The sequence below is a fragment of the Nicotiana sylvestris genome, chromosome 5, assembly GCF_000393655.2.
Source record: "Nicotiana sylvestris chromosome 5, ASM39365v2, whole genome shotgun sequence".
Lineage (NCBI taxonomy): Eukaryota > Viridiplantae > Streptophyta > Magnoliopsida > Solanales > Solanaceae > Nicotiana > Nicotiana sylvestris.
In genome coordinates this window covers 38,959,254-39,031,342 of record NC_091061.1, presented here as the reverse complement: position 1 = coordinate 39,031,342, position 72,089 = coordinate 38,959,254, and the positions used below count along the sequence as shown (strand labels likewise).

The window sequence follows — 72,089 nt, the reverse complement described above, 5'->3', positions numbered from 1 at the left end:
TGTGAACTGTTATGCGGGTTATCATCAGATCTTAATGGATGAGGAAGATGCGGAGAAGACGACATTCATCATACCATGGGGAACATACTGCTACAGGGTCATGCCTTTTGGGTTGAAAAATACTGGGGCAACTTACATGAGAGTAATGACAACCATATTTCACGACATGATACACAAGAAGATCGAGGTTTATGTGGATGATGTAATCATAAAGTCTAGAAAGCAGTCTGATCACGTCAGAGATTTGAGAAAATTCTTCCAAAGGCTTCGCAGGTATAATCTTAAGCTCAATCCTGCAAAATGCGTATTCGGTGTGCCATCTGGAAAATTGTTGGGATTCATAGTCAGCCGCCGAGGTATTGAATTGGACCCGTCAAAGATTAACGCTATCCAAGAATTGCCACCTCCAAGGAACAAGACTGAGGTGATGAGTTTATTAGGGAGGTTGAATTACATCACCAGGTTTATTGCTCAGCTTACGACAACTTGTGAGCCTATCTTCAAACTGTTGAACAAAGATGCTGCAGTCAAGTGGACAGATGAGTGTCAAGAAGCATTTGATAAGATAAAAGGGTATTTTTCAAACCTACCTGTGTTGGTGCCACCAGAACCAGGGAGACCTTTGATTCTGTATTTGACGATTTTGGACAATTCGTTTGGTTATGTGCTGGGTCAGCATGACATCACCAACAGGAAAGAGTAGGCCATCTATTATCTCAGCAAGAAGTTCACATCTTACGAGGTTAAGTACACTCACCTTGATGGGACATGTTGCGCCCTAACTTGGGTAGCACAAAAGTTGAAACACTATTTGTCATCTTACACTACTTACCTTATCTCGCGTTTGGATCCATTAAAGTATATCTTTCAGAAGCCTATACCCACAAGGAGGCTCGCAAAGTGGCAGATCTTGCTCACAGAATTTGACATCGTCTATGTGACCAGGACCGCGATGAAAGCCCAGGCGTTGGCCGAACATTTGGCTGAGAACCCAGTGGATGAAGAATATGAGCCTTTGAAGACTTACTTCCCTGATGAAGGGGTAATGCATATTGATGAGTTGGAACAAGTTGGAGAGCCAGGTTGGAAACTCTTCTTTGATGGAGCTGCTAACATGAAAGGCGTTGGAATAGGAGCGGTGTTGATTTCTAAAACAGGACATCAATATCCTGTTACGGCTCAGCTTCGCTTCTACTGTACTAATAACATGACTGAATGCGAGGCATGCATTTTGGGTTTGAGGTTAGCTGCAGACATGGGTGTCCAGGAAGTTTTGGTCTTAGGGGACTCGGACCTTCTGGTGCATCAGATTCAAGGGGAATAGGAAATATGAGATCTAAAACTCATACCGTACCGGCAATGTTTGCATGATCTTTGTCAACGGTTTTGATCAGTAGAGTTCAGGTACATTCCAAGGATCCATAACGAAGTTGCTGATGCTTTGGCTACCTTGGCGTCAATGCTACATCATCCGGATAAGGCTTATGTTGACCCGTTGCATATTTATGTCCATGATCAGCATGCTTACTGTAATGTGGTAGAAAAAGAACTTGATGGTGAGCCCTGGTTTCATGATATCAAGGAATATATTAGGATGGGGGTGTATCCAGTACAAGCCACAGGTGATCAAAAGAGAATAATTCGGCGGTTAGCTAGCGGATTTTTCTTCAGCGGAGGGGTTTTGTACAAAAGGACTCCGGATCTTGGATTGTTGAGATGCATAGATGCTAGACAGGCCACAACTATCATGTCCGAAGTACATTCTGGAGTCTGTGGATTGCATATGAGTGGGTACGTGTTGGCAAAGAAGATCCTCCGAGCAGGTTATTATTGGCTCACTATGGAGCGAGATTGTATCAGTTTCGTGCGCAAGTGTCATCAGTGCCAAGTGCATGGAGATTTGATTCATTCTCTACCATCTGAATTGCACACAATGTCTGCACCATGGCCTTTTGTTGCGTGGGGCATGGATGTCATTGGGCCAATTGAGCCATCAGCATCAAACAAAAAAGCGGTGGTTGATTTTGTGCACTCAAATATCATTTGTCGGTTTGGGATATCAAAGGTGATCATTACAGACAATGGGGCTAATCTCAATAGTCATCTGATGAAAGAGGTATGTCAGCAATTCAAGATTATGCATCGCAATTCCACCCCTTACCGCCCCAAGGCAAATGGAGCAGTTGAGGCGGCCAACAAGAATATAAAGAATATACTACGGAAAATGGTGCAAGGTTCCAGGCAATGGCATGAGAAGCTGCCTTTTGCATTGCTGGGTTAACGCACTACTGTTTGCACTTTAGTAGGGGCAACTCCTTATTTGTTTTTATATGATACTGAGGTGGTGATACCTGCAGAAATTGAAATCCCGTCTCTTCGGATTGTCGCTGAGGCCGAAATTGATGATGATGAGTGGGTCAAAACTCGCTTGGAACAATTGAGTTTAATTGATGAGAAAAGATTAGCAGCAGTGGGTCATGGTCAATTGTATCAACAGAGAATGGCAAGAGCATATAATAAGAAGGTGCGTCCACAGAAGTTTGAAGTGGGTCAGTTAGTATTGAAACACATTCTTCCTCATTAGGCTGAAGCAAAAGGCAAGTTCACTCCAAACTGGCAGGGGTCGTTCGTCGTAACAAGAGTGTTGTCAATGGTGCTTTGTATTTAACATATATAGAAGGCAAATGTGTAGAAATGACCATCAATTCCGATTCGGTCAAGAGATATTATGTATGATTTCTCTGTTTAAATTGTATTTGTTTGTACTTGGCATGTTTTGAAGATTGGAATGACGAAGGCATTTTGTTTTGCTATCTAAACACTTTATCCTTTGTTATCCCCTTGAGCCTTATTTATTTCCTTTCATACCCCTTTTTTGGAATCAGTAGCAAAGATCAGAAGCACAAGTGCAAAAGATGAGTAAAGGAAAAAAAAGAAAAGAATGAAAAGAGAGAGAAGAAGAAAAGGAGAGAAGGAAAGGAAAAGAAAGAAAAAAAAAGTAGAAAAAGAGAAAGAAATGAAAAAAAGAAAAGAGAAAAAAAAGGAAAATCACAACAACAAAGCAATTTCTATGATATGAACTACGTTCGACCTGATTCCTTTTATGGATACGTAGGCAGCCTCACAGTTCGGTCCCATCAAACGAAAATCCAAAAGTCCCAAAACAAAGAAACTGGGGTAGAAGCTGTGGTTGTTGCAAGAAATTTGATTCCGAAAGTTGTAATTTTGAACTCATTTGAATTGTTTTGAGCCTTTGACACCCCTTCTTTCTAACCCCATCCGAACCCATATTGCGGTCCAAAGAAAGACCTTCCGATCAGTCTTCGAGAGATACCAAGTTGAGCAAGTGGAGGCGATTCATATTAGGGGCAACACTCCGATCCAAACAAAGAAAATAAAAATGAGAGAGTCTTATTAGTGAAAACCCTCGCGGGCACCATAAGGCGACAAAAGCTGAGAGAAATCAAAATGAGAGAGTCTTATTGGAGAAAACCTTCACGGGCACCTTAAGGCGAAAGTGAGTGGAGAGATGAACAAATGAGAGAAGCTTGTTGGTGAAAACCTTTCAGGGCACCGCAGGCCGAACAAGGTCAAGGTTTTGGCAAAGAAGTCAGGTTATGGAAACTCCGGGGCAACAAAGTATGGCAACTGAAAGTTGATTGGTTGGACAGATTGAGCCGATTAATCTGAAATGCATGTCATGATCACTGGTACCAGCTGTTCCACTCAGATAAGTCTCTTTCTTTTTTCCTTTTTAGCAAGCCATCCAGTTTTGGATTTTCTTTAACTCTCAGGGTCATTGCATTTCATTTCTTTTGGGTCTTCTTTCTCTAAGATGTTTTAGTGTCGGTCTTGGTCAAGCAAAATAAAAAAGGATTTCAAAGCTCACTACCAACTTCCAAAATTGCGAAGCACAGTTTGGCCAGAACATACCAAAGACAACATGATGTAAAACGGGAAATAAGAAGTCACCAGAAGTTTCATCGGTGAAATAATTTGGCAATTTCAGGGGAGATGCAAAGTTCCAGATAAAGGGGTCAGAGGTGTAAAACAACAGTATGGGTATAGAACACTCGGGTTGTCAAAGGTCATGGGGTTTGAAAGTCAGACAGAAAGTCAAGCGGTTCAGGGCCAGTTCGGGGAAGCAGTTCGAAACGAAACATGGCAGCGGAGAGACCTTCAGCAAGAATGCCATCAACTAACCACCATTTTAAACTGACAAGATTTTCCTTTGATTAAAATAGGGGCAAAAAATTTCGTTTGTTTCGGAGGAACTCTCCGTAAGGGAAGAGCAAGCACTAATCAGGTTTGACCATAAACTCTCAGGACCTTCCTGGAAAATATGGCTTAGTTAAAATTCAAAACTGTCACGACCCAAAATCCCAACCCGGTCGTGATGGCGCCTCTCGTGGGGACAAGGCCAGCCAACAACAAAACAATAAATCTCTTTATAATTACTTAGCAGGAATAAGTCTAATTCGTAGATAATATAATCACAAGTGCGAAGTAAACATGATAGAATCATGGAAACCATCCCGACTCAGCCCGAAATCGGGGTGTCACAAGCCATGAGCATCTAAAGATCTAAATACTAATACAAGACCAGCAATATATATAATGGAATTTAGAATCAATGAAGAAATACGGTGTCGTGAACGCTGACGGTCACCTTGCTCAGCTACAATAGTATACCTTCAGTCCGCTAATAACCCGCTACCGGGTGAACAGTACCTGCAACTGCACGCGAAGTGCAGGGAGTAAAGTGAGTACTTCCAACTCAGTGGTAATAAAGAGTAAATAATAACTGAGCGATAAGAAATCACGTAAGAACACTTCATCATGCTATCTAAGACGGTACAACCCTTTTTGAAAACAGTAATTCCATGAAAATCCTTTATAAAATATCTGACTCAGTTTTAAACCTCTTTTGAAAATAATCTTTTTAACAGTTGCAAAATAATTCCAGCCATTAGTGTCAATATGAACAGAAACCCGCCCCTCGGGCAATATCTTCGTTCCTGGTCAGCCACTCGGGCCCCAACACTCAAGGATCAAATAGCACCAGCAAAAGCAGATAAATATCTCCAGAAATATCACAACAACAAATAATGAACAAATGCATGAATGCAATGCATATGATGGTACATTCCAGTACCCACTGCGGCGTGCAGCCCGAGCCATCCATATTTATTTATCGTCGACGGCGCTCACTGGGGGTGTGTACAGACTCCGGAGGGGCTCCTACAGCCCAAGCGCAATATCTTGGTCAGTCATTGTTACCTGACCGGTCAGCCATTGTTACCTGACCAATTTATATCATACAGTGCCATTGTTACCACTGTTCAAGTATATCATCCAGTGTCATTGTTACCACTGTTTCAAGTATATCACACAGTGTCATTGTTACCACTGTTTCAAGTATATCACACAGTGTCATTGTTACCACTGTTTCAAGTATATCACACAGTGTCATTGTTACCACTGTTTCAAGTCACTTTATAATCAGTCTAGAAAATAATATAATAAGCCCCTTGGGCATTTACAAAACAGAAGTTCCCAGCCCGGAATACATTTAAAAATATCATTTAAGTTTTCAACACTTAGAATTATGGCTGAGTTTGCAAAACAGCATTTAAAACCTTGGACTGAAATTAAATGATATGCAAATCATGCTAAGCAGTAATATCAATCCTCGAAGGATTTTACGAGTCGGCACAAGGCCCCAAACATGGCAATCAGCCCAAATTATGATGATAACAAGTAATTTCAGTCAAATACGCAGTAAAATCAACAACCGGGACGGACCAAGTACAATCCCCAACGGTGCTCTACCCCACGCTCATATTCGGCGTGCAAGTCACCTCAATACAGCACTATGATGTACAAATCCGGGGTTTCAAACCCTCAAGATATCATTTACAAGTATTACTCACCTCGGACCGGTGAAATCTCTAGCCCGCGACGCCTTTGACCATTAAACCGGCCTCCACGCGCGTCGAATCTAACCAAAATCAAAGCGAATACATCACAATATGCTAAGGCGACAATACCCAATCGAAAATAATCGAAAAATATCAAGAATCTCGAAATTAGCAAAACCCGAGCCCCGGGCCCACGTCTTGGAATCGGGTAAAATTTACATTTTTAGAATCCTCATGCCCTCACGAGTCTAACCATACCAAAATTATCCAATTCCGATACCATTTGGTCCTTCAAATCTTCATTTTACACTTTTGAAAGGTTTCACAATTTTCTTCCCAAATTCCATCTCAAATCACGAATTAAATGATGAATTCAGTGATAGATTTATGTATTCTAGCCAAATCTGAGTTAAAATCACTTACCCCGATGAGTTCCTTGAAAAACCTTCAAAAAATCACCAAAATCCGAGCCCTCTAGGTCAAAACATTAAATAAAACTCAAAACCTCGTATATATATAGTACCCTTCGGATTCCGACACCGCTGACCGCATAAAAATGACCGCGGTCCGCGCAAAATCAGCGGGGTCCGCGCAAAAATGATTGCGGCCGCGCAGCTTTTTGACTGCAGTGACATGCTTCAGTATTTTGGCCATAACATTCGCTACAGGTGTCCAAATTGCACTATCTTTACCTTTATGGAAACTAGATACGAAGGGCTACAACTTTCGATTTTGAATCACCTCAAATTTCCTTGTGGATCAAAAGATATGAGCTTCCGAAGTAGGACCAGCAACCTGCAGTCTTCAGTGACCGCGGTCCGCGCCCACTTTGACGCGGTCAGCGCTGGCCAGCGCGCCCAGCGCGAAAAGGAGCGCGGTCCGCGCCACAACTGCTGCCCCCTCCATTTTCTAAGTTCCGGGGTGTCCGTACTCGCTCAAAACTCACCCGAAACATACCCGAGGACCCCGAGACTTCAACCAAAAGCACCAAGGCGTCATAAACATTATTCAATCTCGTTCCAATCATTAAAACACCTCGACTAACACCAAAAATCCTCAAATCACATCGAATTCAAGCCTATGAATCTCAAGAACTTTCAAATTCCATTTTTGATCAAAACCCAACCAAACCACGTCCGAATGACCTTAAATTTTGCAGACAAGTCCAAAATTACATAACGAAGTTACATAAACTCTCGGAATTCCATTCCGACCCTCGGATCAAAATCTCACCTATCAACCGGAATTCGCCAAATTACGAACTTCCACCAATTCAAGCCTAATTCTACACCGCACCTCCAAAACCACTTCTGATCACTCTCCTAAGTCACAAATCACCTCCCGAAGCTAACCGAACAATCAGAACTCACATCCGAATCCTCTAACATAGAAGTCGACATCCGGTTGACTTTTCCAAAATAAGCCTTCCTTAAAGAGACTAAGTGTCTCATTTCCTGTCAAAACCAATCCGATTTAACTCTAACACACCGAAGACTGATAACGAAACATGAAGAAGCATAAAATGGGAAAGACGAAGCGGTTCTCATGAGATGACGGGTTGGGTCGTCACATCCTCCCCAACTTAAACAAACGCTCGTCCTCGAGCGTACCCAGAGTTATCCTAGAAGCTAACCAATAGCTGAATGACCTTACCAAGAATATACTCGGGGGTGATCCTACGTCACCTTATCTCGCATAGGTCCGATAACACAATATAGCTGAAATTTCACAATCCATCTAGTCTATAAACCATAGAACCACATTGCACTTTCCGAAATCATACACAAGATCCGATCCTCACATCCATACTCAGAATAGGCCCGAACCAGCTGTAATAACCTTCAATCATATGATATACTACATAACCCAAACACTCGAAACAATAACTTCTATTCACAGCAGTTGCCCACAGTGCTCGAATACCGATAGGAAACCTCTTATCAACTAAGGTCTTATTCTAACACTTCCATATACTGCCAACGATAAATGAAACACGCAACAAACCATAACCATTTCTCAGATCAACCACTCATGAAGCCACTTCCCTTTTGACTAATACCATAACAGGTTTCTGAGCCGAACCTCGATATTATCCTTCTAACAAGATGAAATCAAATCTGTTCGTATTCATTAATGACCCCAACGATCACCTCAAATCCAACACACCACTCTGGTGATATGACGCCTCAATACAGACCTAAGCCACAACTTGCATAATACACGCACCAATAAGAAACGGTCTGAACATACTTAAATCATAAAAAAATGACTCAAACGAAAGAGCTGTACCTCAAGCTCATCAATACCATCACAACACAAGGCTAAGACCCCGTCTCACATCATATAAATAGAACATTGAATCCACCCCAAAAGGTCATATCTCCATGTGGCCTCGCTACAACGTGCGATCCTATTCAATCACTGTTATACATAAAACACCTACAGTCACCATGCTCAAAATCGACAGCCACACACAATTTGATGTTTGAAACCAAAGTAGATCATTACACCCACGGTGAAACAAGTAGCATATACCATGCAAACCCGATAGGACGTAACCGGTACGCCATCCACTAAGCAACACCCAATTATTCTTCCGCTCGACTTCCACTATGAACCCCAACAGAATCGCACCATTGGTGCCCATAACCAATAAATCATAACGTCTCGCAACATAGAAGGCAACTCACAGACCTCCCGATCACTAATAGGCTCAATAACGGTCGAGTAAACCTAACCCTCAATGATACAATTCGGAGCCAACCGAGCCGACTCAAGCTAGAACACGCATCCACATTAGCCTGCCAACGAACTCCTTACCGAGGAAGCCTGAAGCTGCTTCTTCCACTACCATAACTTCTACCGGAGTCATACGATACGGTGCCCGGCACCAAATCAATACCGAAATCCACAACTCCGTCCGGCGACATGCCCGACCACAAGAAACATATTCGAAAAGTCCCTCAACATCAGAACTGAATCAATGATGGCAACCTCTGCGCTAACATCCATCACGAGGCCCAAATAAGGAAAGCAACCCTTCCCAGCCGTCCGCTGGTTCTTTGAAACATAAACCACTCTACTAGAGCATACTCCGACACACCTCACCACTCACCTTGTGGCATTTCCGGCATAGCCCCTAACGCAATAATCCATAATAACCCAACACTGAGAAATCCAGTCTAAACCCCGATATCATATCCAAAATCTGATATACCAGACAAGGAAAGGTCCACTCGGGCCCCCAAATCCCGATAGCCGTTACACACGATCCACAATCACAACATAGCCTGAATATGAGAACTTCCGTCTTCAAATCCACGCGACACATGAATCACCACATCATATCCCAACTTCACCGTCCGAAAGCATACCACACCTTAATACCCAATAATTCCACGATAGACTCTAAAAGTTCCCTGTACTACCAAGCCAACCCGAATATCACCAGTCGATCTAATAAGAAAGTGCCACAATACCACCGAAGTTCCATCCATTTAATCACATTTCCCTTTTCCTGAAACATATACTCTCGTCAAATCACTTTCAAATAGCAGTACCATTTTCCTTGATTATCTGAGGCTACCCACTGCCTAAGTGTTTCATGAGCTTCCTTTCTGAACCGAACTGTAACCTAACACACGCAAGTCTCGGTCCTCCACAACATACCGCATATAACATACCATCCGAGGATACATGAAAACCTTACCTCCCTTCTGGGCCACAGACATCTATGCACTCCACTAGTCAAGAACTTCCATCGATCCCATCTAGGAGAGAAATCATTACACATCCCATGTCTCTCATATTCATAGAAAATGTACCTCTTCAACCACGGTAGAAATCAACAAGAACTCTCTCAATTTCGTTTGCATAAATTAAACTGCTAGGACGGAATCCTTCTAACTCGACCAAGCTAAGCAAGCCAACAAAACCCAAGAGCATTGCTACAAAGTACTTGTATGAACTCATTACCTCGAACACATACCAAGAATTAATCATACCTTTACCATACCGATCCGGTCTACTATCAAGCTACTCCATCTATCTAAATTTCCTTCTGATTCATATTCAACTTGATATTTCTCCTTGATGTAGCACCACAATTCCTCAACCCAGGCTTACTACGCGAGAACCAAGCACAAGACCACACCGTCTAAGACGCATAAGCCACTGAATCCTCTCTCAATTATTTCCAGATACCTCACATTCCAACATACTTCACTCCGAAGAACTTCCTGCGAATCTAAATCCGTTACCTTTGCTTTCCTGATACTGATACATAGGATCTTATAATCGATATAGAGATATCATAAGTCTTGACCTCATCCAATGAAAACACAGTTTCTAACCCCATATACAACTTTAAAGATACCCAATTGTTACATGTGGAACCTCGAACACATTAGGACCATTTTCGAGAGTCATTCACTCTATTCAACTTGCATTTAGCCTGCTCAACTAACAAAACCACCTGTGCCTCATTAGCACTCTGACACCGCAAGATACAACCTTATCCCAATACAATCAAGCATCTTCCTTCTCTATACGCTGAGCATTCTTTACAACAGCTCAAGACATCCTATTATTTTCACACATCTACGAAGCACCATATAACCTCTATTAAAATTTTCCTTCACTCGTGCCATCTTCAGCTCAATTTTCACTCGCCAGCAGACCTCAATTCAAAACCAGCATAGCAACACCACCGTACAATCAGCTGACCAATAACAAGCTCCCCAACTTGGCTCGAAGCCATAGATCAGAACACACAATACTCATAACGTGTATACTCCACCGCTGCCTTAATACCATAGTGAGATTAAACTCAAATCATTTGTAAGCTTGTGAAAACACGGATCATCTAGTACTTTAAATCTTCTGCAAATCTCGCATTCATCCTCGCAACAGTTAAGCTCACTCTCTTGTGCGACCCCAAAATTTCAAACTTCAACACTTACAATTCACTGGCACATGAGGTCTTCTATCATTCACATAAGGATCACACCGCCTCAGCACACTTCGCGGGAGATAACCCACCTGTTTTGCCTCAATATAACCTTTTCGTATACCTTCCACCGCCATAAGCATTACGCAGTCAGTTGATCTTCTTGAGTCTGTACTCATACCGCAACGTGAAATTTACTTCACTCTTAACTAGGAGACTTGAAAAGATTCTTCACACACCTATAATCTCGGAACTACACTTCCACTCACAATGGAAATCCTACATTTAGTAGTCCATCTATCATCCAACAAATCTTCCTCGACACTTCCAAGTCATATAGAAACATCACGCAGTACTAGCATATTCATCACATAGCTATCCAGCTGTCACTCCCACTATTAGGGACAATACTGAACATATAAGTTTCAAAACACTTACTCGTACAATCAGCACCTCGGTGCTCAAGCCAGGCAAAAATCCGGCCTCAAGTCCTCCAGACTGGCCCAACATAAACTCACAGGGATTACATCTTGCCCCTCGATCGGGGATTCACAAGCCATCAAGGCACATCTAATACTGAGCACTCATGCGTACATACAGACACGTGGAAGGAATTTCAAGAGTTACTTTTCAAGCTGAATCAAGGACGCACGATAAGAATTCAAGAATGTGAAGTTTTTCCTAAGGTTCTGCAGCCTCTCGAGGATAAATACAGACGTCTCCGTACCGATCCGCGAGACTCTACTAAACCTGCTCATGACTCGTGAAACCTAAGTAACCTAGGCTCTGATACCAACTTGTCACGACCCAAAATCCCAACCCGGTCATGATGGCGCCTCTCGTGGGGACAAGGCCAGCCAACAACAAAACAATACATCTCTTTATAATTACTTAGCAGGAATAAGTCTAAGTCGCAGATAATATAATCACAAGTGCGAAGTAAACATGATAGAATAACGGAAACCATCCCGACTCAGCCCGAAATCGGGGTGTCACAAGCCACGAGCATCTAAAGATCTAAATACTAATACAAGACCAGCAATATACATAATGGAATTTAGAATCAATGAAGAAATACGGTTCCGTGAACGCTGACGGTAACCTTGCTCAGCTACAATAGTATACCTTCAGTCCGCTAATAACCCGCTATCGGGTGAACAGTACCTGCAACTGCACGCGAGGTGCAGAGAGTAAAGTGAGTATTTCCAACTCAGTGGTAATAAGAGTAAATAATAACTGAGCGATAAGAAATCACGTAAGAACACTTCATCATGCTATCTAAGACGGTACAACCCTTTTTGAAAACAGTAATTCCATGAAAATCCTTTATAAAATATCTGACTCAGTTTTAAACCTCTTTTGAAAATAATCTTTTTAACAGTTGCAAAATAATTCCAGCCATCAGTGTCACTATGCACAGAAACCCACCCCTCGGGCAATATCTTCGTTCCTGGTCAGCCACTCGGGCCCCAACACTCAAAGATCAAATAACACCAGCAAAAGCAGATAAATATCTCCAGAAATATCACAACAACAAATAATGAACAAATGCATGAATGCCATGCATATGATGGTACATTCCAGTACCCCCTGCGGCGTGCAGCCCGAGCCATCCATATTTATTTATCGTCGACGACGCTCACTGGGGGTGTGTACAGACTCCGGAGGGGCTCCTACAGCCCAAGCGCAATATCTTGGTCAGTCATTGTTACCTGACCGGTCAGCCATTGTTACCTGACCAATTTATATCATACAGTGCCATTGTTACCACTGTTCAAGTATATCATCCAGTGTCATTGTTACCACTATTTCAAGTATATCACACAGTGTCATTGTTACCACTATTTCAAGTATATCACACAGTGTCATTGTTACCACTGTTTCAAGTTACTTTATAATCAGTCTAGAAAATAATATAATAAGCCCTTTGGGCATTTACAAAACAGTAGTCCTCAGCCCGAAATAACACTTAAAATATCATTTGAGTTTTCAAAACTTAGAAATATGGCTGAGTTTGCAAAACAGTATTCAAAACCTGGGTCTGAGACCGTATAATATGCAAATTATGCTAAGCAGTAATATCAATCCTCGAAGGATTTTACGAGTCGGCACAAGGCCCCAAACATGGCAATCAGCCCAAATTATGGTGATAACAAGTAATTTCAGTCAAATACGCAGTAAAATCAACAACCGGGACGGACCAAGTCACAATCCCCAACGGTGCTCTACCCCACACTCATATTCGGCGTGCAAGTCACCTCAATACAGCACTATGATGTGTAAATCCGGGATTTCAACCCCTCAAGATATCATTTACTAGTATTACTCACCTTGAACCAGTGAAATCTCTAGCCCGCGACGCCTTTGACCATTAAACCGGCCTCCACGCGCGTCGAATCTAACCAAAATCAAAGCGAATACATCACAATATGCTAAGGGGACAATACCCAATCGAAAACAATCGAAAAATATCAAGAATCTTGAGATTAGCAAAACCCGAGCCTTGGGCCCACGTCTTGGAATCGGGTAAAATTTACATTTTTAGAATCCTCATGCCCTCACGAGTCTAACCATACCAAAATTATCCAATTCCGATACCATTTGGTCCTTCAAATCTTTATTTTACACTTTTGAAAGGTTTCACAATTTTCTTCCCAAATTCCATCTCAAATCACGAATTAAATGATGAATTCAGTGATAGATTCATGTATTCTAGCCAAATCTGAGTTAAAATCGCTTACCCCGATGAGTTCCTTGAAAAACCTTCGAAAAATCACCAAAATCCGAGCCCTCTAGGTCAAAACATTAAATAAAACTCAAAACCTCGTATTTATATAGTACCCTTCGGATTCCGACACTGCTGACCGCATAAAAATGACCGCGGTCCGTGCAAAATCAGCGGGGTCCGCTCAAAAATGACTGCGGCCGCGCAACTTTTTGACTACAGTGACAGGCTTCAGTATTTTAGCCATAACTTTCGCTACATGTGTTCAAATTGCTCTATCGTTACCTTTCTGGAAACTACATATGAAGGGCTACAACTTTCGTTTTTGAATCACCTCAAAATTCCTTGTGGATCAAAAGATATGAGCTTCCGAAGTAGGACCAGCAACCTGCAGTCTTCAGTGACCGCGGTCCGCGCCCACTTTGACGCGGTCAGTGCTGGCCAGCGCGCCCAGCGCGAAAAGGAGCGCGGTCCGCGCCACAACTGCTGCCCCTCCATTTTCTAAGTTCCGGGGTGTCCGTACTCGCTCAAAACTCACCCGAAACATGCCCGAGGCCCCCGGGACTTCAACCAAAAGCACCAAGGCGTCATAAACATTATTCAATCTCGTTCCAATCATTAAAACACCTCGACTAACACCAAAAATCCTCAAATCACATCGAATTCAAGCCTATGAATCTCAAGAACTTTCAAATTCCATTTTTGATCAAAACCCAACCAAACCACGTCCGCATGACCTTAAATTTTGCAAACAAGTCCAAAATTACATAACGAAGTTACAGAAACTCTCGGAATTCCATTCCGACCCTCGGATCAAAATCTCACCTATCAACCGGAATTCGCCAAAATACAAACTTCCGCCAATTCAAGCCTAATTCTACACCGCACCTCCAAAACCACTTCTGATCACTCTCCTAAGTCACAAATCACCTCCCGAAGCTAAACGAACGATCAAAACTCACATCCGAACCCTCTAACACATAAGTCAACATCCGGTTGACTTTTCCAAAATAAGTCTTCCTTAAAGAGACTAAGTGTCTGATTTCCTATCAAAACCAATCCGATTTAACTCTAACACACCGAAGACTGATAATGAAACATGAAGAAACATAAAATGGGAAAGACGAAGCGGTTCTCATGAGACGACGGGTTGGGTCATCACAAAAACAATCATGAGTAGCAAGATCTCATATAAATATACCCCAAAGGAACATAAGTAGGCTTTAAAGTTTGTATGTTTGAGATAGGATTCAATTAGGAGATTTCAGTACCCTCCTGAATAATGGGACTTAGCTTTAAGATTGCCATTAGATAACAATGTGTAACGTAAATTTTGCTATAGGGTAGTATAATTCAGCCGTAAGGAATTGTCACTCTTAGGATGAAATTTGACTTTGGATTGTCAGGACCCTCCTGGATAATGGGACGTAGCTTTAAGGTCTGCTTAGATAACAGAATGTGGTGAAAGTTGTACCTTTAGAAGATATAGCTTAGTGTTAAAATTGTCGTTAGTTAAGAGTCGCCAGGTCCCTCTTGGATAATGGGACGTAGCCTTAATATTTTCTTGGATAACAAGATATAGTGGAAGTAATACCTCCAAGGTATAACTTAGATTTAAAATCGTCGTTTAATTAAGAGTTGTCAGGACCCTCCTGGATAATGAGCGGTAGTTTTAAGACCCTCTTAGATAACCGGACTTAGCGGAAGTCATACCTTTAAAAACATAATGCAACTTTTAAAACTGTCGTTCAACTAAGAGTTGTCAGGACCCTCCTCGACAATGAGATATAGCTTTCAAGTTCTTAGAATATTTGGTAACATGATTCAGTTTAGCACTCACATATGTACCCAACTACCAAACTGGGGCAGAAAATTTTCCTTGTTTTGTCTATTTTTGTTGAAATCAGGAGCCCACCTGGAGAACAAGGGAATACAATTCAAGTTTTGATAATCAGGAGCCCACCTGGAGAACAAGGGAATACAATTCAAGTTTTGGTAATCAGGAGCCCACCTGGAGAATAAAGGAATACAATTCAAGTTTTGGTAATCAGGAGCCCACCTGGAGAATAAGGGAATACAATTCAAGTTTTGGCAATCAGGAGCCCACCTGGAGAACAAGGGAATACAGTTCAAATTTCAGCAATCAGAAGCCTACCTGAAGAACAAGGGAATACATTGCAGGTTTTTGGCAGTCAGGCGCCCACCTGGAGAGCAAGGGAATACAATTCAAATTCAGCAATCAGGCTCCCACCTGGAGAGCAAGGGGATACAATTCAAATTTAGCAATCAGGCGCCCGCCTGGAGAGCATGGGAATACATTTCAAGTTCAGCAATCAGGAGCCCGCCTGGTTAGCAGGGAATACATTCAAGTTCAGCAGTCAGGCGTCCACCTGGAGAAAGGAAAAACATCTCAAAGTGTAGTTGGCAGTCAGGCATCCACCTGGAGAAATGGAAAACATCTCAGATTACAATTCAAGGCGGCAACAAAAGGGATTTCACTGGGAGAATACAAGTCAACAAGGCAACAAGAACCACAAAAAGCAAGTTGAAGATATAGATAGGATCTCTTGTAAACTCATAGATCATAGTCTAGTCTAGCTTCTTTTATTTTTGACATGGTGTAATAAGGGGGTTCAGTAAGCAGTAGCAGCAGCAGCAACAGTGAAATCACAGCTTCATGGTAGTTCCAGCTACCAGACATTCCTGAACTACACTGACCTGATTCCTTTTTAGCCAAGGATATGTAGGCAACCTCAGAAGCATGGTACGTTCAACTCTTTCAAAAATGCTTCCCCCAGAGTATTCAAATGGGCAAAAATCGCTCGTATCTGCTCACTTTATCTTTGCCCCGAAAACTCTGCGTGTTTTCGAGCAAAGAGGGGCAGCTGTGAGCACGTGATTTTTTCCCTATGTGAATTACTCCCATAAATTCAAAACAAAATAATTTCTTTCAGTGTTTGCAATTTTGTGGATTTTCGTGGCATTTCCTGTTAATTGTTTGCATTTTTGTTTGTGCATTTTAATTAGTGAAAAATACAAAAAATGTATTGCATGTGCATTTAGGAGTTAATTTTTAATTTCAAGAATTATTTAGTAATTAAGTTGTTTTATAAAAAGGAAAATCACAAAAATAGTCATTTTGCACCCTTTAATTTTAATTTTTGATTTTCGAGTAGTTTTTCTTTAATTTATTAATGGTGTTAATTATTTAGGATTAGTTAGTATTTTTAAAGAGTTAGTTTGGTTTTTAATTTAATTTAGGATTTTTAGTTTTAATTTTTGAAAAAAAAGATAAAAAAAGAAAAGAAAAGAATTTGTGAAAAAATGATGAAAAGGAAAGAAATTAGAATGAGAAGGAAGTAGTTTGGGCCAGTCTTCAGCAATTTTCATTCGAGCCCATTCTTTATTCTCCATACCCGTCCAATTCCAGGCCCAATATTACCCCCAACCCGGTCAGCCTTTCCTAATACCACAAACGACGTAATTTCGAGTTCCAAATCTAAAATGAATCTGAGCCCTTCAATCTAACCAATCCAACGGCTCCCACACTTTCCCCATTTCTCTTAAAAGTGTCTGAATCCACCCCCAGAGACCAAATCAGTTCCGCCCCGTCTCCTTCATCTTCTTCATCTCTTCATCCTCTAAAAAAAACCCCTAATCCATCATTTTCACAGGCAACAAAGCTCCAACCTCACCCAAATCAATACCAAATCACCATCACACTCCCCTCTCTCCAAATCCCAAGGCAGTTCCTCTCGAGTGAGTCCAGAATTCGTCGAATCTAAAATCCAAGGTTCGAAGTTCTAGGGGACGAATTTCCTAACATTTTTCTCCAATTGTAGCAAGAGTTTTAGAGTCGAAACTGGCCTCGTTTGTCCGTTCTAGACAAGAACGCATGATTGAAACCAAGTTCGGCTCGAAATCGAAAGGTCCGAGTTCCATCAAGTTTCGTTTATTTGCGTTTGTTGATTAGATATCCGTGTTCTTCTCCGTTTCTCCATTCTGTTGTTCGTCACCCCATCGTCACCTTCTACTGTTCATTTTTTCTGTGCCTTATTATTGTTCGTTTGTTGAAGTAATGTTTGCATGATTAAAGTGAAAGCATGTTAGTTGCATTTATTTGATTCTCATGTTAGTGTTAGGTAATTCGTTTTTGTTTGTTTCTGATTGCAATTCATAACTGGTTTGGGTTATGAATTTTGGGTTGGATTCATTGTTAATCATCAAATTGGGATGGGCTCCTGTTAAAATCTAAGGCCCAAAGTAAGGGAAGTCAATCCTGTTTTGGGGCTAAATATTGGGTCAACTTGACCCATAAGCTGAAGGTTAGAGAGTTGAAACTAAAGTAATTTTCATGGGTATGGGGGGGGGGGGAATTTGGGTAGTTCATCTAGGGGATCTTTTGGTAACCACCTAAAGAAGCTTCCTAGAAGCTGAAAATAGGTTTTACTTGGCCAACAAGTCAATAATCTAGGGACTTTTAAGCAAAAAAAGAAAATTCAAAAAGGTCTAAAATGCAAAACTGAACATTTTAAAGTTGCACTAGTAGCCTGCCTATAAAGATTGCTAAAGAGAGCTGAAAAGAAGGGAGGGTGAGAAAAAAAAAGAAGAAAAAAATCGGATAAAAATTCTGAAAGGGGTTATGAAAAGTTGAGCTGAAAGTACTGGAGAATTCTTGCATTTTAGGTAAAATTAGACTGGTTTTTGCAACTGATCCTAATTCTGAAATCTTCATAACTTTTTTCTTTTTCTGGGATTCAAAGACTGATTCGAAAGCTGCTGGTCATTATTCCATTACTGGTTTTGAATTGATTTTGTTGATGTCTCTTCTTTGCTGAACTGCTCCTGCTATTGGGTCATAACTTCAGGCTTTGGTGTTGTTTGTTTGCTGTGAACAGGTATTCTCCAAAACTCCATGGACATCACCTAGGTGTATTTGAAGTCTGGCTTTGGAATTTGAATAAGAATGATGAAATCCATGTTGGATCTCATTCATTTTGTCCAACCTCATTTATGTTTGTAATATTCAACCTTAAAAATGTTTCAGTTAATATAATGACCTAAAATTGCTATCATGGCATGTATAAATGGGACTGTGCTGTGAATTGTGAAGTTTCATGATAATTATAATTGAATTTTGTCTGGTATTTGTTGATTCAACTTGTTTTGGATGCATCTCTTAGATGTTATATTAGTCGGGCTGTGGTAGGATCAACAGGGGAGAGCCTTAGGATTCTCTTAGCAAATGTGAATGTTCAATGAAGCTAGATTCAAAGCTTGCATATGTGTCTTTCTCTGTCATTTTTCTATACTCATTTGTTAAAATAAGTCCTTGTGATTGAGGATCTGAGGTAATTTGTTAATATGTGAGTGAATCTGCATATCGACTTCAGGGGTTTTGATAATGTTGGATCATGCTCATCTCAATTTAAATTTATTAATTAGCTGGTAGTGTAAATGGCATGTGTTAATTTTTACGATTAGTCGTGCATGAGCAATTTAAGTTAGCAGTGGTGTTAGAATTCCAGAAAGGTTAATTAACTAATTTGTATTTAAATAACTTGCAATCCATAAGTAGACAGTTAATACCATCTCATATTTCATGTAGTATCTTTATTGACTTACAATTAATCTGTTGCACACAAAGGCGAGGTCTGAACCTGGACCTGGTAATGGCCCAATTAATGAAATCAGGGCCATTTTGGGACTGCCAGTGTCTTTCTTTTGAATTGGATTCACTTTTTGATTCAAATAATCTTATGTTTGCATGTTTGGACTCGATCTAGAGTCCCATTTCCGTCGATGCTCAATCCTCCAAGAACATGTGCTCATGTTGGGCCTGGGTTAAAAATCGGCCACATTTCGTTATGTTCAAGGCCAATTGTCGGAGCTCAAGCGTCTCTGGAGATCATTTCTGCCTTTTCTTTCGATCTTGCTGACCTTGGACATGGGCTTGAGATTGGTTCAAACATTATTTTAAGATAAAGTGATAAATTCTTTTGAACTCTTTTAACGAACAAATTTCTTTGAGGCACGCCGAGTCGAGTAAAATATAGTTATGGCCCTCAAGAAATTAGCTTGACTTTCTCCTAAAATTAGAATTGAGGTGCGCCATGCCAAACAAAAATGATAATTGCATAGCCCTCGGTTAGTTACTCTTGTTTATCCTTACAAATCAAAGCGTGCCGTTTAGAGAATTTTCACGGCCCTCACAAAGTTGCAAACGCATAGTTGCTTTTAGGCGCGTTACTTTAATAATTTACCTTCTTAAAACTAGGGTGCGCATTTATGTGACCCAAATCCAAATCTCAACAATATTAAAATATGTCAAAGACCGCGGGTGCATTTATGTGACGTGGTCCAAGACGTATTTTAATAGCGTTGCAATCTTCCTAAAAATGAATAAAAGCGGTTATAAAAGTTAAAATTGCACCATAGGCTAAAACATGCATTAAAATCAGGTAATAGGCCAATTATAACAGTTGAGCGACTGTGCTAGAACCACGAAATTCGGGAATGCCTAACACCTTCTCCCGGGTTAACAGAATTCCTTACCCGGATTTCTATGTTCGCGGACTGTAATATAGAGTCAATCTTTCCTCAATTCGGAATTTAAACCGGTGACTTGGGATACCATAAATTATTACAAGTGGTGACTCTGAGTCTTTAAATAAATAAATCCTGTTTTGATTGTCACTTTAAGTTGGAAAAAGCTCCCCTTATACCCCTTCACGGGGGTGTAGGTAAAAAGGAGGTGTGACACCGCGTTCGCGAAGAAGGAAGGGCCAGACCTGGGCAGAAAGTTTATAAGTCATTTTATCTGCGATTTTAGCCATTTTCCCTCCATAGTTGACCATTTTGAGAGCTCTTTGAGGAATATTGAAGAGGGATTCAAGGAGAATTTATTGGAGGTAAGATTTTTGAACCTAAAATGTGATTCTATTGTGAAATTAACCTAGAAATTCATGGAAATTTAGCTAAAAATGGAAGAACTAGGGCTTGGGATTTTGAGATTTTAAATTGGGATTTGAAGGGCCATTGGAGGTCGGATTTGAGAACTTTTGATATGTATGAACTCGTGAGGAGATAAGGAACTCGTTGATGTGAAAATTTCTGAGTTTTGAGAAGTGGGCCCGGGGCTCGGTTTTTTGCTAATTTCGGGATTTTTGATAATTTTCAATAGTTTTCGCTTGGGCTTATCTCCCTTAGCATATTGTGATATATTCGTTCTGATTTTGGATAGATTCGACGCGCGTGGAGGCCAATTTGAAGGGTAAAGGCGTCACGCGCTAGAGATTTCGCCGGTTCGAGGTGAGTAATGATTGTAAATGATATCCTGAGGGTTTTAAACCCCGGATTTGCACATCGTAGTGCTATATTGAGGCAAGACACGCGCTGGATGATGAGCGTGAGGTCTTTTACTACTGAGGATTTGACTTGGTCCGTCCCGATTGATGATTTTACCGCGTATTTGATTGAGACTTATTTGTTATTATTATGTTTTTGGGCTGATTGCCATATTTGGGCTTCGTGCGAGTTATTTGAACCCTTCGGGACTGTTGTTGATATTTCCTCATTGTTTGATTTTTATACTTGAACTCAGTCATGTATTTTCCATTGTTTTCAAAAATAAGCCATGTTTATTTCGCTTTTAACACTTGAAATGATATTTCCAATAATATTTTTGGGCTGAGCATCATGTTTTACTACTGCCCGAGGGGCTTATGTGATTTTTGACTGAGTAAGGCCGAGGTACTGTATTGTGAGGATACTTTTGGATTGGGTTGCACGCCGCAACAGTGAGATATTGATTGATTATGAAGTCGAGGGCCTGAGATATGTACGCCACGAGATGGCTTGATATTGCGCTTGGGCCGTAAGGGGCCCCTCCCGGAGTCTGCACACCCCCAGTGAGCGCCGTCGACGAAATATATGGATCGGGTTGCACGCCGTAGCGATATATGGATCGGGTTGCACGCCGTAGCGATATATGGATTGGGTTGCACGCCGTAGCCGTGTTGGTACTATTTTATGTGTTTACTTTATTTCATTTGTCTGCCATTATCTGTTGTTTGTGTTACTTAATGTGATATCTATCTGATTGCCTGACATTATCTGTTTATTGAGTGTTGTGCCCGAGGGATGGATTTCCGTGCTTATCTCCACTATTTGTTTTTACTCATTTGCGTAATTGTTGAGAAAGTTATTTTCAAAAGAGGTTTAAACTGAGCTAAGATATTTCTAAAGATTTCACAACTTCACTATTTTTCTCAAAGGGTTTTTCACTGCTTCTATACAACATGTTGGTTGCTTTATGTGATTTCTTACCGATCAGTTGTTATTTACCTTTATTACTCACTGAGCCAGAGTACTCACATTACTCCCTACACCTTGTGTGCAGATGCAGGTATTTATACACCCGGTAGCGGGTTTTGGTTGATCAGAGGCAGAGTTATCGGAGTTTAGTGAGGTGGCTGTCGGTGTTCACAGCACCACTTTTCTCCCTTTTGTTCATTATTCCTGTTTCGTATAATTTAGGCCTTGTAGTTGTATTTATACCCTAATAGATGCTCGTGACATGTGACACCCCGGTTTGGGCTGTGTCGGGATGGTTTCTTCTACTGTCATCATTATTTTCCGTAAATTATGGCTATTATATCATGTTTAGAACTGTTTATGATATTTAACCGTTGAAAAAAAGTGTTTCATTTTGGTCTGGCTGGCCTTGCCTTCACGAGAGGCGCCATCATGACCGGGCTTGGGAATTAGGTCGTGACAAGTTGGTATCAGAGCCTAGGTTACATAGGTCTCACGAGCCATGAGAAGGTTTAGTAGAGTCTCGCGGATCAGTACAGAGATGTCCGTATTTATCCTCAAGAGGCTGCAAAACCTTTAGGAAAACTTCATATTCTTGAATTCTTATCGTGCGTCCTTGATTCAGCTTGAAAAGTAACTTTTGAAATTCCTTTCACGTGTTCGCATGCACGCATGAGCGCTCAGTATCATATGTGCCTTGATGGCTTGTGATTCCCTGATCGAGGGGCGAGATGTGATCTCTGTGAGTTTGATGTTGGGCCAGTCTGAAGGACTTGAGGACGGATCTTTACCTATGGCTTAAGCACCGAGGTGCTGATTGTGTGAGCGAGTGTTTCGAACTTATATGTTCAGTATTGTCCCTATTAGTGGAAGTGACGGCTGGATAATTATGTGATGAGTATTTTAGTACTTCGAGAAGTATCCATATGATTCGAAAGCGGCGAGAGGGGTCTGCTGGATGATAGAAGAACTATTAGGTGCTTGAATTCCATCATGATTTGAGGTGTAGCCCGAGTTATGGGCGTGTGAAGAATCTTATCATGTCTCCTAGTTGGGAGTGGAGTAGATTTCATGTTGCGGTATGAGTTCATACTCAGGAAGACTAAGTGACTGCGTACAGTTTATGACGGTGGAAGGTATACAGAAATGTTAATTGAAGGCAAATCAGGTGGGTTATCTCTTGCGAAAAATTCTGAGGTTATGTGACCATTATGTGACTGTTTGAAGATCTCATGTGCAAGTGAAATGTAAGTGTTGGAATTTGAATTTTGGGTCGCTTAAGAGAGTGGGCTTAAATGTTGCGAGAATGAGTGAGAGGTATGCCGAAGATTTAAGTACTAGATGATCTGTGTTTTCGCAAGCTTACAAAGGATTCGAGTTTAATCTCACTATAGTATTGTGGCATCAATGTAATATAAGTGTTATGAGTTATTGAGTGTAATTTGATCTATGGCTTCGAGCCAAGTAGGGGAGTCTGCTGTGAGCAGTTGATTGCACGGTTAGGTGCTATGTTGGTTCCAGTTTGAGGCGTGCGGGTGAATTAGTTATGGCCTACAGGAATTGAGACCGAAGATGGCTCGAGTAAAGGAAAAATTCTTAACAAGGTATATAGTATGCTTCATAAGTGTGTAAGAACACTGAATGTCTTGAGTTGTTATTGGTAAAGGATGCTCGGTGCATAAAGCAGGAAGTTGCTTGGTTGTAATGGAATGATGTCACATTCTGCGGTGTCGGAGTGCTAATGAGGAACATATTGATCGGTTCGTTTGATCAGACTAATTGCGGTTTGAGGAGAGTGGATGACTTGCGAGAATGATTCTAATGTGTTCAAGAGTCTGCCAATATCAATTGAGTATTCCAAAGTCGCATATGTGGTTAGAAACTAAGTTTCATTGGAAGATGTCAAGACTTGTGGTATTTTCTAAATTAATTGTGGGATTCTATGTATCAATATCAGGAGGTAACAGATTTAGATTCACAAGAAGTTCTTCAGAGCAAAGTATTTCAAATGTGGTGCTTTTGGGAATATTTTAGAGAGTATTCAGTGGCTTATGAGTCTTAGACAGTGTGGTTTTATGCTTGGGTCTCGTGTGGTAATCCTGGGTTGAAGAATTTTGGTGCTACAACAAGAGAGAATATCAAGTTGAAGATGAATCAGAAGGAAATTTAGATAGATGGAGTAGCTTGATAGTAGACCGAATCGGTATGGTAAGGATATGATTAATTCCTTGTGTGTGTTCGAGGTAATAAGCTCTTTCAGGTATTTTGCGGCGATGCTCTTAGGTTTTGATGGCTTGCTTAACTTGATCGAGTTAAAAGGATTCAGTCCTGACAAGTCTGATTTGTGCAAAGGGAACTCAAAGAGTTCTTGATGGTTTTACCGCGGTTTGGAGATGTATATTTTTAGTGGGCATGCGGAGCATGGGAGGTATAGTGATTTTTCCTCTAGATTAGGACAAATGTGAAGTTCTTGACCAATTGAGTACGTAGATGTTTGTGGCTCGGAAGGAAGATGAAGTTCTCATGTTATCCTAAGATGGTATGGTATATGCGGTAGGTTGTGGAGGATTGACAATTGCGTGCGAGAAGGTTACGGTTTAGTTTTGAATGGAAAGTCATGAATTCTTAGGCAGCAGTTTCAGATGATTAAGGAAGTGTTATTGCTAATTGGGGTGATTTGACGAGGGTATATGTTCAGAAAATACAATATGATTAAGTTGATGACACTTCGGTGGTATTGCAGCATTTTCTTGTTAGATCGACTGGTGATATTCGAGATTGCTTGTTGGCACAGGGAAATTTTAGAGTATCTATCGTGGGATGATTGGGTATTAAAGGTGTGGCATGTGTTCGAACAATGAAATTGGGATCGGATATGGTGATTCATGTGCCGTGTGGATGTGGAGACAGGAGTTCTCATATTCAGGCTATGTGGGTTGTAGATAGTGGGTATTCAGTACTGTTTAGCGACTATCGGGATTTGGAGGCCCAAGTGGATCTTTCTTTGCTTGGTATGTTAGATTCTGGATGTGATATTGGGGATTAGAGTGGTTGTCTCCATGTTGGGTTATTCTGGACTATTGCGCTATGGGCTATTCCGGAAATGCCACGGGTTGAATAGCGAGGCGCGTTGGATTAAGTCCTGGTAGAGTGGCTTTACATTTCAAAGACTTAGCGGATGACTAGGAAGGATTTGTCTTTCTTACTTGGGCTCTTGTGATGAGTGTCAATGCTGAGGCTCCTCATATTGATTCAGTTCCGGTGGTGAGGGACTTTTCGGATGTGTTTCTTGTGGCCGGGCATGTCGCCAGGTAGGGTTGTCGATTTCGGTATTGATTTGGTGTCGGGCACCGTATCGTATGGCACCGGCAGAGTTAAAGAGTTGAAGGAACAGCCTCAGGTTTCCCCTTGATAGAGAGTTCGCTGGTAGGCCAATGTGGATGCGTGTTCTAGCTGAGTCGGCTTAGTTGGCCCCAAATTGTATTGTTGAGGGATAGGTTGGTTCGACTGTTATTGAGCTTACTAGTGATCTGGGAGAACTATGAGGCCTTTCTGTGTTGCGAGATGTATGATTTGTTGGTTATGGGCACATATGGTGCGGTTCTATTGGGGTTCATAGTCGAAGTCGAGCAGGAAGAGTAATTAGGTGTTGCTCGATGAATGACGTGTAAGTTATGTTCTATCGGGATTGCGTGGTATATGTTAATTGATTCACCGTGGGTGTAATGAATTTGCTTTGGTTCCAAACATCAAATTGTGCGTGGTTGTCGCTTTCGAGCATAGTGACTTGGGGTGTTTTATGTGGAGCATTGTTTGATAGGATCGCGCATTACATCGAAGGTATATGGAGATATGACCTTGCGGGCTAGATTCGTGTGTTCTATTCCATGATGTGAGATGGGTTCTCTGCTTTGTGTTGTGGTGGTACTGGCGAGCTTGAAGTACGACTCTTTTATTTGAGTCACTTTCATGATTGGAGTATGTTCAGACCATTGCTTATTGGTGCATGTATTATACTAGTTACGACTTAGGCCTCTATTGATGTGTCATGTCACCAGGGTGGTGTGCTGGACTAGAGGAGATCGTTGGGATCATTAATGAATACGAACGAATTCGATTTCAGCATATTGGAAGGATAATATCGAGGTTCGGCTCGGAAACTTGCTATGGTCCTTGCCAAAGGAGAAGTAGCCTTATGGATGGTTGATCTGAAAAATGGTTATGATTTATTGCGTGTTTCCTTTATCATTGCCAGTATATGGAAGTGTTGGAACGAGACTTTAGTTGATAAGAGGTTTTTATCGGTATTCGGTTATTATATGCAGCTGTTGTGATTAGAAATTATCACTACGAGTGTTTGAGTTATGTGGTATATCATGTGATTGCACCTGAGATAGCAGATATGGTTTGTTACAGCTTGTTCGGACTTATTCACAGTATAAATGTGAGATTCTGATCGTATTGAGGATTTTAGAAGCAGAAATGTGGTTCTATGGTTTATGGACTAGGATGGATTGTGAAATTTCAGTTATATTGTGTTATCGGGCCTATATGAGATAGGGTGATGTGGGATCACCCCCGGGTATAAGCATGGTAAGGTTATTCAGCTATTGGTTGGCTTCAAGAACAACTCTAGGTACGTTCGAGGACGAACGTGTGTTTAAGTGGGGGAGGATGTAATGACCCGACTGGTCGTTTCGAGATTTTGCACTTTGATCGCCAGTTCTAGGGCATTACTTGCCCCGTATGATGTATTGTGACTGATGTAAATTGTTGATTTTGGTTTTCACGGAAATCGGTATGAATTTGAAAGAACAGTCTCAGTTGAAAGCTTTGAATTTGAAAGGTTTGACCACGAATTGACTTATTTGTATATGAGCTCGGAATGGAATTTTTATGATTTGGTTTGCTTCGTTGGGTGATTTGTGACTTAGGAGCGTGATCGGAAGTGGTTTTGGAGGTCCGGTGTAGAATTAGGCTTGAATTGGCGAAATTTGTATTTTGACGATTTTCGGTTGATAGGTGAGATTTTGATCCGAGGGTTGGAATGGAATTCCAAGAGTTGTTGTAGCTTCGTTATGTCATTTGGGATGTGTGTGCAAAATTTCAGGTCATTCGAACATGTTTTGGTTGGGTTTTGATCGAAAGCGTATTTCGGAAGTTTTAGAAAAACATAGGCTTGAATTCGATGTGAATTGGTGGGTTTGGTGTTTTTATAAGGTGTTTTGATGATTGGAACAAGTTTGAACGAGGTTTTAAGATGTGTTGGTGCTTTTGGTTGAGGTCCCGGGGGCCTCGGGTGAGTTTCGGATGGTCAATCGGACCATTTTTAGCTTTGAGAGTTGCAGAAATTGTTGTTTAGCTGTTGCAGAAGAATTTTCTCTTCGCGTTCGCGGGTGGAGCATCGCGTTCGCGTAGAAGGATTTGAGTAAGGCCAAAAATTAAGCCTTCGCGTTCGCGAAAGGATGGGAAGCAGTGCATCGCAATCGCGAGAAGGCACTCGCGATCGCGTAGAGCAAATTGGGGTCCAAGGCATTTTGTTCATCGCGTTTGCGTAAGGTTGTCACGTTCGCGAAGGTGTAGGAGGCAGAAGCATCTCGTTTGCGATAGGGTGACGCTTTCGCGTAGGGCAAAATTTGGTAAACGTAAGTTTGTGCTTCGCGAACGTGAGGCGTTGACCGCGTTCGCGAAGAAGGAAGGGCCAGACCTGGGCAGAAAGTTTATAAGTCATTTTATCTGCGATTTTAGCCATTTTTCCTCCATAGTTGACCATTTTGAGAGCTCTTTGAGGGATATTGAAGAGGGATTCAAGGAGAATTTATTGGAGGTAAGATTTTTGAACCTAAAACGTGATTCTATTGTGAAATTAACCTAGAAATTCATGGAAATTTAGCTAAAAATGGAAGAACTAGGGCTTGGGATTTTGAGATTTTAAATTGGGATTTGAAGGGCCATTGGAGGTCGGATTTGAGAACTTTTGATATGTATGAACTCGTGGGGAGATAAGGAACCTGTTGATGTAAAAAATTTTGAGTTTTGAGAAATGGGCCCGAGGCTCGGGTTTTTGCTAATTTCGGGATTTTTGATAATTTTCAATTGTTTTCGCTTGGGCTTTGCTCCCTTAGCATATTGTGATATATTCGTTCTGATTTTGGATAGATTCGACGCGCGTGGAGGCCAATTTGAATGGTAAAGGCATCGCGAGCTACAGATTTTGCTGGTTTGAGGTGAGTAATGATTGTAAATGATATCTGAGGGTTTGAAACCCTAGATTTGCACATCGTAGTGCTATATTGTGGCAAGATATACGCTGGATGATGAGCGTGGGGTCTTTTACTACTGGGGATTTGACTTGGTCCGTCCCGATTGATGATTTTACCGCATATTTGACTGAGACTTATTTGTCATTATGTTATAGGGTTGATTGCCATATTTGGGCTTCGTGCCAGTTATTTGAATCCTTCGGGGGCTGTTGTTGATATTTCCTCACTGTTTGATTTTTATCCTTGAACTCAGTCATGTATTTTCCACTGTTTTCAAAAATCAGCCATTTTTATTTTGCTTTAACACTTGAAATGATATTTCCAATAATATTTTTGGGCTGAGCATCATGTTTTACTACTGCCCGAGGGGCTTATGTGATTTTTGACTGAGTAAAATCGAGGTCCTGTATTGTGAGGATACTTTTGGATCGGGCCGCACGCCGCAGTAGTGAGATACCGATTGATTATGAGGCCGAGGGATTGAGATATGTACGCCACGAGATGGCTTGATATTGCTCTTGGGCCGTAAGGGGCCCCTCCCGGAGTCTGCACACCCCAGTGAGCGCCGTCGACGGAATATATGGATCGGTTTGCACGTCGTAGCGATATATGGATCGGGTTGCACGCCATAGCGGTGTTGGTACTGTTTTATGTGTTTACTTTATTTCATTTGTCTTCCATTATCTGTTGTTTGTGCTACTTAATGTGATATCTATCTGATTGCCTGACATTATCTGTTTATTGAGTGTTGTGCCCGAGGGGCGGATTTCCGTGCTTATCTCCACTATTTGTTTTTACTCATTTGCGTAACTGTTGAGAAAGTTATTTTCAAAAGAGGTTTAAACTGAGCTAAGATATTTCTAAAGAATTCACAGCTTCACTATTTTTCTCAAAAGGTTTTTCACTGCTTCTATACAGCATGTTGGTTGCTTTACGTGATTTCTTACCGCTCAGTTGTTATTTACCTTTATTACTCACTGAGTCAGAGTACTCACATTACTCCTTGCACCTTGTGTGCAGATGCATGTATTTATACACCCGGTAGCGGGTTTTGGTTGATTAGAGGCAGAGTTATCGGAGTTTAGTGAGGTGGTTGTCGGCGTTCACAGCACCGCTTTTCTCCCTTTTGTTCATTATTCTTGTTTCGTATAATTTAGACCTTGTAGTTGTATTTATACCCTAATAGATGCTCGTGACTTGTGACACCCCGGTTTGGGCTGTGTCGGGATGGTTTCTTCTACTGTCATCATTATTTTCCGCAAATTATGGCTATTATATCATGTTTAGAACTGTTTATGATATTTAACTGTTGAAAAGAAGTGTTCCATTTTGGTATGGCTGGACTTGTCTTCACGAGAGGCGCCATCACGATCGGTCTCGGGAATTGGGTCGTGACAGGATGTCAGTAGCAGCCTTTCAAAATGGGCTAAGCAGAAATGGGTCAAAAGCAACACAAAAGCTACTCAGTAGACTCATGAAGTACCCCTACCACGTGGGAAGAGATCCACAATGCCTATTGCGCCGAAGTGAGGGCAGACAAGGATGACCTGAATAGCCCACTTCAGCGATTAACATCAGCCTAGACCGAGACAAGGAGAGATCGTTGCAACGACGGGCGAAGGGATCAACTGCTACGTTTCAATCGAGAAAGGCACCAGCCTTATATCCGAACATCCAATCTGCCTCCTCTACGACATGCAGATGTCGCACCTCGACACACCACACCGCTCTAAAACGAAGGAGGTATGCCTCCATTGTTATCCACTCATAATTTTTGTGTTTCCCTTTCAGAAATAGTGTACGCACTGGAAAAGCTCGGCACAAGGTGCAGTAGCCGCAAAAGATGAAGTCAGATTCGAGCACAAGGAGGTCAATCGTCCTGTGTGAATTCCACCAGAAAAGAGGACACAAGACCGAAAACTGCATAGGTCTGCGACAAGAAGTAGTAAGAATGTTAAACCAGGGATACCTGAAAGAGCTGTTGAGCGACAGAGGACATGCCAATTTTGCTCGAGGGCGCGATCAACCTTAAAGACCTCCAAAACCACCATCATCAGCTCGTACCATACAAATGATCATTGGCGGCGGTGGTGACACGGTAATCAACCATGTGAAATTCACCACCACACATAAACTCAAACAAACAGTTGCCCACGAACGATATGACGACCTCGAAGACAGTATCATCTTCGATAAGTCGGATACCGACGGTTTGTCTTTCCCTCACTATGATGCTTTGGTTATAACTTTACGCATCGCAGATACCGATTTAAAAAGTATAATGGTGGATGATGGAAGCGGTGCATGTATTGTTCACCCACAAGTTCTCATGCAGATGAGGCTCGAGGATAAAATAATATTGTGTTGCATAACACTAACGGGTTTTAATAATGCAGTGGAGCGAACATCTGGAGAAATAGTGCTACCCGTCCTAGCAAGAGGGGTCACCCTAGAAACTACATTCCATGTCATGAATTAGGAAACATCCTACAACACCATCATAGGACGCCCATGGATACACGCCATGCGAGCCATCCCATCAAATTTCTATCAAGTAATCAAATTTCCCACCCCATGGGGGATATTCAGCATCTGAGGCGAGCCACGCACTGCCCAAGAATGCTACCGGATTGCCCAAGATTGCACACACACCAAACAACTAAAAGGGGCAGGTGCATAGGCATAACAATCAGCCATGTCGGGAACCAAACCCGACGTACAAGTAGAGGCCATCAAAGACCCGGACATCTTAGAAGCTTGCAAGGCAACTATAGATGATCTCGATCCCATCCAAATGGACAACACTGATAGCACAAAAAAGGCTTATGTTGGACACAACCTCTCGAAACTAGGTAAATATCGTGAGTTTTTAACTAACAACGCCGATTTGTTTGCCTTTTCCCACTCAGATATGCCAGGAATCCCAAGGGATACCGCCACACACAGACTGAATGTCGATCCGCTTTACCTGTCAGTACGGCAAATGAGGATAAAGTTCAATGCCGCCATCAATGAGGCGGTCATCAAGGAGGTTGATAAATTACTCGTTAACGGTTCCATCAGAGAGTTAAAATACACCCAATGGGTCGCCAATGTGGTTATGGTCAAAAAGAAGAACGGGAAATGGCGGATGTATGTCGACTTCACTGATCAAAACAAAGCATGCCCAAAGGAATCCTTTCCGTTACCCCACATCGACCAGCTCATCGACGCAATAGCGGGGCCCAAATTGCTGAGCTTCTTGGATGCATATTCCGGTTATAACCAAATTTTAATGGTTGAAGAGGATCAAGAAAAGACAACTTTCATCACTCATAGAGGAACGTACTACTATAAGGTAATGTCGTTCGGACTCAAGAACGCAGGGGCCACGTATCAAAGATTAGTTAACAAGATGTTCAAAGAACAGCTTGGTAAGACCATAGAGGTTTACATCGACGACATGCTAGTCAAGTCGACAAAGAAAGATATCACATTGGCCATCTAAAGTAAGCCTTCGAGATATTAAGGCAATACGGGATGAAACTGAATCCCGAAAAATATGCCTTTGGCATAACTTCAAGAAAGTTCCTTGGTTTCCTAGTGTCACAAAGGGGTATCGAGGTCAACCCGGACCAGATCAGGACTATCGATACAATACTAGAGATACTGACCAGCAAAAAGCAGGTGCAAAAATTAACAGGACGAATAGTCGCCCTGTCGAGGTTCATTTCACGATCCTCAGATAGATGGCATAAATTCTTCAAATGTGCTAAGGAAAGACCACAGACTGCAATGGAATGAAGAATCTGTCGACGCCCTAAGAAAACTGAAAGCGTATCTATCTTCGCCACCACCACTCGTCAAGGCGGACCTAGGTGAATGTCTACTTGTGTATCTAGCAGTGTTCGAAGTCGCGGTAAGCATAGTCTTGGTCCATGAAAACAAAGGTACGCAATCTCCGATTTACTATATTAGCAAAACCTTAATCGATGCTGAAACAAGGTACCCTCACCTTGAAAAACTAGCTTTAGCATTAGTCGTAGCTTCACGAAAGCTTAGACCATATTTTCAATGTCACCCCATAAAGGTGGTGTCAACCTTCCCCCTAAGAGGTATCCTACACAAACCCGAACTATCGGGTAGACTGGCCAAGTGGTCCATAGAACTAAGCAAGCATGACATAACATACCAACCGCGAACTGCCATTAAGTCGCAGGTGATCGCCGATTTCGTCGCTGATTTCAGCGTGGAAATATTGCCTGAAGTAGAACAGGAAGCGCTCCACACTTCCACACATACCGACCTCTGGGTCCTCTACACCGACGGCGCCTCTAATGCCTCGGGATCGGGATTGGGACTCTTCCTCGAAGTCCCTACAGGCGAAGTAATTTGCCAGTCCATACGATACCCCGAGATGACTAACAATGAGGCCGTGTATGAAGTTGTGATTGTAGGTTTGAAGTTAGCCCTCAAATATGGTACCCGACGACTCTTCCTCCATTGTGACTCTCAACTCGTGGTGAACCAAGTCACCAGGACTTTCCAAATCAAAGAACAGAGACTACAAAAGTACCAGTCAGAAATTCACAAACTGCTGCCAGAATTCAATGAATGCCGCCTTGACCAAATACCCAGGGCGTAGAATATCGAAGCAAATGGCCTCGCCAAACTAGCGGCGGCCACCAAAAATATTAACAGGGAAAACATGGTTACCCTTCTCCATTCCGCAATAGACCACGTCAAGGTACATTCTGTAAACCTAACTAGGGACTGGAGCAACCGCCTCGTAGCATATTTACAGGATGGAACACTCCCTCAAGATAAGAAAGAAGCCAAAAAGCTCCGGGTACAGGCAGCCAGATACAGCCTCATAAATGACGATCTCTACAAAAGAACATTTGGAGGCCCCCTAGCCAAGTGTCTTGGGCCAAATCAAACAAGCGAGTACTGGAAGAAGTACACGAAGGGCACTAGGACACCCACATGTGAAACCGCACCCTCGTCTGATGCCCCATCCGCGCCGAATATTACTGGCCCACCATGGAAAAAGAAGCAGTGGACTATGTCAGGAGATGTGAACAGTGTCAGAAGTACGCCCCTATGATACATCAAGCAGGGGAAGTACTTCATTCTGTCACTTCACCATGTCCATTCATAAAGTGGGGGATGGACATAGTTGGTCCCCTCCTAGCAGGATGAGGTAAGGTACGTTTCCTTTTGGTTTTGACTGATTACTTTTTAAATAGGTGGAAGCAGGTGCATACACTCAGATACGTGAGCAAAAAGGTCATCACGTTCATATGGAAAAACATAATATGCCATTTTGGCATCCCCAAAGAAATCAGCTGCGACAACGGACCTCAGTTCGTCGGAAAGAAAATGACCGAGTTTTTAAAAAATGGCACATCAAACGAATACTCTCCACGCTATATCACCCTGCTGGCAATGGTCAAGCTGAATCCTCCAATAAAGTAATACTGAATATATTGAAAAAGAAGCTCGAGGATGCTAAAGGGCTATGTCCTGAACTACTACCAGAAGTATTATGGGCATACTACGCCAAAAACCAGCACATGTGAGATGCCATAGTCACTGGTCTACAGGACTGACACAGTTATACTCGTCGAGGTCGGAGAGCCTAGTTTGAGATACTCCAACGAAAGCGGACCGAGCAACGACGAAAGTAGACTACAAGATCTGGATGAAGTCGAAGAACGGAGAGACATGGCCCACGTAAAAATGGTGGCCCAGAAGCAACAAATAGAAAGATACTACAACAAGAAAGCCAAAGTGCGACTGCTCAAAGTCGGAGACTATGTCCTCAAGGCTAAAACACAAGCGCAAAAGACCCTAATGAGGGAAAACTAGGAACAAACTGGGATGGACCGTACAAAATCACGGCCGCAGCAAACAAAGGAGCATTCCAGTTAGAGATAATGGAGGGAAAACTACTCCAAAACAACTAGAATGTCACCCACCTCAAATACTTCCACTTCTAAGAGGAGACACCACCTAAGTCGTACTCCTTTTCCCTTACCCAGGTTTTGTCCCAATCGGGTTTTCCCAGTGAGGTTTTTAATGAAGCAACAAGGGAGACATCTCGAGGTTCGAAGTATTGTTCATTACCCAGGCCATCGACATGATCTCCGGTACAGAGTAATGAAGGGACTACATATAGATAATCAAATCTCCATTGTATGTACAGAGTCGACTTGTGACCCCTACAAGAATGTAATCAAATCTCCATTGTTTGTACAGAGTCGACATGTGATTCTTACGAGAATATAATTGAATCTCCATTACATGGATAAAGTCGACATGTGCCTTTCTACGGGAATACGATCATACCTCCAACATGGAATGGCCAAGGACATCGACTAAAACATGAGTTCGACCTTGTTCGAACCACGATGGGATCCTACTTTGACGACAGTTCGAAGCAACATCCCAATGGCCAAGGCCATCTACTAAAACATGAGTTCGACCTTGTTCGAACCCCTATGGGATCCTACTTCGATGACAGTTCGAAGCAACATCCCAATGGCCAAGGCCATCGACTAAAACATGAGTTCGACCGCATTCGAACCACGATGGGATCCTACTTCGATGACAGTTCGAAGCAACATCCCAATGGCCAAGGCCATCGACTAAAACATGAGTTCTACCTCGTTCGAACCATGATGGGATCCTACTTCGATGAGAGTTCTAAGCAACATCCCAATGGCTAAGGCCATCGATGAAGCATGAGTTCGACCTTGTTCGAACTACGACGGGATACTACTTCGACGATAGTTCGAAGCACCATAAGGTCATTAATAAAATGTGGGTTCGACCCCGCTCGATCCACGACGGGATCCTACTTTGACGACAGCTCGAGGCATCCCAATGGCCAAGGCCATCGACAAAACGTGGGTTTGACCTTGTTCGAACCACGATAGGATCCTACTCCGACAAAAGTATGGAGCAACATCCCAATAGTCAAGGCCATAAAAAAAAGAGGAATCAACCACACCCAAAAGATAATCGACTCAACAGCTCGACAGGTATCTCGGATACCATAGAAATTACGAAGAGCACCAACCCAACAACAAAATAAAACCTACATTGCATCAAAATAATTTACACTGACCCTTACAAAACAAGCTCAAGCATGCCCCTCCCACAAAAGCCCCAAAGAAAAAATAAAACACAATATTACACATCATCCCCGATAGGGTAAACTTCTTCGTACCAAGAGTCTGAAGCAAGACGGTTTGCCTCATCCGAGTTGATATCATCTCCATCAGGAGTATGAGGGTCGTACCCACACGCCTCACGAGCTGCACGAGTTTTGTTATGCACGGTTTGAAGCTCCGCCTCAGTTGCCCTCCCCTAGGTATGGAAAGCCTTGTACACGTCAAGTCGGGTCTCAGCAAGAACCCACAACTCATATAAGCGATGAGGCACGACTGGATCGGCTTAAGCATGGGATGTGGAAGGTTGAGAACGTCGAGTTGCATCCTCCCCTCTCAGCGAGGCCACTTGCCCATTCAATACAGATAGCTTCGCCTCCAACTCTTTAACACGCACTTCAAGCCCCTCGACCTTAAGATGAAAGGCCTACCTCTCTCCAGTCAGATCCGACCTATAAATACGGAGGGCATCCTCCAACAACACCGTTTCAGAAATAACGGTCGCCAGCTTATCAGCACCAACGTCCAGCTCTCCCTTAATCCCCTCAATCTCCACTGCCTTCGCACTCAATTCAGCGGTCAAACTGGCCACTCTCGCTTGTAAATTGGTATTTCCGGCCATCAACCCCCCCTCCCCCCGCTCAACTCAAGCTCGCCCTCCTTCGCCCTAAGGGAGGCCTCAAGTTCACTATTACGGGCGACACCCTTCATAAGTTCCTCATACCGCTCCTTCAACTCTTCGACCTTGCGCTCCAGTTGGTCCTCCCTCTGTTTGAGCCCTTCACAAAACAATTGAGATTCAGGGTCTTGAGTATAAATATCGGCCATCGCGCGATGCTTAGCACGATACTGTTGATACTTGGATGATATCTTCCCATATACGGCCGTCCTGCTCTTCTCCCGATGCTCGCGTTCGGTCTCCATGATGAGGGTCTAGCACAAAAGAAAAAGAGAAGTTAAAAATGAAATACAGGTCGACAATCGCCGTACAAGCCCAACGACGAAAAGAAAAAGAAAGGAACTTATCCGCAAAACCATACCGGCGATGTTCTGAGACAATTACACGTCACTTATTGCCCTAAGCACCTCGTTTTCATGGGTAGCACATAGAGGAGCTAAAACGGATGCCACTTGCTCACAGTTCAACAATAAGTTATAGTCCCCGGGGATGACTATGTGATGATCAGACCCCTCCGCTCTGACCTCCACGTGAGTGTGACGACCTACAAACTTGTTGACTTTCTCCGGGTCGACATCTGAGCCTGAGCCTTCGGTCTCCAACGTTGGACGATGCGCCACCCTCGGTAGAGCATACGGAGCCGACTCCTAGACAAACCCCCTCATGTGAGGAGATCTCCCCGATAATATGGCATCGGCCATGAATGTAGGCACAAGTGCCATATGCGATGCCCTACTTCTATCAGCGTCGATAGCCACACCCTTCCCGAGCTCCATTCTCCTCCCTTTTCTCGATAACAGCTCGTCCCCATTGGAGGATTTGTCCAAAAGGTGGGGGGACGGCATTGAAGAAGCCTCCTCCCTCACGACCACGACCCGAGAGGGGCCTTCTAATTGAGCAGGTTGAGGATGACCCTCTCGAACAGATTCACTCAAAATAAATTGTGTGTCCGCGGTGGCAATGGCCTATCGAAATGCGGGAACTGGCGCCCTCCGCCTGGAAGCTCCTCGACCTACCATCACGAAGTAGTCGAATTAATGGACGACGATATATAACCAATGAAGGGGTAAATGGAAAACACTCACCAGTTAGAACTTTAGAGCCGTAACGCTTTATGAAGGAAGGCCAATCACGGGTTTCCGCTGTGTGGGATAATAAACGAGCTACCCAATCCCTTATGCCGGCAATAGGGCGGGGCGGACGTCCCACATCTTCAAACGAGAAGCAAACAAATTTTATAATGAATACAGAAGAAGGAAATATAAAATGACTGGCGACACTTATGAGTCTCATTCCATCGCTCCGGAAACCTAGCAGAGTTAGAGACAATATGTTCGGTTTTGACAAAGAAGTATTTGTGCCAAAACTTGCGAGTTGCTCGGTCGTCTGTCCTGACCACCAACCCTTTCGTGCCACGGTGACTCAAATGCACCATGGTACCTCTGTGGAAGCTAGGAGAAAACAGGTGCAAAAGGTGGTAGATAGAAACATTACATTCCACCAAATCCGCATACTTGGTCAATAGTAGGAGCACCTTAAGGGTATACGGTGAAAGTTGTGCCGGGCAAACTTGGTAGAACCTAAAGAACTCTTCTGCTAAGGGGAATAGAGGAAAAGTGTGGCCAATCACGAAAGGGTACTCATAGAAAATGCAGTATCCAGGCCTGTGGACATCTACAAAATCTCTCCCCGCCGGAATCATATCAACGTGAGCAGGGATGCTATATTTTATACGAAGAGTGTCAAGGTGAAACTGCTCCATCTCAGAAAGTACGAGGGCAGGAGTAGGAGGGGGATCTTAGAGGAAGTCACTCCGAGACATGGGGTGTCTCGGTAATAACTCTTCCACCATAGGGGGACGGTCACCCTCTTCTACCACCGTATCTTCACCGCCTGAAGGGGGTGTCGTGGACAATGGGGTGGCCTCAAGAACCCCTTCACTAGAATGATGAGATCTTGTCATGATGTCGTTCAAAGCATTATCAATGCAAAAAAGGAGGAGGAAGAAGCTACAAATGAAGAACGTAAAAAGAAGAAGCAGGAATGTATGAGAGCAAGCTCAGAGGAATAAGAGAAGTTATCAGGAGTGAAATGGCCAAGAACTTTCGAAGAAACAAACCATTCACCTATTTATAGGGTTGGGTGGTGCCAGAACCGAAGCGGAGGGTCACAGAGTAGCACTGGAATCGAAGCATCAAGACATCAACTCCTGCCTCGAAAACATGCGTAATGATGACGCACGTGAAGATGACGTCATTTCCTGGTAAAGTGTATTACCCGGTGTCTTTCTAAGCACGCTGACCGTCCCCCATTGGCCACATCATAACGTCTCAACGGCTGAAATTTCTCCATAGGAGTGCATGATGTCCGTTCATCGAGGACGCATCCAGTTGTGACCCCGACAAGCGGAGGGACTAACTGTATGAGTCTAAATTTGACCAACCACGACCGACGATTGACGAGGTTTCCTTAAATCGATGTCCTGAGGGAGACAACCTTAAGACAAACAAGAAACTGGACGACCCTTGTAATAATGTAGGCCCATTAGGGGACATTAGGAATATTCCTTCGAATATTCCTTATAATTTGTCTTTTACTGCTTAGAAGAATCTCGTTCTTTATATATATAGAGGACAATAACCTTGTAGGGGGGATTCCGAATGTTGGCTACATTACTATTTGTGAATGAAAAGATTTCTAAAAGGCTTGGAGAAAAGTAGATCGTAAAAGAAGTCTTGTGATCTGTCTTCTCTTTATCTATCATTCTTTATAGAGATTATTATTCTCAGCTAAGATTTGCCCCTCCATCTTTGATTGATTTGTTCAAAAAGGTTTCAATATCTTTTGAGTCAAACAAGCAACTCAAAGGTGACTCATTAAGTTGTTGATACATGAGTAAGCAAAATCTACCTCATTGACTTTCTCAACACCATCTTTTTGTGGATAAAGGTTCAAGTTAGTTTTTGTGCATCTCGATTTTTTTATTAAGTAACTGCTACTTCGTGTTAGTATAGGTATCGAGTAACTCTACCCATCAAGACTTAGAGGGTATTTGGATTGGCTTATTTTAAGTGCTTATTAGCTTTTAAATATTTTTTAGTTTGTTTGGTGTTTGGCAATGATAAAAAAGTATTTAAAAGCACTTACTTTTAGGCATAAAAAGTACAAAAATAAGCCAAAAGCCAAAAGTTGGGTATTACCAACTTATGGCTTTTGGCTTTTAGCTTAAAAGCTATTTTTTATAAGTCAATCCAAACACCCTCTTAGAGCTTGTTTGGCCAAGCTTTTTGGAGGCTAAAAGTACTTTTTTCTCTCAAAAAAGTACTTTTCAAAAAATTTAAGCTATTTGGCCAAGACGGTAAAGTACTTTTGGCCAAAAGCAGAAGCAGTTTTTCTGCTTTTGGGAAGAAGCAGAAAATTCTAGCTTCTTCCAAGAAGTAGGAGCAGAAGTAGAAAATTAATACCTGCCCACGTACCGGCTCCCATACAACCAGTTGATGACACATTTCTTTTGCTTAAGGCTAGGCGTATAGATAGGTTTCTGGATCTCGAGATTAGTTTAATTTCTCTGGCTAGGAATAATAAAAAAATCTAGGAATAGCTGTAATTTGCAATTTTGATTTAAGCATTCTCCCGGTCCAGTTAAGTCTACCTATGGTATACCCTCCTAAGGAGTGGGGTGTTGTAGAACGACTTAAAGCGAGGGGAGAGGCGCTCGCAGGCCTGGGGTCTTTCGTTTCCAAAGAATGTGGATTCGGCATTCTGATTTTCACATTGATCTCAACCATACTCGGGAAATCCTTTTCAAGTCTTCTCCAGGAAGATTGACTCGACAAATAAAACACTGAATTGGCGAACTATTTCAGAATATAGAAATGCCGAAAACGAAGTCGCTCTTTGATCAGTGATTCACCGGCCACTAGATCGATGAAGAATCTCTCTAAAATCTGCTCTTTGATCAGTGATTCACCGGCCACTAGATCCAGGAATCCCACTGAATAATCTTTTTTGGTTCGGTAATGGAATCAATAGCTTTCCCGAACAGGGATATAGGAAGAAGCCAATAGCCTACAGGCTTGCCAGCGGACTTGCTTGACCTATTGAAATGCCAGTATAGACTTCTGGCACATGGTCGGCTAGCTAAAGGTCAGCTTCCACGGGACGCAGCCGTAGATCGAGCCCTGGAAGTCCTCTCCTCGCGGCTCCCTGCGTTGATATTCGAGGAAGTTGCTCTCGACACGAGGGATATACAAGAAAGACCTGCTCTAGATCCCCAAGTCTCCATGGTCGTTCTTTTTAACATCTCTTTCTATTCTTATAATGTAATGCTATCAGTCACCTCGTACTACCCCCCATTGCGCATCCTGTGTAACATCAAGGAAAGGGAAGGCTCATACTACCGCGGCGGGAGGTCGTCTCCCAACACATTCCCCCTATAGTTGATCTGCCACAGATTGAGGCATATCCTTTGGAGATGGTCACGTCAGCGGCGGCAAGTGTTCCTTGCATCAACAGGCAATCCCGTATAAAAGAAAGGCTACTGACTTGGCTGATTCAACAAGGGAAAAGGCATTATTCAAGACAAAATTATTCTCAACATAATTTTTTATTGTCCAAATTATTCCTTAATGATTTAAGTTTTTTCTTGTCATTTTTGTTTCTAGTTTTTACCACTCTTTCAAAATTAAAAAGATATCATATACATGAATCATATTGTAACTTTTCAAATTCTTTATTGACTTTTCTTGTTTTTCATTTTTTGTTTGTGTAATGTCTTGTAACTTTCTAATTTATCTTCTTCTTTTTTCATACTAAAGCAAATTACCTACATCCTTCTTTGGATTATCAATTCTCTTCCTACAAATAATCATTTATAATTTCTTCTATTATATGATATTAGTTTCCGAATCTTTAAAATATTTATCAAATCTAATTTGTGAAAATTGCCTACAAATAGGTAATAAATTTACAAAAGCATCGCATAATCTATCTATATTATTATTAAAAAAAGAAGAAAAAATATCTACATTAAGCCAAGTGACAGCCTCACAATAGGTCATTTGGCAATTTAGTACAAAGTTAGTTAGGTTAGGTAATAATTCTTTTTTGAATTTAAATTTTTAAAAAATGATATTATACATTATGTATCGTTAATAATTAGTTACTCTTTTGTATTTGAATTAAACCATACTTAACTTCTTTTTTTTTACGAAAATATTTTTTATATATATATTTAAAATTATATTTCTATTTTACGCTTAATGCCATCTTTCAAGTTTGACACTCAGAATTATCTAGTTACAACTAGCATGACTATGCATAATTTCATCCGACAATATTCTTATACCGATAAGAAATTCAACTATTATGCTAATAAATACATTACTGCAAAGATTGAGGAAGGAAATAGGCTTTCTGGTATTCTTTTAGAAATGCAAGGCAAGTCTTCTACTAATATGGAGGCGTTGTGCGATAGAAATAGAGATGAAATTATTGAGAAGTGTTATCATATGTGAGTGACTTTATTTATTATTTCAAGGTGGATTATCAATATATAGTAATTTGTGGAATATACGTCTAATTCACATTGAATGATGTATTTTGATTATTCAAATCATCATGGAACAATAAGTAATAATACAAGATAATATTATGTGCTTTGATATAACTATATATGTAACATTATTTAAATCTTTAATATGTACGTTTACGTTATGTTTCATATTTTAATTAAATAAAATAAAAAATAATAAAAGTGTCTTAAGATAAATATTTAAGTTTATTTATTCTCTTTAAAATAATTATAAGACCTTTGTACTATCCTTTTTGGTAATTTGACACTCAAAAGCACTTTTTAGAAAGATTGGCCAAACACAATTTGTTTATCAAATGTTACAAAAAATACTTCTTAAATAAATTGGCCAAACACAAACTATTTTTTTCTTCAAAAGTGCTTTTGGAAAAAGTACTTCTGAAAAAAATACTTTTTAAAATAAGCAGATTTTGACAGCTTGGCCAAACATGCTCTTAAACAGATAAAAAGAAATCACTTAATAATTTTTGTCTCTATTTGAATTTGAACTATAGTCTACAATATTTTACTCCGTATTATTGATCCCTAGGCCACAACGTTACGTGCCGGGCAACACCACCTTAAAATATTGTACGAGTTCGACCAAACAAAAAATTGTATGTCCAACATGTTTGGCCAAGATACCACTGAAAGTTTCTTATCCACTAAGAGCAATTTTGATTTAGTGCATGAAAAAACCAGCTAGCTACTACTGGTTAAATACATCTTGGGTAAGTTATCTACCAATAGTCTCTAGGGCATTCATGATTAGTTTATTTGATGCTGAGTTTTTCAAACAAATGAATATGACTAATTAACCACCCTGACCCCTATTCTTCATCAGTTTCTGGACACTAGCAAAAGGAACTATGAAAAGAAAACTGCAACGGCATTGAAAGGGCAGTCCGAGTCCGGTGCACAAAACATTCCGTATTCACGGTCCTAGAAAGGACCGCTCTCCAAGGGGGTGTGATGTAGGCAGCCTACCTCGATACAAACATCAGTGGTTGATTCCACGGCTCGAATACGTGACCTATATGTCACACGAAGACAATTTGATCGTTGCTCCAAGGCTCCCCTTAAAAAAACTGCAACGGCATGACAAAATATAATAGCCACCAAAGCTAGTTGAGGTGCATGTAAGCTGACGTGAAGACCACCATTATAAAACGATAATAATAACAATAATAAAGATGACAACCACCTAAGCTTATATATCCAAAGCTCCAAGTATTGAAACTTCTAGCGCGTAATGCATACACTATCTTAAAAACCTCAAACCTCAAATTATTCTAGATAAGAAGTTCTCATCACAAGTTCTAAAAAGCTGACTCATGACTTGGTTTCTGTGGGGTAAGTTTTGCCAATAGCGCTTTATTGTGACAATGCTCGGCATCAACAAAGTAGAAGTTTCCATTAGCCTTGAATGTTACGAAAGGTCTATTGGTTTCAGGAGGCCTGATATCGGAAAACTTAATCGTCTTTGGAATATAAGTTGCCAGCCAAGACATCATCTCCACTTCAAAAGAATCTGAACCTGGTTTCCACCTCAGTTTGTGAATATAAGGACTCACAAACCAGTGAAGCGCAGCGGTAGTAGAAGCACTGAAGACTATAACAGTACACGCAACTGCTCCCTTTAGTACCACATTCGAATCAGTAGACGTCATGAAGGTTATGACGGGGCCTAAAGATACAGAGAGGCAACAGGTTGAAAGGGAGAGAAGCTTCACTTTCTTGATCGTGTTCGAGATAGGACCATAGTACACAACTCCACCATCCTTTTCATCATTTCCAGCTTCTCCTCCTTTGCGAGGCCCTATGCTGATCTTGTTGTCCTCTTGTGTTGTTGCGGACTGAGATAGCCACCTTTTATGGACAGCAGCTGGCTGCGTCGCACAATTAAGGTCTGTTTTGGTACCACCGACAAGTGGCCAAGTTCCATAACTAGTATGACCACCTGAGAAAGTAATGGGGAACAACAAGCGGACGAGCACAATCATCATGAACAAGTCAACAAACAGATAGAGTAAATAAAACGAGAGGCAGAAACGGATGGGATGTTGCAGCAAGGTTTACAAAAATTTAGTAAACAATTTGATCTAAAAATTTGACAGATAAAGGGCAGCCTGTTGCACAAGGTATCTCGCGTTCACGCACGGTCCGGGAAAGGGCCGCACCATAAGGGGTGTGATGTAGACAGCTTACCCTAATGTAAGCATTAGTAGCTGCTTCCACAGCTCGAACCCGTGACCTATAGGTTATATGGAGACAACTTTACCGTTGCTTCAAGGCTCCCCTTCAAGCAGGGGAGACAACTTTACCATTTTATTTACTCTATCTGTTTGATATTCTAACATAAACAGAGATGCTGAAAATAAAAATTCACCAAGGAATGGTATGATAAAAGTGAAGAAAGGCCAAAATATACAATTTCATCACAAGAAAAGGCCAGAAAGAAAAGGAGCAAAGTCCAGCATTTGACAACCAGAAAGCAGAAAATTTAGCGTAGGAATAAAAATAAGTTAGAATTAGGGCTGAGAATCTACAATAATAAACTTCAGTAAACCAGAAGTTCCATTTATAGCTATTCCAAGTTTCACCTCAAAGAATCATGCTTTCCTTTCCGCAAATATGTTTCTTGAGAAATTTAGTGTCAAATATGAATATCATCAGGTAATACTCATGATCCTTCACAATTCCGAAATCCTAAAATGCGGAAGTAAAAGACTAGCGCATTTATTAAATGCAAAAACTGGAGTCATCAAACCAATTTCAATAGGAGGGCACAAAAAGATACAGAAGTAGTGGTAGCCTCGCTCAGTAGATCAGTAAATAAAAAGTTGTTACTTTCTCTCTTCAAAAACCTTAGAGCTATAAAAGCCCAATGACTTCATCTGTACTCAGGGACGAATGTAGCGCATAAGTTATGGGTTCATCCAGGTTCAATAGTTTTGGCTTGGATCACATATCTATTAAAACATTCACTAAATAAGTAATAATTGATTTTGAACCTAGTAAATCAAATGGTAGAACCTTGAACCCGAACCCGAACCTGAATCCATAAAATTTAAATCCTGAATTCTGTACTGACCCTGAAAGACATATTCCTGTCTGCTGAATTAAGCGTAATCCATTTCTCTTCTTATGAACATCAAACAAGGTGACCAATAAGGTAGTGGGGAACATCAAATATAATTTGAAACTTCTTAATTATGTAACCATGTGTATATAATTCGAGTTGAAAACATGCTGAAGGATACAGTGGCAATATACAGTAATTCTACAAGATTAACAGAATGGTGTTTCTTGCATACATTTTCTTTCCCTAGTGACCAACTATACATATAGACACAAAAAACTTATATAGAAGGGGGCAATTATACAGAAATGAAACTGGTAAAAAGAGCTAGAAGAGGATTAAACACAAAACCTGACTGGAAATTCATGGATTTTAGAGGATTCGCTTGAGATCGAACCAAGTGAAAAAGGACTCCTCTTGCCATTGTTCAATTCTGATGCAAAACCCACAACAGGGGATGTAGGAAGGGTTTTTGGGTTCTTTTGTCAGATAAAATAGCGACGGTTTGTGAACGTGAAAAGCAGCTGGGCATTTGGTCTAGTGGTATGATTCTCGCTTAGGGTGCGAGAGGTCCCGAGTTCAATTCTCGGAATGCCCCTTCATTCTTTTGACGATCCAATTTCTTTCATATTTTCTGATCCTAATTTCTTTTTATTATGGTGATATCCTAATTTGACTCTGCTCTTTTGGGTAGGGGTAAGATCTGAGTACACATTACCCTCCCCAGACCCAGTAATGAGATTTTACTGGATTGTTGTTGTTGTAAGAATTATCATCTAGTGTTTTTTTGGTATTTGAATCTTCGTTTTCAATCCTCCCATATTTTTCACCCTCTTCGATGATCTAGGTCACATTTTGGATTTTTTTGCTGCATTTTATATGATAATATTTGATAGAATAAAGTTTAAGATGTTGTGTTGCATTATATCTTATGGTAATAAAGAAAGTAAAATTAGCATACTTTCATTTCTTTCATTTTTCTCTTTATTTTGTATTATAAGATAATGGTTGAGAGTAAAAAGGTTAAGATATGAAATATGATTTTACCTTATATTCGTGGTACTAGAGGAGTAGTAAAAAATAATAAGTTAAATAACCAAACATTTGGTATTTTAAAGGCAAATGAAAGGCGAAATACATAAACAACCCCTCCAAGTTGTCCACAACGGTCAGTTGAACACCTCAACTGAGACCTTTTTCACGTAAACATACCACGTGTTTAAAAACTGAACTCAATAAACACCCAACCTCACCAGCCTCCGTCGCGTGTGTTACACCTCCGGTGTCTTTTATAAGAACGAATTAGAAGCTGACACATGGAAAAACAATAAGAAATAAATAATTAAATACATAAAACATAAAGGTAAATTTTCATCGTTTCTTCCGTCTAATCTCTCTCTCTCTCTCTCTCTCTCTCTCTCTCTCTCTCTCTCTCTCTCTCTCTCTCTCTCTCTCTCTCTCTCTCTCTCTCTCTCTCTCTCACCGAATAACCCATCTTCATCTCTTCAAAGGTGAATTGTTAGTGGTTATTTTCTAAAGGGAGCTTGCAAAGGTGAATTGTTAGTGGCTGTTGGAAAAAATGAAAACAATCAGATGTATCCCATTGCTTGGGCTTTGGTAGATCAAGAGACTACACATTCATGGAGTTGGTTCATCAACTATCTCAAAATAGATTTAGAGTTGAGGAATGGTGAAGATTTAACAGTAATGTCTGATATGCAAAAGGTACTGTAATCCATTTATTATGTTGTTTGTTTCTTACCATTATTATTTTTACTGATATTGTATCTCACTAATATTCTATGTTGTTGTTGTATTGATTAGGGACTGTCATCTGTTGTTGCTGATTTGCTACCCCTTGCTGAAAGAAGAATGTGTGCAAGACACATTTGGGCAAACTGGTAGAAAACTTGGAGGGGAGAGGAAAGAAGGGAGCAGTTTTGGAAATGTGCTAAGGCTCATTTTCAGGTAAAGTTAAGAGAAGAAATAAAGAAATTGGATGAATTAGGAAATGGTATTTGTGAAAGTTTACTATCCTATGATAAAAAATACTGGTGTAGGGCATATTTCAATAAGAATGTTAGATGTGATATTGTAGAAAACAACATGTGTGAAACATTTAATTCCTGAATTTTAAGTCCTAGGCATAAATCTGTCATCACTATGCTTGAAGAAATTAGGCACAAAATGATGAGTAGGCAAGTTGATATGATCAAGTTTGCTGAAATATGGGCTTTGATATATCACCTATGGTAAGGCTAGTCTTAGAGGAGAACAAGGAAATAGGAAGGAAGTTGAAAGTACAGTGGAATGTTGACACTAGATTTGAAGTGAATAAAGGCATGTATAGGCACACTGTTGATATACAAAAAAGAGAATGCGCCTGCAGATTATGGCAGTTAAGAGGTATACCATGTCAACATGTAATATGTGTCTTTTATAAGTTTGGGAAGGAAGCAGAAGACTATGCTGAACACTGGTATAGGAAAGATACTTTCCTGGTTGCTTACCGATACTATATTCAGCCAATTCCAAGCATACAAATGTGGGCTGAGTCTATCAATCCATCAATTGAGCCTCCTGAAGTTAAACCAATGCCCGGTAGGCCAAAAAAATACAGAAGAAATGACAAGGATAAACCAAAAAAGTGGGAAAAACTGTCAAAGAAGGGTGCTAAGACGTCCTGTTCAATTTGTCATCAAGTTGGTCACAACAAGTCAGTATGCAGTTTAAGGGTAAGTTTGATGACTTTCAATTTAATTTGTTTCCATTATTGTCATTGTTTTCATAGTAGTTTGATTAATGACTTAGCAATCATATACTAGGGACAAACAAGCACACAATCAAGCACACAAGTTGGTAGTCAAAGTAATACAACCCAAGCTGCAGGTACATCAACTACCACAATCCAAACTCCAAGGGCCTCATCTTCCTTGTGCGCTGAAACATCAAAGATAAGAAGGAACACACCATCAGTAAGAGGTAGGGGAAGAGATGGTGGAACTGGTAGGGGAAGAGGTGGAGGAGCTGGTAGGGGAAGAGGTAGAAGTTCAGTTGCCGGTACAACTGGTTCTGTTACATCTGGTTCTGCTACTGCCAGATCACTTGCTGCTTCTATTGGGAAGAAAAGAACCAGAAATTCTGGTTTTGGTTTGTACACAGACACACAAATAGGGACTAGTATCCTTAATGTAAGTGTGAGAAGTCAATATTAGTTAACTGTAATTTCTATCCTTATGCTTCTAGATGATTCATTATTGACTATAAGTATTTTCTAGCCTGGTAGGCCAAGTGAAAGAGTCATTTCAACTAGTGCAAACTTGATGAATGCTGCACAAACTAATGTAGATCTTGGATTTAGACCAAATGGTCTCAAGTGGAAAGGGAAAAGAGTTGTGACAGAGAATCAACTTCAAAAGCAAAGGGATGCTGCAGTTTCTAACAAAAAGATGAAAGTTGAAACCTCTACTTCATCTACACCAGTTGACTCTTGTCAAAGTCAAATTTAGGAAGAATTTTCTTGTATTTTGTTGGTCATGTGTATGAACCATATTTTGTGAAGTATTTTGAACCTACTAATGTTGGTCATTTGGTCATATGTATGAACCTTGTTTTGTGAAGTATTCTGAACCATTATTATGGGATGTATATGAACCTGCTTTTGTTAGTTTAGTACATTTCAGATTATTGAACCTGCTTTTGTTGGCAGTATAATTTATTGCTATTATGAGATCGAATTAGTCCACTTTTGCTTCAGCTGTCTAATTTTTTTGCAGAAACTAAAACACATTTGATCATTTGAAAAGTTCATCATACACATTGAAACTTTCAACTACATTGAATAGGAAACATTGCCATAAATCATAAACAACATTGCAGTAAAATAAAGGCGAAATACATTCTCATATACATATACCATACACCTAAATAATAGAAGATTCCCTCAAAAACCAAGTCACAATTACAATAACAAGTAGCCAAATCAAAATCCTCTGTTTCTTCATCAACTTCAACTTTTCTTCTTCATGATTTTTTACCCTCTTTAATAATCCATACATGAATTTGGTATAGTGTTCGGACAATTCAACATCATACTAACGAAAAAAATTGCATCCAGCATTGCCAGCTTTCCCAAATCTATAGCAATAAAATCTTCTACCCGGATTAAATGGTGACCACGAAAGTTTTAAAGTAGCAATTTGGCCACAGTTGCAATTAACAGGTTCCATTAAAATAGAAGAGGTAGAGAGAGAAGAAAAGAAATTTTGCTGCTTTGCTAAAGAGGAAGAAGATATACGCGGCTGGGTAGATACATTTTTAAGGTTGAATTTGGGTATTTAAATTAGGGAGTTCATTATGTGTCTTTTTGGAATTTCACAAAAAAACTGTTATTTTACCGTTGTAATTACCTACACACGCGCGATTCCGGAAGTGTAACACATGCGACGGGGGCTGGTGATGTCGGGTATTTATTGAGTTCAGTTTTTAAATATGTAATATGTTTAAGTGAAAAGGGTCTCAATTGAGGTGTTTAACTGACCGTTGTGGATAACTTGGATGGGCTGTTTATGTATTTCGCCCAAATAAAATTGTCAACTACATATAATTAGCTTTTACTACCAATAAGTTCATACACATCCTTTGATTTGACTGAGCATAAAATTTAAGAAAGAAATAAATTCAAAATTTTTGGTCTAGGCATTTATATTGCTATAAATTATTTTATTATGTTTAAAAATAAATTGTTTAAAGATAATATTTTTTCTAGACCAGACTAAAATAAGAACTAGAAATAACTATACTACACAACTACAAGAAAATTTTATGCTATAAAAATTTATACGTCTTTTGTACTTACAGTTATCACGCAGTTGTGGCGAAGGGATTGTAAGAAAAATGAGTAGATAATATTAACAAGGAAAAAATGAAAACAATAACAACTTATCGATAAATACTGTGTCGTGGCAAGTCACTGCCTTGAAAGCGATTTCGATCCGACTGAGTGCAAATCGTTAAGACCTGTCGCTCCCCAAGGTTCCACAGCACCTCCAAACACGTGCACTCATGGTTGGACGTTTGGAATTTGCACAAAACAATTGCCCAGAATTTGGTTGAAAACAGTTCCTAATATAAATAAGATGTTATAGCTATTACAAGAAGGAGAATTTAATTTGGGGGTTATGAAATAAACAGTTGCTACAGAATTCAAGTAAAGTAGCAAATAACGTTACAAATTCATTCCAAAAGAGAATGAATTCGGACATATAAGTAAGCTAAACAAATGAAGAAATAAATTTTAGCAAAATCAGATTTGATTTAGGCCTCACGTATATCTCTCGCGCGCGTGCGAGGGGGAGGGGGAGGGAAGGGGGGCAAATCGACCTGTTTTGCCTTTCGGACCAATTTCTCATGTGCGCGAGACCACTCCCTTTTACTAGCTCTTTACAAGCCTAACAAAGAACAATTCAATATAAAGAGAAGGAAATGGCATTCCACAACCAATGAGGGACACATTGTCTTTCACAAAAGACAAATAAGTAAAAAAGGAAAAGGGACAACCCTAAAATCTTTGGCTTTGCATTATCAAGATTAATAATACCAACAGGGATAGTGTAATATTTAGTTTGTAACAACTTACATTAAATTACTTGGTCTTGTACAAATATCAAGTGCAATTAAGCGTGTGTTTGATATGAAGAAAAATATTTTTCTAAAAAATATTCTTAGAAAATAAATAATTTCCTTTTTCGCAAGTATTATAGGGGGCAGAGGTGTAAACCGGTGGATTTTGGGGTGTGGGATCGGGGTTGCATTTGGAGGGAGTGGGGGTAGTGGTGTTGAGGTAGGCCTAAGGGGTCAAGGGCGGGGGAGAACGGGGTGCATGGCCAGAGGTTGAGGGTGTTGGGGTCCGGGTGTCTGTGGGTGTTGGGGACTTGTGGTGGGGGAGTAAGGGTTCGGGGGAGATGGGGTGCGGACAGGGATGGGGAGGAGAGAATTTTACTTTTTGCCAGCTCCTTAGTTGAGAAAGTAAATAAAATAATGTCGGGTTTATGACAATCTAACTTTTGAAAGACTAAACAATTTTCAAGCTCCCTTCCACCCTCAACCAATTAGGGTAAAGTGTTCATTCATACCTTCAACAGATAGCTCCAACTTAATGCGTTATGAGATTGTTTTAAACTATAATAAAAAGTAGAGAGGTAAATTTAATAATTTTCTTAAATATACTTTTCAAATGATAGAGCTGTCAATATGGGCAGGGCTGGGTTAGCCCAGCCCAGCCTACATGGGCTTTATCAATTAACAGGCTGGCTGGTTTAGCTCACCATTTTAATGGGCCTTATAATGGTCAGCCCACCCTAGCACTATGTGGGTTGCGGGCCCCACGGGTCGGCCCATCATTTTTTAAAATATAATTTCATATTTTTTCTTTAAGTTCTAACTTAAATAAAATAAATATTTAAAAGTTAAAAAAATCTTATTGGAAATATTTCACAAAACTTACTAACTTTTTATACTGTTCCAATATATCACAATAAACACTAAAAAAGTAAAAGGCGAGACTATATTTCATTCACGAAAAGTCAAAACTCAGAACAAACTATTCAAGAGAACGTGACGCTTATGTAATATCTAACACATCATCTTCATCAAACACATTTGAATCCGCTTGTGAGAAGGTTGTCTTAACATCTTCACTTTCATCTACATCTACAATTCGTATGCAATATTAATTTGTTATATATTAAGAATAATTAAAATTTTAAAACTAACTAACGTTTGAAGGCTTTTATCTTTTAATATGAAGAGCTTAATAAACTTTAAGCTTGAGATACTCTCCTTATTATTTTTTGTGTCATATATTTTTTATATTTTATATATTTTAAATATATATTTTTATTAGGCCCAAGGGACAGCCCAACCAACATCAGTTAAGCCTTACGGGCCACGAGCTTACTCAGATCTGACTTAAAAGCCTCGTTTTTAAATGGGCTCCAAAAATTGTAGCCAGCCCAGCCCTGCTAAATCACATGGGAGCCCATATTGCCGCTCTACGAATGAAGATAAAATAAGAGACTAGCAAAGGTATATAATGAATGGACATGGACAATAAAATCGAAAGTTTTAGAGGAGATGAGCAAATGGGTTTTTTCCCTTTTTATTATTTGACCCCACTTATTTTTAATTTTCAACAAAAGTAGGAGTAAGGGTCAAGAAAAGCCCGCGAAGAGACGTTCTTATTTGGCGTGTGGTCAACACAGCGTCATGTTTGCTCTTTCTCTCTCTCTTCTCTTCTTCCTCATCTACACATAAACTACTCCATCTCCCTTGCTCTTTTCCTTCCTCTCAACTCTCTCTTTCTTCACAAGATCTTTTCTTCTACTATTTGTCCTGAGGTACATTTGCTTTTCAAATTCACTACATTATTTATTACTACGTATCAACATTTGAATTGTTCAGGTAATTTCAGTTTGTGTTTTGCTTGATTTGGGTTGTTGATCGAATTTGTCAAGTGGGTATTAATTCTGATAGTTGTTGATTAATGAATTTTCCTTAAATAGACAAAATTCTGAAATTGGAAAGAAACGGTCCAAATGGACATGGAGGATTCATATAGCCGACTCCAACTAGTTTAAGATTGAGTCGTAGTAGTTACTCACTTGTTGTTATCTGGCAAATGGGTTTTGTTTTTAAGCTGAAATTGGATCTGTATTCATCTATGGTATAAGGAGTATCTATTTTAATCATAAAATCGTTTGCTTTTCTCTTGTTCTGTTATTTACTTTTTAGTTTTTTTTTTTTTTTTTTTTTTTTTTGTTGGTTATAATTACATATTGTAGAATGGATGCCCAGGAAATGGTTAAATAAAACAAATAATGTGTAGTTGCCCCAGTTAAACGTATATGGAGCAAGTTTCTTTGAAGGTTTTAGGTGTTAGAAAAATACTTATGGAGAATAGAATTTTAGCTTTAGGTGTTTCAAGTACATTGTCCTTAAAGATATTTCACTTACATAATGAATGATATAATAAAACGTACCCCGGGATTCAACAAGCTCCTCTGGTTATAAACTATAAACAGAAACAACAAAATTTTAAATAGAGAAAACCCAACTTAGAAGAGATAGGAGGACAAAATGAAGGAATTAAAGAAATCCGTATTTAGTTCTCCGAAAAACCATGTATAGGTGTTGCTCTAACGGCTGGTTTGGCTATTTTAAGTTAAGGGAAAATATTAAACAATAGTAAGTAATAAAAATAAGGGACACTTCCTTTTGTGATGCCCATTAATTTCCAACATTAGGTTTGCTTAAACCAACCTATGAGCTTTTTTTAATAGTTAGGCTAATACTTGTTATGATGAAAAACACTAATTAGATATTGTCCAAATTCAAAACTACTTGTTCAAACATTTTTGTTTGTAAGCAATATGTATACTTGAACTTGAACCTCATAATATTCTGGTTCTAAGACATATATGTACTTGAATCTATACCTTACAAATATAGGTTAAAGAATATGTGCGAGTGCATACTGAATGTTGCTATATCGGCCTTTGTATTCTGAAAACATCTTCAGCTGTTCTTCTATATTGCTATTTTTATTACCAGTTTGGCTTTATAAAGATCCATAACTGAGCTCCTCTATTATTTGAATAGAGATTTATGTTTTGTATATGATTTTAGTTGTGTTCTACAACTATTTGTGGATTCTTTTCTTGACTTCCTTAATGCTTGATGCCATAAAAAGAGTTGATAGCTTATGATTCTTCGTCCTCATGCTTGCTTTGGTAATTGGTATTTGAAGCTTCTGTTGCTAAAAATATCCTTTGATTTTTGTGTAGGTCATCCTTCTTCTTGTAAAATGGAGTTCTTTAGGAATACAAGTGATGACACTTCAAGTTTCAAGCAAGACATTGTTAGTTGCCCATTTTTAAGGAATATCAGTGAGCCGACTAATTTTTCCTTCTCAAGCTCCGTTGCTTTCCCCATTCCAGTAAGTTGTTAATTGTTCACTTATTTGCAGAATAAGTTTTTCTTGCATATTGATGAATTTATCTTGCTAAGGCCTCTCATTTTGTCTGCCATCAATCAGGGGCAGAGAGACAGTATAAGTTACGGGTTCGGTCAAATCTAATAACTTTTGCTTAGACCTAATATTTGTACTAGAAAATCCATTAAATATGTGTAAATATTCAATTTTAAACCCAGTAACTATAATATGCTATGGGTTCGGTGACAAGTTTAGAACCCATAAACTTCAAATTTTGGCTCTGCCGCTACCACCAATAGCATGGCAGAGCTACATGCACCCAAGGGGTGTCAACCGACACCCTTACACTGTTTAGCGTAGTAATTTTTAAAAAATATATGTATATATACTATATAATGACACCCTTTGACTTATTGGTGAGTTTATTTCTTTATATTTGACTCCCCTTAATGAAAATCATGGCTCCGCCACTGGGTATGACGATGTCTTGGTCATACTAAAACTGAAGTGATGTCTTTCTCACTATTGCCCTTGCACTTGAATCAGGTACGTGGAGGAAAAGGTCCTATATTTGAGGATGGTCCTAACTTTGACAGGGCATTCAGGCTTTTCCATGGGCAGAACGGTGTTGTTCCACTTTCAGGGACATTATCTATTAGTAATGAGAAACCAGATTCTGAACCTGCACCGTCTCAGTTCAACCCTTTGGCGGCAAAGGCAGCTACCATAAGCCTCTCAGGTTTTGGAGCTGGAGGAGGGCCTTTTGGTTTTGATTCATTCTCGGAGAAGTGGAAAAACCAAAAGAACTCCAAATCATCTAAAAGAGAATCTTCTTCACAGGTCCAATACCATTAATTATGTCTTTATTCTGCATCTGGCATGCTTTCTTAGCTGTTAAAATGGCTGAATTTCTTTTTAACTTAACAACAGCAACAACAGACCCAATGAAATCCCACACGTGAGGTCTGGGAAGGATAATGTTTACGCAGACGTTAACCCTTCCTTATGAAGGAAGAGAGTATATTTCCGATAGACCCTCAGCTCAAGAACAGTGAAAAGGACACAATAAACGAATTAATAATAACAATCGCAAGGAAATAAGACAGCGGAAGCAAATGGCACATCGTGTAGTAACAAAGATCTAGGAATACGAAATATAATTTTCGATTACCTTAACAAATCTTTTATACTGTGAAAGCATAAGCAGAGTTCACTTATATTTACTGCTAGCTAACCTTTTCTTTGTTTGTTTGTTTTTTCAGGGAGGAGACTCAAAACATGAAGCACCAAGCAATGAGTGGTTGCATAATGGAAATTGTCCTATTGCGAAGTCATACCGTGCCATGAGTAATGTCCTTCCTCTTGTGGCAAAGGCTATTCAGCCACCTCCTGGTGTGAAGCTCAAGTGTCCACCTGCTATAGTGGCTGCTCGTGCTGCTCTATCACGGACTGCCTTTGCGAAAAACCTGCGACCACAACCTCTGCCTGCAAAAGTACTAGTGATTGGTGTTTTGTGCATGGCAGCAAATGTTCCTTTAGGCATATGGAGAGAACATACGGAAAAGTTTTCTCCGTCATGGTTTGCAGCAGTACACGCAGCTGTGCCATTCATAGGCATTCTGAGGAAGTCTGTGTTGATGCCTAAGACGGCTATGGCATTTACCATTGCAGCATCTGTTCTGGGGCAAGTGATAGGGTCTAGAGCAGAAAGGCTACGGCTCAAAGCAGTTGCAGCGAGCGATTTGGTTCTGACGAAAAATGCTACTTCAGCGCACGGTCTACTAGTAGTTAACGGAGTTAGAGCCGGATACTGCAGCGAAATTGTTGCTTATAACAAGGTTCCTTTTCATGCCAGTTCCATTTCACCAGATAGTGTAGTTAGCTGATGTTTGGCATCTTTAATGTTATTTGATTAGTTTTATGCAGGTTGGCTGCTGATAAATTTTGTTCTTTACATTTTTAGCAGTCCATAGGGAAAAGTTCCACAATAGAGAGAAAAGTGAGAGGATGAGCACTATTCTTGTTTGGTGACAGTATATATATTACACACACATACACATATATATTTACGAGTAACAATGATATTTGCGATATTGTTTCCTGTGGCAATATACACAAAAGTGATTTTCTTCCTATGTTTTTTTTTATATGTCAGTATTGTTGAGTATTTGACGATAAGTTGATTCCTCCTCTGTTACCATCTAAAGTTAGTTGACTGATAAAAGATCATTTTACCTTCATGATGATTACTTGCAATAAGGAGAGTAAAACGAAGAAAAATAGGAATCTGAGTTGAAAGATAGTGGTTCCAACTTGCACTGATCAGTCTCACTTTTTAAACCCTCCATTGTTCTGTTATCTGTTATCCTATTTGTGAGCTTGCTCTCATCCAAAAAAAAATTGACAAAGAAATGAAGAAAAAAATGGAAAAAGGAAGGAAACTAGCATAGTAATTCTTGAACTCATATAAATGGGACTATCCCCTTGCACTGGCAACAAAGAAGGTCTAGTGTTATTGCTTGCTTCATGTACAACAGAGATGATCCACCACGGTGACCCAAACGAGCTGGCTGAGCATGTCTGAATGGACGGCCTCTATCATGCTGAAACTGACCTCCCGAAGGAACACCACCAAAACTACCAGATCCTCGAGGCCTCTTGGCCCCCCTCTCATCTCGCTCCTGGCGGCGAACTGATTCTATCTCTTTGGCAATGTTAACCGCCTTCTCAAAAGAAGCGCCAGATACTCTCTCTCTGGTCAGAAAAATCCACAGCTGATAAGTGAGGCCATCAACGAACCTCCTGATCCTCTCCCTATCTGTGGGAACTAGCCAGATAGCATGACGAACCAACTCGGAGAATCTCATCTCATACTGCATCACGGTCATATCCCCCTGATGCAGTGCTTGAACTGGCTGCACAACTCTTTTTTGCGGGAATGCAGTACATACTTCTCTAGGAAGAGAATGGAGAACTAATGCTAGGTAAGGGGCGCTGCACCAACAGGCCTACGCCTCTCATAAGCCTCCCACTAAGTGAAGGCAGCTCTAGAAAACTGAAAAGTAGTAAATGAGACCCCACTAGTCTTTAAAATACCCGCTATACGTAGGATCCTCTAACACTTGTCCAAGAAATCCTGGGCATCCTTGCCCTCTGTACCACTGAAAGTCAGAGGCTAAAGTCTACCAAATCTCTCCAATCGATGCTGCTCGTCATCAGGCATAACTGGAACCACAAAATCCTGAGCAGGTGCAACCAGCTGGGCTGGTGGTGCCTCCAGTGTCTGAAGTCCCTACACAACCTGCTCGGGTGTACGAGCGGTAGGAGTTTGAGTGTCTCCCCCGGACTGAGAAATAGATGATGTAGTAGAAATTGCGACCGCCTGAGCAATACTAGTACACACGGTCAAGATCTGAGCCAAGGTCTCCTAGAGACCCGGAATAACAATAGGCATAGTCGGTGCCTGAGCTGGTCCGAGCATCCCCTACTGGAGCCTGATCATAAACTGGGGCGGCTGGTGGATCTGCAGGTGCTGCCCTAGCTGCAGTACGGGCTACACCCCTGCCCCTACCACAGCATCGACCGCTACCTTGGCCTCTAGTGGCCCCAACTGGTGGTACTGGTGGTCGTCCGTCCTGATCGATAGCACGTGTCCTCACCATCTGTGAGAGAATATAATAACAGAAGTTTAATACTAGAATCAACAGATTCGCACGATAAGAATGTGAAGTTCTTCCTAAAGGTTCTGCAGCCTCCCGAAGATAAGTACAGACGTCTCCGTACTGATCCGTGGGACTCTACTAAACCTGCTCATGACCCGTGAGACCTATGTAACCTAGACTCTAATACCAACTTGTGATGACCCCAAAACCAACTCGGTCGTGATGGCGCCTATCGTGAAGCTAGGCCAGCCAACACATTTCCAAAATAATCCATATTTCATTTAAAACTTAAGTAAAACCATTTTTCCACTGAAATCCGATAAAAGGTATAAAGTAAAAATAAAAAACAAAGCGGAAAATACAAGCTCGACCTCGGGTGTCACTAAGTGGTGCCATGGAATGATCCAGGCTGCAATTCTCACGGTGCACGCCCACACGCCCATCACTTGGCATTTGCGTCACCTCAATATTAATCATAGAACACATAGTTCGGTGGTTTCGAACCCTCAGAACCAAGTTTGGAAGCGTTACTTACCTCAAGCCAAGCCAAAACTCTAGCCCGCAATTCCCTTGCCTCTCGGTTCGGCTTCCAAATGTCCCGAGTCTAACCAATATCAGTATATTATCATCAATATATGCTAAAGGAATGAAACCTATATGAAAATTGTCAAATTAACTCAAAAACCCGAAATTGGCCTAACCCGACCCTCGGGCCCACGTCTCGGAATCCAACAAAAGTCGCGAAATTAGAAACTCCTTTTACTCCCAAGTTCATACATACCAAAATTATCAAAATCGAACCTCAAATGGTCCCTCAAATCCCTAAAACTCTCCTATTTCAAGCCCTAATCTTCCAACTTTCTTCTCTAATTCCCACTAATATCATGATTAAACAATGAAAAAATGGTCATAAACACAAGTAATAAAGCTTAAGTAGCTTAACCAACTGATAACCCTTGATCCATCTTGAGAAATCACTGCCCAAGCTCAACTCTCGTCATCAAAAATGGAGAAACTTTGCAAAAATTCGTGAAGAAGACCTTTTTATACCTTCTACCCAGTGTTTTCCGCATCTACGGTCTTAGAGTCACTTCTGCGACGCCGCACCTGTGGAAAAACCATCGCAGGTGCGGTTTTCACTTAACCTTGGAAATCCCGCTTCTCGCTCTTGCGGTCTCGCAAGTGCGGTCCTTGTGCGCACCTGCGATTTTCCTCAGCTCCCCAATTCACCGCATATACGGTCCAATCTCGCTTCTGCGAGGCTCGCATCTGGGGTCCCCAATCCGCAGGTGCGGAAATGATAGAAGCAACAAAGTTCAGCTGCTTAAACCAAATCTCAATCCTTCCGTTAACCATCCAAATTCATCTCGAGGCCCTCGGGGCCTCCACCAAAAATACCAACAAGTCATATACCAATATTCAAAATTATTCCAACATTCGGAACACTCAAAACAACATCAAAACACCAAATCGACCTCAGATTCAAGCCTAAGAACTTAGAAACTTTCAAATTTCGCAAACGATGCCAAAACCTATCAAATCAACTCCGAATGACCTAAAATTTTGCACACACGTCAAAAATGACACTATGGACCTACTCTAATGTCACGACCCCAATCCCCGGTCGTGATGGTGCCCAACACGAGGCTAGGCAAGCCCGACCAATTCGTCACTCACAATCCCTTATTTAGAATTCATTACCAATTAATAGGATTTAATGCCAAATTAACATGATTATAACTCTGTAGTAATAGATAAACAGTACGGAAAATCCATAAAATATCAATATAAATCCCAACGATTTGGTGTCACGAGCCAAGAGCCTCTAATACAAGTCTGTGTAGCGACCTATACACAGAGTTGTCTAGAATGCGGAAAATAAAGAGGATAAGGGGAGAAATCGGGTCCTGCGGACGCCATGCAGCTACCTCGATGACTCCAGAATAAGCTGAACAGCAGTAGAAAGCTCAAACTATGCCTCCGGAATACCTGTATCTGCACACATGGTGCAGGGAGTAAAGTGAGTACTCCAACTCAGTGAGTAATATCAATAAATAATGACTGACGGAAAGAAAACTCGTAAAACATTACGCAGTTCTATATTAAAACAGTGAGAATATCAAAAACAACAACTGAATGAAGAAGTTAGTTAAAAGTCCTTTAAGCCAGTATTCATTTCATTTACATCCTCACGATAACCGAATTCATATTTGTACTGATGCGGCGTGCAACCCGATCCATATAGTATACTGCTGCGGCGCGTAGCCTGATATATATATATATACACACACACTACTGCGGCGTGCAGCCCGATCCAAGAATAGTCGACTGCGCTCACTGGAGGTGTGCAGACTCCGGAGGGGCTCCTTCAGCCCAAGCGCTATACTACTGCGGCGTGTAGTCCGACCCATATACTATTGCGGCGTGCAGTCCGATCCATATAATATACTACTGCGGCGTGCAGTTCGATCCATATCATATACTACTGCGGTGTACAGTCTGATCCATATAATATACTACTGCGGCGTGCCGTCCGATCCATAAAATATACTACTGCGACGTGCAGTCCGATCCATATAATATACTACAGCGGCGTGCAGTCTGATCCATATAATATACTACTGCGACGTGCAGTTCGATCCGCATAAATATATATACTGCTGCGGCGTGCAGCCCGATCCATAGCATATCAAATACCCTCACCATGGGGTTCTCGACCCCTCTCAGTCAATATAGACTTGGCCTCTCGGGCACACTAAGATAAGACGGGGTTCTCAACCCACACGTTACTCTCATTAGGATTTAACAATTTCTAAAGCTGGTTCATATTATGTTTATCAGTTAAGAACATGACTGAGGGTATGATTTCGACAAGAAAAGTGAGGTCAACCAATACAAATGCCCCCTAAGGGTTCTACAGATCGGCACAAGGCCCCAAACATGGCAACTAGCCTATAATATAATGATATTAATTAAGTCTGAGTCAAAAGTACAGTAGAGTCATCAAACGGGATGGACCGAGTCCAAATCCCCAGTAGTAACAGACCCCACGCTCATCATACAGCGGTCTCATCTCAACATAGCACCACGTTGTGCAAATCCGGGGTTTCAAACCTTCAGAACATCATTTATAACCATTACTCACCTCAAGCAGGCTGAAATCCTAGCTCGCTACTCCCTTGCCTCGCAAATCAACCTCCTCGAGCGTCGAATCTAATCAAAACCACAAGTAATACGTTACAATAGGCTAAGGGAATACAACCCAATCAAAAAGACTCGAAAAATATCAAAAATCACGAAGTTGGCAAAACCCGAGCCCCGGGCCCACTTCTCGAAAAATCAGAAAATGGACATCACCGGATTCCTTATCTCGCCACGAGTCTATACATATCAAATTTACCAAAATCCGAGCTCAAATGCTCCCTCAAACCCCCAAATTTCTATTTCAAAAGTCAAGCCCTAATCCTTCCATTTTTAATCAAATTTCCATGAATTTAGATGTTGAATCTACAATTAAAGGACTTTTCTAGGCCATAGGACTCACCTCCAATCGATTCCCAGTCAAAACCCTCTTCAATACTCGTCAAAAGCTCCCAAGGTTACTCAACAATGGAGGAAATGAGACTTGGTTCGCGGGTGAAATGTTTATTAAAACCCTTCTGCCAGCCCAGATTTTACTCTATGCGATCGCATCCAAGCCTCTGCGATCGCATAGCTCAACTTTCCCAGGCCTCCAAAATGTCCTATGCGAATGCAACCCCTTAACTGCGATAGCACTACTTCACCAATTAAACCTACGCGATCACATACACTACTCCGCGATCGCATTGAACAAAGTACCCCTCAGAATCTCAGGTCCATTTAACATTACGCGATCGCATTACTCCTCATGCGATCGCAATGAACAACCTCCTCAACCTATGCGATCGCATACCCTATTCCGCGATCGCATTAAGCAATCAGAACAGCCTTCCCCAAACCTTCTATGCGATCGCAATTGCACACCTGCGATCGAAGAGAACAAAAATGTTCTGCAACACTCAGCTGAAATCTGCAACTTCAAAAACCAAGATTGGTCCGATTGACCATCTGAAATCACCCCGAGGCCCCCGGGACCTCAACCAAAAGTGCCAACCCAATCTAAAACATCATTCAAACTCGTTCCAATCATCAAAAGACCACAAACAACACCAAAACCATCAAATTACATAGGATTCAAGCCTAAATTTCTTAAAAACTTCTTAAATACGCATTTGATCAAAACCCCGACCAAGACACCTCCGAATGATCTGAAATTTTGCACACACATCCAAAATCACATAACGAAGCTACTGCAACTCTCGGACTTCCATTCCGACCCCCGTATCAAAATCTCACCTACTAATCGGAATTCGCCAAAATACTAACTTCGCCAATTCAAGCCTAATTCTACTCAGGACCTCCAAAATCAATTCCGATCACACTCCTAAGCCACATATCAACCCCCGAAGCTAACCGAATCACCGGAAATCACATCCGAGCCCTCTAACTCAATAGTCAACATCCAGTTGACTTTTCCAAAACAAGCCTTCCTTAAAGAGACTAAGTGTCTCATTTCCTATCAAAACCAATCCGATTTAACTCTAACACACCGAATACCGATAACGAAACATGAAGAAGCATAAAATGGCGGAAACGGGGCAGTAACTCACGTGACGACGGGCCGGGTCGTCACATCCTCCGCAACTAAAACAAACGCTCGTCCTCGAGCGGGTCAAGAAACATACCTGGAGCCTCAAATAGGTGAGGATATCTGCTTCACATCTCTCGATCGGTCTCCCAAGTAGCCTCCTCCACGGGCCGACCTCTCCACTATACCTTTACCGAAGCGATATCCTTTGATCTCAATCTCCGAACCTGACGACCCAAAATAGCCACTAGCTCCACATCGTAGGTCAAATCATCATCCAACTGGACCATGCTAAAGTCTAAAACATGAGACGGGTCCCCAACATACTTCCGGAGCATAGAAACATGGAATACCGGATGCACACTCGACAGGCTGGGTGGCAAAGCAAGCTCATTAGCCACCTCCCCAATCCTCCGAAGCACCTCAAAATGCCCAATGAACCGCGGACTCAACTTGCCTTTCTACCCAAACCTCATAACACCCTTCATGGGCGAAACCTTCAGCAAGACCTTCTCACCAACCATATAGGACACATCTCGAACCTTCCGGTCCGCATAACTCTTCTGACGTGACCGAGCTGTACGAAGTCTTTCCTGAATCACCTTCACTTTCTCTAAGGCATCCTGAACCAAGTCTGTTCCCAACATCCTAGCCTCGCCAGGCTCAAACCAACCAACTGGAGATCTACACACTCTCCCATACAAGGCCTTATATGGTGCCATCTGAATGCTGGACTGATAGCTGTTGTTGTAGGCAAACTCTGCAAGCGGCAGAAACTCATCCCAAGAACCTCCAAAATCAATAACACAGGCGCGCAACATGTCCTCCAGTATCTGAATGGTGCGCTCGGATTGTCCGTTCGTCTGAGGATAAAATGATGTGCTCAACTCTACCTGAGTACCCAACTCTCTCTGCACGGCTCTCCCAAACTGCAAAGTAAACTGAGTACCCCTATCTGAGATAATAGACACTAGAACCCCATGCAATCAGACAATCTCCCGGATAAAGATCCCTGCCAGCCGCTCCGAAGAATAGGTAGTACATACTGGAATGAAGTGCGCGGACTTGGTCAGCCTGTCCATAATCACCCAAATCGAATCAAACTTCTTCAAAGTTCGAGGAAGACCACTCACAAAATCCATAGTAACTCTCTCCCACTTCCACTCAGGAATAATCATCCGCTGAAGTACGCCACCCGGTCTCTGATACTCGTACTTTACCTGTTGACAGTTGAGACACCGAGCCACATACCCTACTATATCCTTTTTCATCCTTCTCCACCAGTAGTGCTGCCTCAAATCCTGATACATCTTTGCGGAATCTGGATGGATGGAATACCGCGAGATGTGGGCCTCCTCCAATATCAACTCCCGAAGCCCATCCACATTGGGTACGCAAATCCGGCCCTGCATCCCCAACACGCCATCACCATCAATGGTCACATCCCTGGCATCATCATGATGAACCATGTCCTTACGGACAAGCAAATGTGGATCATCATACTGGCGCTCTCTGATGCGGTCACACAAGGAAGACCGAGAAACCACACAAGCCAACACCCGACTAGGCTCTGAAATGTCTAATCTCACCATCTGATTGGCCAAAGCTTGAACATCAACTGCAAAGGGCCTCTCCCCAACTAGAATGTACGCCAAACTCCCCATGCTAACCGCCTTCCGGCTCAACACATCGGCCACCACATTGGCCTTCCCGGGTGATACAAAATGGTAATATCATAATCCTTGAGCAACTCAAGCCACCTCCGCTGCCTCAAATTAAGATCCTTTTTCTTGAACAAATGTTGAAGACTGCGATGATCGGTGAATACCTCACAAGATACGCCATATAAATAGTGCCTCCAAATCTTCAAAGCATGAACTATGGCAGCCAACTCTAAGTCATGAACAGGGTAGTTCTTCTCGTGGGGATTCAACTAACGAGAAGCATATGAAATCACTCTACCTTCCTGCATCAACATACAGCCAATCCCAACTCTCGAAGCGTCACAATAGATGGTATAAGAACCTGAAGCTGATGGTAACACCAATACCAGAGCTGTGGTCAAAGCTGTCTTAAGCTTCTGAAAGCTCTTCTCACACTCGTCCGACCATACAAACGGAGCACCCTTCTGCGTCAACTTGGTCAAGGGCAAGGCAATAGATGAAAACCCCTGAATGAACCGGCGATAATAACCCGCCAAACCGAGGAAACTACGAATCTCTGTGGCTTAGGTCGGTCTAGGCCAACTCTGTACCGCCTTTATCTTCTTCAGGTCAACCTTAATACCCTCGCTAGATACCACGTGACCTAAGAAAGCCACTGACCCAAGCCAAAACTCACACTTGGAGAACTTTGCATAAAGCTTCTCCTCCCTCAATCTCTGTAATACCACTCGCAAATGCTATGCGTGCTCCTCCTGGCTACGCGAGTACACCAATATATCATCAATAAAAACAATCACGAACGAATCTAGATATGGCCGAAATACACTGTTCATCAAATGCATGAACGCGACTGGGGCATTAGTCAGCCCAAAGGACATAACAAGAAACTCATAGTGCCCATATCTAGTCCTGAAAGCAGTCTTCATAATATCTGAATCCCTGATCTTCAACTGGTGATAGCCTGAACAAAGATCAATCTTGGAGAATACCCTTGCCCCCTGAAGCTGGTCAAATAAATCATCGATACGGGGCAGGGGATACTTGTTCTTCACTATCACTTTGTTCAATTGCCTGTAGTTAATGCACATTCTCATTGTGCCATCCTTCTTTTTCACAAATAGAACCGGTGCACCCCACGGTGACACACTAGGCCGAATGAACCCATTATCCAAGAGTTCCTGAAGCTGATCCTTTAGTTCTTTCAACTCTGCCGGTGCCATACGATATGGAGGAATGGAAATGGGCTGAGTGCCCGACACCAGGTCAATACCAAAATCAATGTCCTTGTCCGGTGGCATGCTCGACAGGTCTGCAGGAAACACATCGGGAAATTCCCTCACAACTGGAACTGAATCAATGCTAGGAGTCTCAACTCCAACATCCCTCACAAGAGCCAAATAGGATATACAACCTTTCCCAACCATACGCTGGGCCTTTAGAAAAGAAATCACCCTGCTAGGCACATAGTCAGTCACGCCACGCCACTCGATCCTCGGAACACCCGGTATAGCCAAAGTGACTGTCTTAGCATGACAGTCAAGAATAACATGACACGGAGATAGCCAATCCATGCCCAGAATAACATCAAAGTCCACCATGCTCAATAGCAATAAATCAACTCGTGTCTCCAGACCACCAATAGTCACCAAACACGATCGGTATACATGGTCTACAACAATGGTATCACCCGCCGGGGTAGATACATGAACAGGTAAGGCAAGACATCCTCGGGTCGTACCCAAATGATGAGCAAAATATGAAGACACATAGGAATAGGTGGAACCGGGATCAAATAATGCAAAGGCATCTCTGTGGCAGACTGAAACAATACCTGTAATGATAGTATCCAAAGCAATGGCGTCGGATCTGCCTGGGAGTGTATAGAAACGGGCTTGACCGCCCCCTGATCGACCTCTCCCTCTAGGGCGACCCCTGGCTGCCTGACCTCCACCCCTAGCTGGTTGGGCGGGTGGTGAAGTAACTGGAGCAGAAGTCGAGGGCTGACCCCTCTACTGAGATGAGCTAGCAGCACGGCGAGGACACTCCCTCCGCATATGCCCGAACTCTCCACACTCATAGCAACTCTCGGGTGATGGGAACTGGGATTGAAGGGAACCCTCATGCCAGAATGGCTACATGATGCACTCGGCCTGAAAGAACCCTGAGCAGATGGAGCACAAGACGAACTCTGTGCTGGAAGAGCGCTAAGAGATGACTGACTCTGCTGAGAACCCTGATAACCACATCCAGAAGATCCACCTCGGTACTCAGGTCGAGCTGACTGAGCGGGCTTGAAAGAACGACCCCGACCCTGCTGGAACTGGCCCCTCGAAAGAGCGCCACTGAAACTGCTAGAACCTCGAGGCCTCTTGGCCTCCCTCTCCTCTCTCTTCTGACGGTGAGCCGTCTCAATATCACGAGCAATATCAACTGCATCCTCGAAGTAAATACCCAGAACTCTCTCTCGAGTCATCAGAATACGAAGGTGATAATTAAGACCATCAACGAACCTCTTAATCCTCTCCCGATCAGTCAGAACTATCCATGAGGCATAACGAGCCAACTCAGAAAATCTCGCTTCATACTGAGACACAGTCATATCTCCCTGGCGAAGCCACTCAAACTGTCTACGCAGCTCCTCCCTTTGAGACTGCGGTATCCACTTCTCCAAGAAGAGAGTGGAGAACTCCTGCCAAGTCAAAGGTGTTGCACCTGCCGGCCTACGCCGCTCATACGCCTCCCACCAAGTGAAGGCCGCTCCAGTAAACTGAAATGTAGTAAAAGCCACACCACTGGACTCAAGAATCCCTGTTTTCCGAAGCATACACTGACACTTGTCGAGAAAACCCTGGGCATCCTCGCCCTGAGCACCACTAAAAGAAGGAGGCTGAAGTCTACTAAACCTCTCGAGATGACGCTGCTCATCGTCTGGCATAACTGGAACCCTGTACTCCTGAATGGGTACCACTGGCTGAGCTGGAGGTACCTCTGGAGTCTGTAATCCCTGCACTACCTGCTCAGGTATGCGAGCAGCGGGGGTCTGATTGCCTCCCCCGGCCTGCGAAGTAGCTGCTGCTACTATGGTGGCTGAAACCACCTGATCCAGGCCCGTACAAACTGTCAATATCTAGGCCAATGTCTCCTGGAGACCCGGTATCACAATGGGCATAGCTGGTACCTGCACTGGTGCTGCTGGAGCCTGGTCCTAAGCTGGGGCAACTAAAGGATCCACAGGTGCTGCCCCTGCTGCTCTGCCTCTACCACGACCACGACCGCGTCCACGGCCTCTAGTAGCCTCAGTAGGTGGTACTAGTGGTCGTCCGGCATGTCCGATAGCTCGAGTCCTCACCATCTGTGAGAGAATGGAATAAAGAGAAATTTAGTATTCGGATCAACAAGTTCGCACGACAAGAATTTCAAGAATGGGGAATTTTCCTAACAGGTTCTGCAGCCTCCCGAGGATAAGTACAGATGTCTCCGTACCGATCCGCGAGACTCTAATAAACCGGCTCAAGACTCGCAAGACCTAGTAACCTAGGCTCTGATACCAACTTGTCACGACCCCAATCCCTGGTCGTGATGGCGCCCAACATGATGCTAGGCAAGCCCGACCAATTCGTCACTCACAACCCCTTATATAGAATTCATTACCAATTAATAGGATTTAATTCCAAATTAACATGATTATAACTCTGTAGTAATAGATAAACAGTACGGAAAATCCATAAAATTCGCGGGTGAAATGTTTATTAAAACCCTTTTATCAGCCCAGATTTTACTCTATGCGATCACATCCAAGCCTCTGCGATCGCATAGCTCAACTTTCCCAGGCCTCCAAAATGTCCTATGCGAACGCGACCCCTTAACTGTGATCGCACTTCTTCACCAATCAAACCTACGCGATCGCATACACTACTCCGCGATCGCATTGAACAAAGTACCCCTCAGAATCTCAGGTCCATTTAACACTACACGATCGCATTACTCCTCATGCGATCGCAATGAACAACCTCCTCAACCTATGCGATCGCATACCCTATTCCACGATCGCATTGAGCAATCAGAACGGCCTTCCCCAAACCTTCTATGCGATCGCAATTGCACTCCTGCGATCGCGGAGAACAAAAATGTTCTGCAACTTCAAAAACCAAGATTGGTCCGATTGACCATCCGAAATCACCCCGAGGCCCCCGGGACCTCACCCAAAAGTGCCAACCCAACCTAAAACATCATTAAAACTCGTTCCAATCATCAAAAGACCACAAACAACACCAAAACCATCAAATTACATCGAATTCAAGCCTAAATTTCTTAAAAACTTCCGAAATACGCATTTGATCAAAAACCCGACCAAGACACCTCCGAATGATTTGAAATTTTGCGCACACATCCAAAATCACCTAACTAAGCTACTGCAACTCTCGGAATTCCATTCCGACCCCCGTATCAAAATCTCACCTACCAACCGGAATTCGCCAAAATACTAACTTCGCCAATTCAAGCCTAATTCTACTCCGGACCTCCAAAATCAATTCCGATCACACTCCTAAGCCACATATCAACCCCCGAAGCTAACCGAATCACCGAAAATCACATCCGAGCTCTCTAACTCAATAGTCAACATCCAGTTGACTTTTCCAAAACAAGCCTTCCTTAAAGAGACTATGTGTCTCATTTCCTATCAAAACCAATCCGATTTAACTCTAACACACCAAATACCGATAATGAAACATGAAGAAGCATAAAATGGGGGAAACATGGCAGTAACTCACGTGACGACGGGCTGGGTCGCCACATCTAATTTTCGAAATTCCATTCCGACCCCGATATCAAGATTTTCACTTCCGACCGGAAAATGCCAAATTTCCAATTTCGCCAATTCACACCTAAATCTACCACGGACCTCCAAACCACATTCCAAACGCACTCTTAAGCCAAAAATAACCTAACGGAGCTATCCGAACCATCAAAATTCACATCCGAGACCTTCTACACATAAGTCAACACCCGGGTGACTTTTTCAACTTAAGTTTACTCAAAAGAGACTAAGTGTATCATTCCTCTCCAAAACCACTCCGAACCCGAATCAACCATACCAATACCACATAATACAACTGAACAACACATAAAGAAGCAGAAATAGGGGAAACGGGGCTGAAATTCATAAAACGATCGGCCGGGCCATTACACTTTTCCCTTAAATTCGAATATTCATGCTTTATAAATGCTTGCAATAGTGAGAAGGTTCAAGATCCGAGAGACGAATTAATCAATTTTATGGAGGATTAAAGGGAAAGTGATTGTTCCAAGCTTGCACAGTCTACCATGCGCTGGATAGTTCATTCGGACGAGGAGAAATTAAAGGAGTTAGCAAAACAAGAATGTCCATAGAATCTGTTGATACCAGTGAGTTTGCAAGGATTTTTTTCTGGCATAAAAGAGATTCTAGAAGATTTTATTTTTTTTAGATATCTATGAGATACATTTGTAGACATCGAATTTTTAATGGATCAAGCTAAATCCTAAATTCAAGATACTACAAGACCTCTTGAAATTCTAGGAGTCTGTCAGTGTTGTTTGGAGACTACTCTACCAAAACCCAGCATTGGAGGCTACTCTATCCTAACCCTAGGTCATTCCTATAAAAAAGTATTACATATTCTCTTAAAAAGACATCTCAAAAAAATGGAGATCATCTCGAAAATCCCATAAACTCATGGGATATTCACAAAGAGATCAAGATGCGGCCGGATAAACATAATTTCATGGAGATCAAATACATCCCATGAAGGTTTGCATCATCCTACATTCGAGAAATACGCAACTTCAGTCCTCGAATCACGGAGATAATCATGAGAGAAGAATCAAGGGAGAAACAGAATTGTACTCACAATTGATTAGTACAAATATTTTTTCTCTTATTTTATAATTGCATTTATTTTTCATATGTCGAAAATCAGTTGCAAATAAATTGGCACGCCCAGTGGGACTAGTTCTGCCCTTCATCTCTTCCTCCTTCAAATCGAAACTACAAGCTTCAAAAATTTCTGTTGTGATCGGGTACTTCAAGTCTCGCCTTCAAGTTTCGCAACCTACACCCCGACAAACCTTGAAGTAAGAGGCATTTGTAAACATCGAAATTTTAATGGATCAAGCTAAATCCTAAATTCAAGATACTACAAGACCTCTGTAAATTCTAGGAGTCTGTCAGTGTTGTTTGGAGGCTACTCTACCAAAACCCAGCATTGAAGGCTACTCTATCCTAACTCTAGGTTATTCTTATAAAAAAAGGGTTACATATTCTCTTAAAAATGCATCTAAAAAAATGGATATCATCTCGAAAATCCCATAAACTCATGTGATATTCACAAAGAGATCAAGATGCGGCCGGATAGACATAATTTCATGGAGATCAAATACATCCCATGAAGGTTTGCATCATCCTACATTCGATAAATGCGCAGCTTCAACCCTCGAATCACAGAGATAATCATGAGAGAAGAATCAAGGGAGAAACAGAATTGTACTCACAATTGATTAGTACAAATATTTTTTCTCTTATTTTATGATTGCAATTTATTTTTTATATGTCGAAAATTAGTTGCAAACAAACTGGCAAGCCCAGTGGGATCAGTTCTGCCCTTCATCTCTTCCTCCTTCAAATCGAAACTACAAGCTTCAAAAATTTCTGTTGTGATCGGGTACTTCAAGTCTCGCCTTCAAGTTTCTCAATCCTACACTCCGACTAACCTTGAAGTAAGGGGCATTTGTAAACATCAAAATTTTAATGGATCAAGCTAAATCCTAAATTCAAGATACTACAAGACCTCTGTAAATTCTAGGAGTCTGTAAATGTTATTTGGAGGCTACTCTACCAAAACCCAGCATTGGAGGCTACTATCCTAACCCTAGGTCATTCTTATAAAAAAGGGTTACATATTCTCTTAAAAATGCATCTCAAAAAAATGGAGATCATCTCGAAAATCCCATAAACTCATGGGTATTCACAAAGAGATCAAGATGCGGCCGAATAGACATAATTTCATGGAGATCAAATACATCCCATGAAGGTTTGCATCATCCTACATTCGAGAAATGCGCAGCTTCAACCCTCGAATCACGGAGATAATCATGATAGAGGAATCAAGGGAGAAACAGAATTGTACTCACAATTGATTAGTGTAAATATTTTTTATCTTATTTTATGATTGTAGTTTATTTTTTATATGTCGAAAATTAGTTGCAAACAACATTATTTACACATCATGCAGTTTGATAGAGCTGCACGAACAAGAAAACTGATATTTGGCCGCAGAAGCGACACTCTAGTCGAAAACAAATTCAATCACTTATTAGGTGCTGGCCTTTCAAATCTTGTGTATGGATATCTTTGTGAAATTATGTGTCAATGTATTATTGTATGACCCAGTTGGTCGGATTAAGTGGGTCGAAATAAGACCCATTTTTTGTTTCAGCCGAGATTGCCACGTGGCCCTGTAAGAAACTGTCACGTCACTAAATTGAACGCCCTCAAATTCTACCATTAGATGCGGGGGCAATTTTATTAATATAATTAACGTCGTGTGCTTTTTTGGACGGATAGATGAACGGAGGATATTTGTAAATAATTTAGCAAACGATAGGAGTAGTTTAGGCTCTTTTCCGTTTTTTTTTCTCATGCTCCAATTGGACTTCACCTCTGCGGCAAGGGCAATTCTTTAGTCGTTGGTTTCATGGGATAATGAAAAATGATTCCAAGATAAAATGGGGAATTATTTAATCTCATATTTGGTTGAATTCATATTTTTGGTATAACAATCTTGGAATTAGTTATATCATAATTTGGATATTGTTTTTATACCATATTTAATATGGGATAAAACAATCAAATGGCAAAATTGACATTCTTCAAAGCTCTTTCTCCCAAAGTTTTTTAAGAATGTCAAATTTAAAACAAGAAATAAAAGTTTATCAACATTTATCTATTATAAAATCAGACACATTTTTTTGTATTATATCTTCTTTATATCATTTTTAATCTAACATCTGCAAAAAAAAAAAAAAAAACTATTAGATAATCTTGTTATTACTTAATCCCTATATTATAATTCCCCAAAAATTATAACAATTGACACCTGAACTTATTTCTTTTAACACTTTAGAGCCTTGGACTTGAGTAGAGTTGTTCCCTACCAATACTGATGAAAGATAGCAAATATCTTGTGAAATAGTCAAGGCACAAACAAACTAACTCGAATATTAAAAACTAAAACTTATTTCTTTTAGTGCATAATTAGGTGCAAGAAAGTTTTTCTCGGTTACTAGGGACATAAGTTTCTCACTGTTTTCTAGTAGAAATGTTTGATATTTATGCTAAAAAAGAATTTAGTACTAGCTGCAAAACAATGAGGACAAAGTTTAGCAAAAGTTTAGATACTGTCA

General features: G+C 41.3%; 2 protein-coding genes and 1 non-coding gene across 4 annotated transcripts; 2 read left to right on the top strand and 1 right to left on the bottom strand.

The window, feature by feature from the left end:
• Window positions 1-42,740: 42,740 nt before the first annotated feature.
• LOC104244331 (uncharacterized) lies at window positions 42,741-45,124 on the bottom strand. Its single transcript, XM_009799739.2, has 2 exons — window positions 45,012-45,124; window positions 42,741-43,538 (listed from the first exon to the last, which is right to left on the bottom strand). Exons 1-2 carry the CDS (start codon window positions 45,082-45,084, stop codon window positions 42,898-42,900), a joined length of 714 nt encoding a protein of 237 aa, XP_009798041.1. The 5' UTR covers window positions 45,085-45,124; the 3' UTR covers window positions 42,741-42,897.
• A 62-nt stretch (window positions 45,125-45,186) lies between these two features.
• TRNAP-AGG (transfer RNA proline (anticodon AGG)) lies at window positions 45,187-45,258 on the top strand. Its single transcript has one exon. It is a non-coding gene; the product is annotated as a tRNA-Pro (tRNA).
• Window positions 45,259-51,886: 6,628 nt separating this feature from the next.
• On the top strand, window positions 51,887-55,785 carry LOC104244330 (uncharacterized). 2 transcript variants are annotated; one of them, XM_009799736.2, is made up of 4 exons: window positions 51,887-52,057; window positions 53,504-53,655; window positions 54,199-54,492; window positions 54,915-55,785. In XM_009799736.2, exons 2-4 carry the CDS (start codon window positions 53,524-53,526, stop codon window positions 55,536-55,538), a joined length of 1,050 nt encoding a protein of 349 aa, XP_009798038.1. In that variant the 5' UTR covers window positions 51,887-52,057; window positions 53,504-53,523; the 3' UTR covers window positions 55,539-55,785. The 2 variants fall into 2 exon arrangements, with proteins under 2 accessions (XP_009798038.1, XP_009798039.1); XM_009799737.2 differs by having other exon boundaries at window positions 51,904-52,121.
• Window positions 55,786-72,089: the final 16,304 nt, after the last annotated feature.

Excerpts from the sequence above, each read along its gene's own strand:
- LOC104244331 (XM_009799739.2), bottom strand. The coding sequence starts at position 45,084 with ATGGCAAGAGGAGTCCTTTTTCACTTGGTTCGATCTCAAGCGAATCCT. Across the intron at positions 43,539-45,011 it reads ATCCATGAATTTCCAGTCAG|GTGGTCATACTAGTTATGGA; the intron begins GTTTTGTGTTTA and ends TTACTTTCTCAG.
- LOC104244330 (XM_009799736.2), top strand. The coding sequence starts at position 53,524 with ATGGAGTTCTTTAGGAATACAAGTGATGACACTTCAAGTTTCAAGCAA. Across the intron at positions 53,656-54,198 it reads CCGTTGCTTTCCCCATTCCA|GTACGTGGAGGAAAAGGTCC; the intron begins GTAAGTTGTTAA and ends CACTTGAATCAG. Across the intron at positions 54,493-54,914 it reads AAAGAGAATCTTCTTCACAG|GGAGGAGACTCAAAACATGA; the intron begins GTCCAATACCAT and ends TTGTTTTTTCAG.